This window comes from Balaenoptera borealis, assembly GCF_965194805.1.
Source record: "Balaenoptera borealis genome assembly, chromosome: 7".
NCBI lineage: Eukaryota > Metazoa > Chordata > Mammalia > Artiodactyla > Balaenopteridae > Balaenoptera > Balaenoptera borealis.
In genome coordinates, this window is record NC_138864.1 from 135,102 (window position 1) to 206,023 (window position 70,922).

The window sequence follows — 70,922 nt, forward strand, 5'->3', positions numbered from 1 at the left end:
CAACAGCAGAGAATTTCAGGGAGCTTCACGGCAGCAAGAATGGAGCTCTCCAAATGGAAAGCAAGGCTTGTACCATCATGCCCCCATTTCCATGGGCACAGGCAGCATACATCTCTGTGGTTTTTAACAAGTCAAATGAGACACAGAGTACACACTGTTTTCTTCCCTGAATCAACTTCTCGAGGCAGGGTGTTCTGCATCTAGTGAACGGCCTCACCAAGAAAAGCCCAAGCTAGGCCTCTGGGCCCGTGCCTCTTCAAAAGTCTGCAGTGCTTCAGGAAAAACTGCTTTAGTTGCAATAGGAACGCAATCCGTCTTTTTCCTGGAGGCAGGGTGACTTCAGGTAGGAGGTCCTGGATGGAAGGAGAAGCCTAGTGTTTTTCTCTGTGCAGCTCAGACCAGGGAATGAGTGCGACTTCCACGGCATGTAGGAACTTGCTAGCACGGTGCTCGTGAACCTGTATGAGTGCTGGCTAACTCAAGATGTCCCAATAAGAGTGCACTGTGTTGCCCTACACTCGGCATACACACTGTGAGTCGGAAAGCTACGGGCCTGGATATTGCTTAGAAGGGCCAGGGGAGCCTGAGGGTACTTGCTGTTCTTGCACTGAATAGGGGTTCCAGGCGAGGCACCTAGGAGTCCTGAAAAGCGTACTGGCGTTAAAATGCTGCAGAGCAGCGACTACGGCCTCATGGAAACTGCTACACACCTCCGCTTCTGCATAGCATTTCAGGGCCTTACCTCGAGGCAAGTTCTCCCGTTGCTTGCACTGTGAGCGACACAGCATGTTAGGATGCTGTATTTCTCCTTGAATAGAGTGACTTCAGGAAAGAGGTCGTCGATAAATTCTAAGAAGAGTGTTTTCTCAGGGCAGCTCAGACGAGGGCAATGTCGAAAACTTGCAGGACATGTTGGACTGCCTAGAAATGTGGTTCTGATGCTGTTCGACTGCTCTGGAAATATAGCTCTACTGAAGTAAAGTACAGTGTGTTGCCAGAGACTCGGCAGACACAGAGGGCCTCCGAGGGACGTATGGGAATCAATGCTGCTCAGCAGGCCCACAGGGGTGTGGAGGGCGTCAGTGATCTTGGAACAAAAATGATGCAAACCCGAAGGGCCTAGGAGTCCTGAAAAGGGTGCTTCCTTTAACATAAAGCGGAACCTCCACTAAGAGCTCATGGAAAGAGCTGCATGCCTCCCTTTCTGCAGGGCTACTCAGGGCCTTACCTCGAGGCAAGGACTCACGTTGAGATTCCCTTTAGCTCTAGAGCATGGCAAGGTGAGCCCCAACCGGGCCAATGAAGCTCCGTGTGTAGCCAGAGAAATCTCATTTTCTTCCCACCACCCATGCCTACAGTGGCCAGAGAGCTGTTAACAGCAGAGAATTTCAGGGAGCTTCACGGCAGCAAGAATGGAGCTTTCCAAATGGAAAGCAAGGCTAGTACCATCATGCCCCCATTACCATTGGCACAGGCAGCATACATCTCTGTGGTTTCTAACAAGTCAAAAGAGACACAGGGTACACACTGGTTGCTTCCCTGAATCAACTTCTCGAGGCAGGGTGTTCTGCATCTTGTGAACGGCCTCACCAAGGAACGCCCTAGCTAGGCCCATGGGCCCGTGCCTCTTCAAAAGCCTGCAGTGCTACGGGAAAAACTCTGCTTTAGTTGCAATAAGAATGCAAGCAGTGTTTCTCCTGATGGCAGTGTAACTTCAGGTAAGAGGTCTTAGATGGAAGAAGAAGCCTAGTGTTTTTCCTCTGTGCACCTCAGTCTAAAGAATGAGTTCGACTTCCACGGCATGTTGGAACTTGCTAGAACGGTGCTCTTGAACTTGTGCGAGTGCTGTGAATCAAGATATGACAAGAAAGAGTGCAGTGTGTTGCCCATGACTCAGCAGACACAGAGGAACTCCGAGGGACCAATGGGCTTCGTTGTTGCTCAGCAGGCCTACAGGGGTGTGGAGGTACTCAGGGATCTTGGAACAAAAATGATGCTCACCCGAGAGGCCTAGGAGTCCTGAAAAGGGTACTTCCTTTAAAGTAAAGCAGAACAGCGACTAAGAAATAATGGAAAGAGCTGAATGCCTCCCTTTCTGCAGGGCTACTCAGGGCCTTACCTCGAGGCAAGGACTCACGTTGAGATTCCCTTTAGCTCTAGAGCATGGCAAGGTGAGCCCCACCCCGGCCAAAGAAGCTCCGTGTGTAGCCAGAGAAAACTCTTTTTCTTCCCACACCAATGTAGAGTGACCAGAGGCCTGTCAACAGCAGAGAATTTCAGGGAGCTTCACGGCAGCAAGAATGGAGCTTTCCAAATGGAAAGCAAGGCTAGTACCATCATGCCCCCATTTCCATGGGCACAGGCAGCATACATCTCTGTGGTTTTTAACAAGTCAAATGAGACACAGAGTACACACTGTTTTCTTCCCTGAATCAACTTCTCGAGGCAGGGTGTTCTGCATCTAGTGAACGGCCTCACCAAGGAAAGCCCAAGCTAGGCCTCTGGGCCCGTGCCTCTTCAAAAGTCTGCAGTGCTTCAGGAAAAACTGCTTTAGTTGCAATAGGAACGCAAGCCGTCTTTTTCCTGGAGGCAGGGTGACTTCAGGTAGGAGGTCCTGGATGGAAGGAGAAGCCTAGTGTTTTTCTCTGTGCAGCTCAGACCAGAGAATGAGTGCGACTTCCACGGCATGTAGGAACTTGCTAGCACGGTGCTCGTGAACCTGTATGAGTGCTGGCTAACTCAAGATGTCCCAATAAGAGTGCACTGTGTTGCCCTACACTCGGCATACACACTGTGAGTCGGAAAGCTACGGGCCTGGATATTGCTTAGAAGGGCCAGGGGAGCCTGAGGGTACTTGCTGTTCTTGCACTGAATAGGGGTTCCAGGCGAGGCACCTAGGAGTCCTGAAAAGCGTACTGGCGTTAAAATGCTGCAGAGCAGCGACTACGGCCTCATGGAAACTGCTACACACCTCCGCTTCTGCATAGCATTTCAGGGCCTTACCTCGAGGCAAGTTCTCCCGTTGCTTGCACTGTGAGCGACACAGCATGTTAGGATGCTGTATTTCTCCTTGAATAGAGTGACTTCAGGAAAGAGGTCGTCGATAAATTCTAAGAAGAGTGTTTTCTCAGGGCAGCTCAGACGAGGGCAATGTCGAAAACTTGCAGGACATGTTGGACTGCCTAGAAATGTGGTTCTGATGCTGTTCGACTGCTCTGGAAATATAGCTCTACTGAAGTAAAGTACAGTGTGTTGCCAGAGACTCGGCAGACACAGAGGGCCTCCGAGGGTCGTATGGGAATCAATGCTGCTCAGCAGGCCCACAGGGGTGTGGAGGGCGTCAGTGATCTTGGAACAAAAATGATGCAAACCCGAAGGGCCTAGGAGTCCTGAAAAGGGTGCTTCCTTTAACATAAAGCGGAACCTCCACTAAGAGCTCATGGAAAGAGCTGCATGCCTCCCTTTCTGCAGGGCTACTCAGGGCCTTACCTCGAGGCAAGGACTCACGTTGAGATTCCCTTTAGCTCTAGAGCATGGCAAGGTGAGCCCCAACCGGGCCAATGAAGCTCCGTGTGTAGCCAGAGAAATCTCATTTTCTTCCCACCACCCATGCCTACAGTGGCCAGAGAGCTGTTAACAGCAGAGAATTTCAGGGAGCTTCACGGCAGCAAGAATGGAGCTTTCCAAATGGAAAGCAAGGCTAGTACCATCATGCCCCCATTACCATTGGCACAGGCAGCATACATCTCTGTGGTTTCTAACAAGTCAAAGAACCACAGGGTACACACTGGTTGCTTCCCTGAATCAACTTCTCGAGGCAGGGTGTTCTGCATCTTGTGAACGGCCTCACCAAGGAACGCCCTAGCTAGGCCCATGGGCCCGTGCCTCTTCAAAAGCCTGCAGTGCTACGGGAAAAACTCTGCTTTAGTTGCAATAAGAATGCAAGCAGTGTTTCTCCTGATGGCAGTGTAACTTCAGGTAAGAGGTCTTAGATGGAAGAAGAAGCCTAGTGTTTTTCCTCTGTGCACCTCAGTCTAAAGAATGAGTTCGACTTCCACGGCATGTTGGAACTTGCTAGAACGGTGCTCTTGAACTTGTGCGAGTGCTGTGAATCAAGATATGACAAGAAAGAGTGCAGTGTGTTGCCCATGACTCAGCAGACACAGAGGAACTCCGAGGGACCAATGGGCTTCGTTGTTGCTCAGCAGGCCTACAGGGGTGTGGAGGTACTCAGGGATCTTGGAACAAAAATGATGCTCACCCGAGAGGCCTAGGAGTCCTGAAAAGGGTACTTCCTTTAAAGTAAAGCAGAACAGCGACTAAGAAATAATGGAAAGAGCTGAATGCCTCCCTTTCTGCAGGGCTACTCAGGGCCTTACCTCGAGGCAAGGACTCACGTTGAGATTCCCTTTAGCTCTAGAGCATGGCAAGGTGAGCCCCACCCCGGCCAAAGAAGCTCCGTGTGTAGCCAGAGAAAACTCTTTTTCTTCCCACACCAATGTAGAGTGACCAGAGGCCTGTCAACAGCAGAGAATTTCAGGGAGCTTCACGGCAGCAAGAATGGAGCTTTCCAAATGGAAAGCAAGGCTAGTACCATCATGCCCCCATTTCCATGGGCACAGGCAGCATACATCTCTGTGGTTTTTAACAAGTCAAATGAGACACAGAGTACACACTGTTTTCTTCCCTGAATCAACTTCTCGAGGCAGGGTGTTCTGCATCTAGTGAACGGCCTCACCAAGGAAAGCCCAAGCTAGGCCTCTGGGCCCGTGCCTCTTCAAAAGTCTGCAGTGCTTCAGGAAAAACTGCTTTAGTTGCAATAGGAACGCAAGCCGTCTTTTTCCTGGAGGCAGGGTGACTTCAGGTAGGAGGTCCTGGATGGAAGGAGAAGCCTAGTGTTTTTCTCTGTGCAGCTCAGACCAGAGAATGAGTGCGACTTCCACGGCATGTAGGAACTTGCTAGCACGGTGCTCGTGAACCTGTATGAGTGCTGGCTAACTCAAGATGTCCCAATAAGAGTGCACTGTGTTGCCCTACACTCGGCATACACACTGTGAGTCGGAAAGCTACGGGCCTGGATATTGCTTAGAAGGGCCAGGGGAGCCTGAGGGTACTTGCTGTTCTTGCACTGAATAGGGGTTCCAGGCGAGGCACCTAGGAGTCCTGAAAAGCGTACTGGCGTTAAAATGCTGCAGAGCAGCGACTACGGCCTCATGGAAACTGCTACACACCTCTGCTTCTGCATAACATTTCAGGGCCTTACCTCGAGGCACGTTCTCCCGTTGCTTGCACTGTGAGCGACACAGCATGTTAGGATGCTGTATTTCTCCTTGAATAGAGTGACTTCAGGAAAGAGATCCTCGATAAATTCTAAGAAGAATGTTTTCTCAGGGCAGCTCAGACGAGGGCAACGTCGAAAACTTGCAGGACATGTTGGACTGCCTAGAAATGTGGTTCTGATGCTGTTCGACTGCTCTGGAAATATAGCTCTACTGAAGTAACGTACAGTGTGTTGCCAGAGACTCGGCAGACACAGAGGGTCTCCGAAGGACGTATGGGAATCAATGCTGCTCAGCAGGCCCACAGGGGTGTGGAGGGCGTCAGTGATGTTGGAACAAAAATGATGCAAACCCGAAGGGCCTAGGAGTCCTGAAAAGGGTGCTTCCTTTAACATAAAGCGGAACCTCCACTAAGAGCTCATGGAAAGAGCTGCATGCCTCCCTTTCTGCAGGGCTACTCAGGGCCTTACCTCGAGGCAAGGACTCACGTTGAGATTCCCTTTAGCTCTAGAGCATGGCAAGGTGAGCCCCAACCGGGCCAATGAAGCTCCGTGTGTAGCCAGAGAAATCTCATTTTCTTCCCACACCCATGCCTACAGTGGCCAGAGAGCTGTTAACAGCAGAGAATTTCAGGGAGCTTCACGGCAGCAAGAATGGAGCTTTCCAAATGGAAAGCAAGGCTAGTACCATCATGCCCCCATTACCATTGGCACAGGCAGCATACATCTCTGTGCTTTCTAACAAGTCAAAAGAGACACAGGGTACACACTGGTTGCTTCCCTGAATCAACTTCTCGAGGCAGGGTGTTCTGCATCTTGTGAACGGCCTCACCAAGGAACGCCCTAGCTAGGCCCATGGGCCCGTGCCTCTTCAAAAGCCTGCAGTGCTACAGGAAAAACTCTGCTTTAGTTGCAATAAGAATGCAAGCAGTGTTTCTCCTGATGGCAGTGTAACTTCAGGTAAGAGGTCTTAGATGGAAGAAGAAGCCTAGTGTTTTTCCTCTGTGCAGCTCAGTCTAAAGAATGAGTTCGACTTCCACGGCATGTTGGAACTTGCTAGAACGGTGCTCGTGAACTTGTGCGAGTGCTGTGAATCAAGATATGACAAGAAAGAGTGCAGTGTGTTGCCCATGACTCAGCAGACACAGAGGAACTCCGAGGGACCAATGGGCCTCGTTGTTGCTCAGCAGGCCTACAGGGGTGTGGAGGTACTCAGGGATCTTGGAACAAAAATGATGCTCACCCGAGAGGCCTAGGAGTCCTGAAAAGGGTACTTCCTTTAAAGTAAAGGAGAACAGCGACTAAGAACGAATGGAAAGAGCTGAATGCCTCCCTTTCTGCAGGGCTACTCAGGGCCTTACCTCGAGGCAAGGACTCACGTTGAGATTCCCTTTAGCTCTAGAGCATGTCAAGGTGAGCCCCACCCCGGCCAAAGAAGCTCCGTGTGTAGCCAGAGAAAACTCATTTTCTTCCCACACCCATGCCTACAGTGGCCAGAGGGCTGTCAACAGCAGAGAATTTCAGGGAGCTTCACGGCAGCAAGAATGGGGCTTTCCAAATGGAAAGCAAGGCTAGTACCATCATGAACCCATTACCATTGGCACAGGCAGCATACATCTCTGTGGTTTCTAACAAGTCAAAAGAGACACAGAGTACACACTGGTTGCTTCCCTGAATCAACTTCTCGAGGCAGGTTGTTCTGCATCTTGTGAACGGCCTCACCAAGGACCGCCCTAGCTAGGCCCATGGGCCCGTGCCTCTTCAAAAGCCTGCAGTGCTACAGGAAAAACTCTGCTTTAGTTGCAATATGAATGCAAGCAGTGTTTCTCCTGATGGCAGTGTAACTTCAGGTAAGAGGTCTTAGATGGAAGAAGAAGCCTAGTGTTTTCCTCTGTGCAGCTCAGTCTAAAGAATGAGTTCGACTTCCACGGCATGTTGGAACTTGCTAGAACGGTGCTCGTGAACTTGTGCGAGTGCTGCGAATCAAGATATGACAAGATAGAGTACAGTGTGTTGCCCATGACTCAGCAGACACAGAGGAACTCCGAGGGACCAATGGGCCTCATTGTTGCTCAGCAGGCCTACAGGGGTGTGGAGGTACTCAGGGATCTTGGAACAAAAATGATGCTCACCCGAGAGGCCTAGGAGTCCTGAAAAGGGTACTTCCTTTAAAGTAAAGCAGAACAGCGACTAAGAAATATTGGAAAGAGCTGAATGCCTCCCTTTCTGCAGGGCTACTCAGGGCCTTACCTCGAGGCAAGGACTCACGTTGAGATTCCCTTTAGCTCTAGAGCATGGCAAGGTGAGCCCCACCCCGGCCAAAGAAGCTCCGTGTGTAGCCAGAGAAAACTCATTTTCTTCCCACACCAATGTAGAGTGACCAGAGGCCTGTCAACAGCAGAGAATTTCAGGGAGCTTCACGGCAGCAAGAATGGAGCTTTCCAAATGGAAAGCAAGGCTAGTACCATAATGCCCCCATTACCATTGGCACAGGCAACATACATCTCTGTGGATTCTAACAAGTCAAAAGAGACACAGAGTACACACTGGTTGCTTCCCTGAATCAACTTCTCGAGGCAGGGTGTTCTGCATCTTGTGAACGGCCTCACCAAGGACCGCCCTAGCTAGGCCTCTGGACCCGTGCCTCTTCAAAAGCCTGCAGTGCTACAAAAAAACTCTGCTTTAGTTGCAATAAGTACGCAAGCAGTGTTTCTCCTAATGGCAGTGTGACTTCAGGTAGGAGGTCTTAGATAGAAGGAGAAGCCTAGTGTTTTTCTCTGTGCAGCTCAGTTTACGGAATGAGTGCGACTTCCACGGAATGTTGGAACTTGCTAGAACGGTTCTCGTGAACTTGTGCGAGTGCTGTGAATCAAGATATGACAAGAAAGAGTGCAGTGTGTTGCCCATGACTCAGCAGACACAGAGGAACTCCGAGGGACCAATGGGCCTCGTTGTTGCTCAGCAGGCCTACAGGGGTGTGGAGGTACTCAGGGAGCTTGGAACAAAAATGATGCTCACCCGAGAGGCCTAGGAGTCCGGAAAAGGGTACTTCCTTTAAAGTAAAGGAGAACAGCGACTAAGAACTAATGGAAAGAGCTGAATACCTCCCTTCCTGCAGGGCTACTCAGGGCCTTACCTCGAGGCAAGGACTCACGTTGAGATTCCCTTTAGCTCTAGAGCATGGCAAGGTGAGCCCCAGCCCGTCCAAAGAAGCTCCGCGTGTAACCAGAGAAAACTCATTTTCTTCCCACAGCAATGTAGAGTGACCAGAGGCCTGTCAACAGCAGAGAATTTCAGGGAGCTTCACGGCAGCAAGAATGGAGCTCTCCAAATGGAAAGCAAGGCTTGTACCATCATGCCCCCATTTCCATGGGCACAGGCAGCATACATCTCTGTGGTTTTTAACAAGTCAAATGAGACACAGAGTACACACTGTTTTCTTCCCTGAATCAACTTCTCGAGGCAGGGTGTTCTGCATCTAGTGAACGGCCTCACCAAGAAAAGCCCAAGCTAGGCCTCTGGGCCCGTGCCTCTTCAAAAGTCTGCAGTGCTTCAGGAAAAACTGCTTTAGTTGCAATAGGAACGCAATCCGTCTTTTTCCTGGAGGCAGGGTGACTTCAGGTAGGAGGTCCTGGATGGAAGGAGAAGCCTAGTGTTTTTCTCTGTGCAGCTCAGACCAGGGAATGAGTGCGACTTCCACGGCATGTAGGAACTTGCTAGCACGGTGCTCGTGAACCTGTATGAGTGCTGGCTAACTCAAGATGTCCCAATAAGAGTGCACTGTGTTGCCCTACACTCGGCATACACACTGTGAGTCGGAAAGCTACGGGCCTGGATATTGCTTAGAAGGGCCAGGGGAGCCTGAGGGTACTTGCTGTTCTTGCACTGAATAGGGGTTCCAGGCGAGGCACCTAGGAGTCCTGAAAAGCGTACTGGCGTTAAAATGCTGCAGAGCAGCGACTACGGCCTCATGGAAACTGCTACACACCTCCGCTTCTGCATAGCATTTCAGGGCCTTACCTCGAGGCAAGTTCTCCCGTTGCTTGCACTGTGAGCGACACAGCATGTTAGGATGCTGTATTTCTCCTTGAATAGAGTGACTTCAGGAAAGAGGTCGTCGATAAATTCTAAGAAGAGTGTTTTCTCAGGGCAGCTCAGACGAGGGCAATGTCGAAAACTTGCAGGACATGTTGGACTGCCTAGAAATGTGGTTCTGATGCTGTTCGACTGCTCTGGAAATATAGCTCTACTGAAGTAAAGTACAGTGTGTTGCCAGAGACTCGGCAGACACAGAGGGCCTCCGAGGGACGTATGGGAATCAATGCTGCTCAGCAGGCCCACAGGGGTGTGGAGGGCGTCAGTGATCTTGGAACAAAAATGATGCAAACCCGAAGGGCCTAGGAGTCCTGAAAAGGGTGCTTCCTTTAACATAAAGCGGAACCTCCACTAAGAGCTCATGGAAAGAGCTGCATGCCTCCCTTTCTGCAGGGCTACTCAGGGCCTTACCTCGAGGCAAGGACTCACGTTGAGATTCCCTTTAGCTCTAGAGCATGGCAAGGTGAGCCCCAACCGGGCCAATGAAGCTCCGTGTGTAGCCAGAGAAATCTCATTTTCTTCCCACCACCCATGCCTACAGTGGCCAGAGAGCTGTTAACAGCAGAGAATTTCAGGGAGCTTCACGGCAGCAAGAATGGAGCTTTCCAAATGGAAAGCAAGGCTAGTACCATCATGCCCCCATTACCATTGGCACAGGCAGCATACATCTCTGTGGTTTCTAACAAGTCAAAGAACCACAGGGTACACACTGGTTGCTTCCCTGAATCAACTTCTCGAGGCAGGGTGTTCTGCATCTTGTGAACGGCCTCACCAAGGAACGCCCTAGCTAGGCCCATGGGCCCGTGCCTCTTCAAAAGCCTGCAGTGCTACGGGAAAAACTCTGCTTTAGTTGCAATAAGAATGCAAGCAGTGTTTCTCCTGATGGCAGTGTAACTTCAGGTAAGAGGTCTTAGATGGAAGAAGAAGCCTAGTGTTTTTCCTCTGTGCACCTCAGTCTAAAGAATGAGTTCGACTTCCACGGCATGTTGGAACTTGCTAGAACGGTGCTCTTGAACTTGTGCGAGTGCTGTGAATCAAGATATGACAAGAAAGAGTGCAGTGTGTTGCCCATGACTCAGCAGACACAGAGGAACTCCGAGGGACCAATGGGCTTCGTTGTTGCTCAGCAGGCCTACAGGGGTGTGGAGGTACTCAGGGATCTTGGAACAAAAATGATGCTCACCCGAGAGGCCTAGGAGTCCTGAAAAGGGTACTTCCTTTAAAGTAAAGCAGAACAGCGACTAAGAAATAATGGAAAGAGCTGAATGCCTCCCTTTCTGCAGGGCTACTCAGGGCCTTACCTCGAGGCAAGGACTCACGTTGAGATTCCCTTTAGCTCTAGAGCATGGCAAGGTGAGCCCCACCCCGGCCAAAGAAGCTCCGTGTGTAGCCAGAGAAAACTCTTTTTCTTCCCACACCAATGTAGAGTGACCAGAGGCCTGTCAACAGCAGAGAATTTCAGGGAGCTTCACGGCAGCAAGAATGGAGCTTTCCAAATGGAAAGCAAGGCTAGTACCATCATGCCCCCATTTCCATGGGCACAGGCAGCATACATCTCTGTGGTTTTTAACAAGTCAAATGAGACACAGAGTACACACTGTTTTCTTCCCTGAATCAACTTCTCGAGGCAGGGTGTTCTGCATCTAGTGAACGGCCTCACCAAGGAAAGCCTAAGCTAGGCCTCTGGGCCGGTGCCTCTTCAAAAGTCTGCAGTGCTTCAGGAAAAACTGCTTTAGTTGCAATAGGAACGCAAGCCGTCTTTTTCCTGGAGGCAGGGTGACTTCAGGTAGGAGGTCCTGGATGGAAGGAGAAGCCTAGTGTTTTTCTCTGTGCAGCTCAGACCAGGGAATGAGTGCGACTTCCACGGCATGTAGGAACTTGCTAGCACGGTGCTCGTGAACCTGTATGAGTGCTGGCTAACTCAAGATGTCCCAATAAGAGTGCACTGTGTTGCCCTACACTCGGCATACACACTGTGAGTCGGAAAGCTACGGGCCTGGATATTGCTTAGAAGGGCCAGGGGAGCCTGAGGGTACTTGCTGTTCTTGCACTGAATAGGGGTTCCAGGCGAGGCACCTAGGAGTCCTGAAAAGCGTACTGGCGTTAAAATGCTGCAGAGCAGCGACTACGGCCTCATGGAAACTGCTACACACCTCCGCTTCTGCATAGCATTTCAGGGCCTTACCTCGAGGCAAGTTCTCCCGTTGCTTGCACTGTGAGCGACACAGCATGTTAGGATGCTGTATTTCTCCTTGAATAGAGTGACTTCAGGAAAGAGGTCGTCGATAAATTCTAAGAAGAGTGTTTTCTCAGGGCAGCTCAGACGAGGGCAATGTCGAAAACTTGCAGGACATGTTGGACTGCCTAGAAATGTGGTTCTGATGCTGTTCGACTGCTCTGGAAATATAGCTCTACTGAAGTAAAGTACAGTGTGTTGCCAGAGACTCGGCAGACACAGAGGGCCTCCGAGGGACGTATGGGAATCAATGCTGCTCAGCAGGCCCACAGGGGTGTGGAGGGCGTCAGTGATCTTGGAACAAAAATGATGCAAACCCGAAGGGCCTAGGAGTCCTGAAAAGGGTGCTTCCTTTAACATAAAGCGGAACCTCCACTAAGAGCTCATGGAAAGAGCTGCATGCCTCCCTTTCTGCAGGGCTACTCAGGGCCTTACCTCGAGGCAAGGACTCACGTTGAGATTCCCTTTAGCTCTAGAGCATGGCAAGGTGAGCCCCAACCGGGCCAATGAAGCTCCGTGTGTAGCCAGAGAAATCTCATTTTCTTCCCACCACCCATGCCTACAGTGGCCAGAGAGCTGTTAACAGCAGAGAATTTCAGGGAGCTTCACGGCAGCAAGAATGGAGCTTTCCAAATGGAAAGCAAGGCTAGTACCATCATGCCCCCATTACCATTGGCACAGGCAGCATACATCTCTGTGGTTTCTAACAAGTCAAAGAACCACAGGGTACACACTGGTTGCTTCCCTGAATCAACTTCTCGAGGCAGGGTGTTCTGCATCTTGTGAACGGCCTCACCAAGGAACGCCCTAGCTAGGCCCATGGGCCCGTGCCTCTTCAAAAGCCTGCAGTGCTACGGGAAAAACTCTGCTTTAGTTGCAATAAGAATGCAAGCAGTGTTTCTCCTGATGGCAGTGTAACTTCAGGTAAGAGGTCTTAGATGGAAGAAGAAGCCTAGTGTTTTTCCTCTGTGCACCTCAGTCTAAAGAATGAGTTCGACTTCCACGGCATGTTGGAACTTGCTAGAACGGTGCTCTTGAACTTGTGCGAGTGCTGTGAATCAAGATATGACAAGAAAGAGTGCAGTGTGTTGCCCATGACTCAGCAGACACAGAGGAACTCCGAGGGACCAATGGGCTTCGTTGTTGCTCAGCAGGCCTACAGGGGTGTGGAGGTACTCAGGGATCTTGGAACAAAAATGATGCTCACCCGAGAGGCCTAGGAGTCCTGAAAAGGGTACTTCCTTTAAAGTAAAGCAGAACAGCGACTAAGAAATAATGGAAAGAGCTGAATGCCTCCCTTTCTGCAGGGCTACTCAGGGCCTTACCTCGAGGCAAGGACTCACGTTGAGATTCCCTTTAGCTCTAGAGCATGGCAAGGTGAGCCCCACCCCGTCCAAAGAAGCTCCGCGTGTAACCAGAGAAAACTCATTTTCTTCCCACAGCAATGTAGAGTGACCAGAGGCCTGTCAACAGCAGAGAATTTCAGGGAGCTTCACGGCAGCAAGAATGGAGCTCTCCAAATGGAAAGCAAGGCTTGTACCATCATGCCCCCATTTCCATGGGCACAGGCAGCATACATCTCTGTGGTTTTTAACAAGTCAAATGAGACACAGACTACACACTGTTTTCTTCCCTGAATCAACTTCTCGAGGCAGGGTGTTCTGCATCTAGTGAACGGCCTCACCAAGAAAAGCCCAAGCTAGGCCTCTGGGCCCGTGCCTCTTCAAAAGTCTGCAGTGCTTCAGGAAAAACTGCTTTAGTTGCAATAGGAACGCAATCCGTCTTTTTCCTGGAGGCAGGGTGACTTCAGGTAGGAGGTCCTGGATGGAAGGAGAAGCCTAGTGTTTTTCTCTGTGCAGCTCAGACCAGGGAATGAGTGCGACTTCCACGGCATGTAGGAACTTGCTAGCACGGTGCTCGTGAACCTGTATGAGTGCTGGCTAACTCAAGATGTCCCAATAAGAGTGCACTGTGTTGCCCTACACTCGGCATACACACTGTGAGTCGGAAAGCTACGGGCCTGGATATTGCTTAGAAGGGCCAGGGGAGCCTGAGGGTACTTGCTGTTCTTGCACTGAATAGGGGTTCCAGGCGAGGCACCTAGGAGTCCTGAAAAGCGTACTGGCGTTAAAATGCTGCAGAGCAGCGACTACGGCCTCATGGAAACTGCTACACACCTCCGCTTCTGCATAGCATTTCAGGGCCTTACCTCGAGGCAAGTTCTCCCGTTGCTTGCACTGTGAGCGACACAGCATGTTAGGATGCTGTATTTCTCCTTGAATAGAGTGACTTCAGGAAAGAGGTCGTCGATAAATTCTAAGAAGAGTGTTTTCTCAGGGCAGCTCAGACGAGGGCAATGTCGAAAACTTGCAGGACATGTTGGACTGCCTAGAAATGTGGTTCTGATGCTGTTCGACTGCTCTGGAAATATAGCTCTACTGAAGTAAAGTACAGTGTGTTGCCAGAGACTCGGCAGACACAGAGGGCCTCCGAGGGACGTATGGGAATCAATGCTGCTCAGCAGGCCCACAGGGGTGTGGAGGGCGTCAGTGATCTTGGAACAAAAATGATGCAAACCCGAAGGGCCTAGGAGTCCTGAAAAGGGTGCTTCCTTTAACATAAAGCGGAACCTCCACTAAGAGCTCATGGAAAGAGCTGCATGCCTCCCTTTCTGCAGGGCTACTCAGGGCCTTACCTCGAGGCAAGGACTCACGTTGAGATTCCCTTTAGCTCTAGAGCATGGCAAGGTGAGCCCCAACCGGGCCAATGAAGCTCCGTGTGTAGCCAGAGAAATCTCATTTTCTTCCCACCACCCATGCCTACAGTGGCCAGAGAGCTGTTAACAGCAGAGAATTTCAGGGAGCTTCACGGCAGCAAGAATGGAGCTTTCCAAATGGAAAGCAAGGCTAGTACCATCATGCCCCCATTACCATTGGCACAGGCAGCATACATCTCTGTGGTTTCTAACAAGTCAAAGAACCACAGGGTACACACTGGTTGCTTCCCTGAATCAACTTCTCGAGGCAGGGTGTTCTGCATCTTGTGAACGGCCTCACCAAGGAACGCCCTAGCTAGGCCCATGGGCCCGTGCCTCTTCAAAAGCCTGCAGTGCTACGGGAAAAACTCTGCTTTAGTTGCAATAAGAATGCAAGCAGTGTTTCTCCTGATGGCAGTGTAACTTCAGGTAAGAGGTCTTAGATGGAAGAAGAAGCCTAGTGTTTTTCCTCTGTGCACCTCAGTCTAAAGAATGAGTTCGACTTCCACGGCATGTTGGAACTTGCTAGAACGGTGCTCTTGAACTTGTGCGAGTGCTGTGAATCAAGATATGACAAGAAAGAGTGCAGTGTGTTGCCCATGACTCAGCAGACACAGAGGAACTCCGAGGGACCAATGGGCTTCGTTGTTGCTCAGCAGGCCTACAGGGGTGTGGAGGTACTCAGGGATCTTGGAACAAAAATGATGCTCACCCGAGAGGCCTAGGAGTCCTGAAAAGGGTACTTCCTTTAAAGTAAAGCAGAACAGCGACTAAGAAATAATGGAAAGAGCTGAATGCCTCCCTTTCTGCAGGGCTACTCAGGGCCTTACCTCGAGGCAAGGACTCACGTTGAGATTCCCTTTAGCTCTAGAGCATGGCAAGGTGAGCCCCACCCCGTCCAAAGAAGCTCCGCGTGTAACCAGAGAAAACTCATTTTCTTCCCACAGCAATGTAGAGTGACCAGAGGCCTGTCAACAGCAGAGAATTTCAGGGAGCTTCACGGCAGCAAGAATGGAGCTCTCCAAATGGAAAGCAAGGCTTGTACCATCATGCCCCCATTTCCATGGGCACAGGCAGCATACATCTCTGTGGTTTTTAACAAGTCAAATGAGACACAGAGTACACACTGTTTTCTTCCCTGAATCAACTTCTCGAGGCAGGGTGTTCTGCATCTAGTGAACGGCCTCACCAAGAAAAGCCCAAGCTAGGCCTCTGGGCCCGTGCCTCTTCAAAAGTCTGCAGTGCTTCAGGAAAAACTGCTTTAGTTGCAATAGGAACGCAATCCGTCTTTTTCCTGGAGGCAGGGTGACTTCAGGTAGGAGGTCCTGGATGGAAGGAGAAGCCTAGTGTTTTTCTCTGTGCAGCTCAGACCAGGGAATGAGTGCGACTTCCACGGCATGTAGGAACTTGCTAGCACGGTGCTCGTGAACCTGTATGAGTGCTGGCTAACTCAAGATGTCCCAATAAGAGTGCACTGTGTTGCCCTACACTCGGCATACACACTGTGAGTCGGAAAGCTACGGGCCTGGATATTGCTTAGAAGGGCCAGGGGAGCCTGAGGGTACTTGCTGTTCTTGCACTGAATAGGGGTTCCAGGCGAGGCACCTAGGAGTCCTGAAAAGCGTACTGGCGTTAAAATGCTGCAGAGCAGCGACTACGGCCTCATGGAAACTGCTACACACCTCCGCTTCTGCATAGCATTTCAGGGCCTTACCTCGAGGCAAGTTCTCCCGTTGCTTGCACTGTGAGCGACACAGCATGTTAGGATGCTGTATTTCTCCTTGAATAGAGTGACTTCAGGAAAGAGGTCGTCGATAAATTCTAAGAAGAGTGTTTTCTCAGGGCAGCTCAGACGAGGGCAATGTCGAAAACTTGCAGGACATGTTGGACTGCCTAGAAATGTGGTTCTGATGCTGTTCGACTGCTCTGGAAATATAGCTCTACTGAAGTAAAGTACAGTGTGTTGCCAGAGACTCGGCAGACACAGAGGGCCTCCGAGGGACGTATGGGAATCAATGCTGCTCAGCAGGCCCACAGGGGTGTGGAGGGCGTCAGTGATCTTGGAACAAAAATGATGCAAACCCGAAGGGCCTAGGAGTCCTGAAAAGGGTGCTTCCTTTAACATAAAGCGGAACCTCCACTAAGAGCTCATGGAAAGAGCTGCATGCCTCCCTTTCTGCAGGGCTACTCAGGGCCTTACCTCGAGGCAAGGACTCACGTTGAGATTCCCTTTAGCTCTAGAGCATGGCAAGGTGAGCCCCAACCGGGCCAATGAAGCTCCGTGTGTAGCCAGAGAAATCTCATTTTCTTCCCACCACCCATGCCTACAGTGGCCAGAGAGCTGTTAACAGCAGAGAATTTCAGGGAGCTTCACGGCAGCAAGAATGGAGCTTTCCAAATGGAAAGCAAGGCTAGTACCATCATGCCCCCATTACCATTGGCACAGGCAGCATACATCTCTGTGGTTTCTAACAAGTCAAAGAACCACAGGGTACACACTGGTTGCTTCCCTGAATCAACTTCTCGAGGCAGGGTGTTCTGCATCTTGTGAACGGCCTCACCAAGGAACGCCCTAGCTAGGCCCATGGGCCCGTGCCTCTTCAAAAGCCTGCAGTGCTACGGGAAAAACTCTGCTTTAGTTGCAATAAGAATGCAAGCAGTGTTTCTCCTGATGGCAGTGTAACTTCAGGTAAGAGGTCTTAGATGGAAGAAGAAGCCTAGTGTTTTTCCTCTGTGCACCTCAGTCTAAAGAATGAGTTCGACTTCCACGGCATGTTGGAACTTGCTAGAACGGTGCTCTTGAACTTGTGCGAGTGCTGTGAATCAAGATATGACAAGAAAGAGTGCAGTGTGTTGCCCATGACTCAGCAGACACAGAGGAACTCCGAGGGACCAATGGGCTTCGTTGTTGCTCAGCAGGCCTACAGGGGTGTGGAGGTACTCAGGGATCTTGGAACAAAAATGATGCTCACCCGAGAGGCCTAGGAGTCCTGAAAAGGGTACTTCCTTTAAAGTAAAGCAGAACAGCGACTAAGAAATAATGGAAAGAGCTGAATGCCTCCCTTTCTGCAGGGCTACTCAGGGCCTTACCTCGAGGCAAGGACTCACGTTGAGATTCCCTTTAGCTCTAGAGCATGGCAAGGTGAGCCCCACCCCGGCCAAAGAAGCTCCGTGTGTAGCCAGAGAAAACTCTTTTTCTTCCCACACCAATGTAGAGTGACCAGAGGCCTGTCAACAGCAGAGAATTTCAGGGAGCTTCACGGCAGCAAGAATGGAGCTTTCCAAATGGAAAGCAAGGCTAGTACCATCATGCCCCCATTTCCATGGGCACAGGCAGCATACATCTCTGTGGTTTTTAACAAGTCAAATGAGACACAGAGTACACACTGTTTTCTTCCCTGAATCAACTTCTCGAGGCAGGGTGTTCTGCATCTAGTGAACGGCCTCACCAAGGAAAGCCTAAGCTAGGCCTCTGGGCCGGTGCCTCTTCAAAAGTCTGCAGTGCTTCAGGAAAAACTGCTTTAGTTGCAATAGGAACGCAAGCCGTCTTTTTCCTGGAGGCAGGGTGACTTCAGGTAGGAGGTCCTGGATGGAAGGAGAAGCCTAGTGTTTTTCTCTGTGCAGCTCAGACCAGGGAATGAGTGCGACTTCCACGGCATGTAGGAACTTGCTAGCACGGTGCTCGTGAACCTGTATGAGTGCTGGCTAACTCAAGATGTCCCAATAAGAGTGCACTGTGTTGCCCTACACTCGGCATACACACTGTGAGTCGGAAAGCTACGGGCCTGGATATTGCTTAGAAGGGCCAGGGGAGCCTGAGGGTACTTGCTGTTCTTGCACTGAATAGGGGTTCCAGGCGAGGCACCTAGGAGTCCTGAAAAGCGTACTGGCGTTAAAATGCTGCAGAGCAGCGACTACGGCCTCATGGAAACTGCTACACACCTCCGCTTCTGCATAGCATTTCAGGGCCTTACCTCGAGGCAAGTTCTCCCGTTGCTTGCACTGTGAGCGACACAGCATGTTAGGATGCTGTATTTCTCCTTGAATAGAGTGACTTCAGGAAAGAGGTCGTCGATAAATTCTAAGAAGAGTGTTTTCTCAGGGCAGCTCAGACGAGGGCAATGTCGAAAACTTGCAGGACATGTTGGACTGCCTAGAAATGTGGTTCTGATGCTGTTCGACTGCTCTGGAAATATAGCTCTACTGAAGTAAAGTACAGTGTGTTGCCAGAGACTCGGCAGACACAGAGGGCCTCCGAGGGACGTATGGGAATCAATGCTGCTCAGCAGGCCCACAGGGGTGTGGAGGGCGTCAGTGATCTTGGAACAAAAATGATGCAAACCCGAAGGGCCTAGGAGTCCTGAAAAGGGTGCTTCCTTTAACATAAAGCGGAACCTCCACTAAGAGCTCATGGAAAGACCTGCATGCCTCCCTTTCTGCAGGGCTACTCAGGGCCTTACCTCGAGGCAAGGACTCACGTTGAGATTCCCTTTAGCTCTAGAGCATGGCAAGGTGAGCCCCAACCGGGCCAATGAAGCTCCGTGTGTAGCCAGAGAAATCTCATTTTCTTCCCACCACCCATGCCTACAGTGGCCAGAGAGCTGTTAACAGCAGAGAATTTCAGGGAGCTTCACGGCAGCAAGAATGGAGCTTTCCAAATGGAAAGCAAGGCTAGTACCATCATGCCCCCATTACCATTGGCACAGGCAGCATACATCTCTGTGGTTTCTAACAAGTCAAAGAACCACAGGGTACACACTGGTTGCTTCCCTGAATCAACTTCTCGAGGCAGGGTGTTCTGCATCTTGTGAACGGCCTCACCAAGGAACGCCCTAGCTAGGCCCATGGGCCCGTGCCTCTTCAAAAGCCTGCAGTGCTACGGGAAAAACTCTGCTTTAGTTGCAATAAGAATGCAAGCAGTGTTTCTCCTGATGGCAGTGTAACTTCAGGTAAGAGGTCTTAGATGGAAGAAGAAGCCTAGTGTTTTTCCTCTGTGCACCTCAGTCTAAAGAATGAGTTCGACTTCCACGGCATGTTGGAACTTGCTAGAACGGTGCTCTTGAACTTGTGCGAGTGCTGTGAATCAAGATATGACAAGAAAGAGTGCAGTGTGTTGCCCATGACTCAGCAGACACAGAGGAACTCCGAGGGACCAATGGGCTTCGTTGTTGCTCAGCAGGCCTACAGGGGTGTGGAGGTACTCAGGGATCTTGGAACAAAAATGATGCTCACCCGAGAGGCCTAGGAGTCCTGAAAAGGGTACTTCCTTTAAAGTAAAGCAGAACAGCGACTAAGAAATAATGGAAAGAGCTGAATGCCTCCCTTTCTGCAGGGCTACTCAGGGCCTTACCTCGAGGCAAGGACTCACGTTGAGATTCCCTTTAGCTCTAGAGCATGGCAAGGTGAGCCCCACCCCGTCCAAAGAAGCTCCGCGTGTAACCAGAGAAAACTCATTTTCTTCCCACAGCAATGTAGAGTGACCAGAGGCCTGTCAACAGCAGAGAATTTCAGGGAGCTTCACGGCAGCAAGAATGGAGCTCTCCAAATGGAAAGCAAGGCTTGTACCATCATGCCCCCATTTCCATGGGCACAGGCAGCATACATCTCTGTGGTTTTTAACAAGTCAAATGAGACACAGAGTACACACTGTTTTCTTCCCTGAATCAACTTCTCGAGGCAGGGTGTTCTGCATCTAGTGAACGGCCTCACCAAGAAAAGCCCAAGCTAGGCCTCTGGGCCCGTGCCTCTTCAAAAGTCTGCAGTGCTTCAGGAAAAACTGCTTTAGTTGCAATAGGAACGCAATCCGTCTTTTTCCTGGAGGCAGGGTGACTTCAGGTAGGAGGTCCTGGATGGAAGGAGAAGCCTAGTGTTTTTCTCTGTGCAGCTCAGACCAGGGAATGAGTGCGACTTCCACGGCATGTAGGAACTTGCTAGCACGGTGCTCGTGAACCTGTATGAGTGCTGGCTAACTCAAGATGTCCCAATAAGAGTGCACTGTGTTGCCCTACACTCGGCATACACACTGTGAGTCGGAAAGCTACGGGCCTGGATATTGCTTAGAAGGGCCAGGGGAGCCTGAGGGTACTTGCTGTTCTTGCACTGAATAGGGGTTCCAGGCGAGGCACCTAGGAGTCCTGAAAAGCGTACTGGCGTTAAAATGCTGCAGAGCAGCGACTACGGCCTCATGGAAACTGCTACACACCTCCGCTTCTGCATAGCATTTCAGGGCCTTACCTCGAGGCAAGTTCTCCCGTTGCTTGCACTGTGAGCGACACAGCATGTTAGGATGCTGTATTTCTCCTTGAATAGAGTGACTTCAGGAAAGAGGTCGTCGATAAATTCTAAGAAGAGTGTTTTCTCAGGGCAGCTCAGACGAGGGCAATGTCGAAAACTTGCAGGACATGTTGGACTGCCTAGAAATGTGGTTCTGATGCTGTTCGACTGCTCTGGAAATATAGCTCTACTGAAGTAAAGTACAGTGTGTTGCCAGAGACTCGGCAGACACAGAGGGCCTCCGAGGGACGTATGGGAATCAATGCTGCTCAGCAGGCCCACAGGGGTGTGGAGGGCGTCAGTGATCTTGGAACAAAAATGATGCAAACCCGAAGGGCCTAGGAGTCCTGAAAAGGGTGCTTCCTTTAACATAAAGCGGAACCTCCACTAAGAGCTCATGGAAAGAGCTGCATGCCTCCCTTTCTGCAGGGCTACTCAGGGCCTTACCTCGAGGCAAGGACTCACGTTGAGATTCCCTTTAGCTCTAGAGCATGGCAAGGTGAGCCCCAACCGGGCCAATGAAGCTCCGTGTGTAGCCAGAGAAATCTCATTTTCTTCCCACCACCCATGCCTACAGTGGCCAGAGAGCTGTTAACAGCAGAGAATTTCAGGGAGCTTCACGGCAGCAAGAATGGAGCTTTCCAAATGGAAAGCAAGGCTAGTACCATCATGCCCCCATTACCATTGGCACAGGCAGCATACATCTCTGTGGTTTCTAACAAGTCAAAGAACCACAGGGTACACACTGGTTGCTTCCCTGAATCAACTTCTCGAGGCAGGGTGTTCTGCATCTTGTGAACGGCCTCACCAAGGAACGCCCTAGCTAGGCCCATGGGCCCGTGCCTCTTCAAAAGCCTGCAGTGCTACGGGAAAAACTCTGCTTTAGTTGCAATAAGAATGCAAGCAGTGTTTCTCCTGATGGCAGTGTAACTTCAGGTAAGAGGTCTTAGATGGAAGAAGAAGCCTAGTGTTTTTCCTCTGTGCACCTCAGTCTAAAGAATGAGTTCGACTTCCACGGCATGTTGGAACTTGCTAGAACGGTGCTCTTGAACTTGTGCGAGTGCTGTGAATCAAGATATGACAAGAAAGAGTGCAGTGTGTTGCCCATGACTCAGCAGACACAGAGGAACTCCGAGGGACCAATGGGCTTCGTTGTTGCTCAGCAGGCCTACAGGGCTGTGGAGGTACTCAGGGATCTTGGAACAAAAATGATGCTCACCCGAGAGGCCTAGGAGTCCTGAAAAGGGTACTTCCTTTAAAGTAAAGCAGAACAGCGACTAAGAAATAATGGAAAGAGCTGAATGCCTCCCTTTCTGCAGGGCTACTCAGGGCCTTACCTCGAGGCAAGGACTCACGTTGAGATTCCCTTTAGCTCTAGAGCATGGCAAGGTGAGCCCCACCCCGGCCAAAGAAGCTCCGTGTGTAGCCAGAGAAAACTCTTTTTCTTCCCACACCAATGTAGAGTGACCAGAGGCCTGTCAACAGCAGAGAATTTCAGGGAGCTTCACGGCAGCAAGAATGGAGCTTTCCAAATGGAAAGCAAGGCTAGTACCATCATGCCCCCATTTCCATGGGCACAGGCAGCATACATCTCTGTGGTTTTTAACAAGTCAAATGAGACACAGAGTACACACTGTTTTCTTCCCTGAATCAACTTCTCGAGGCAGGGTGTTCTGCATCTAGTGAACGGCCTCACCAAGGAAAGCCTAAGCTAGGCCTCTGGGCCGGTGCCTCTTCAAAAGTCTGCAGTGCTTCAGGAAAAACTGCTTTAGTTGCAATAGGAACGCAAGCCGTCTTTTTCCTGGAGGCAGGGTGACTTCAGGTAGGAGGTCCTGGATGGAAGGAGAAGCCTAGTGTTTTTCTCTGTGCAGCTCAGACCAGGGAATGAGTGCGACTTCCACGGCATGTAGGAACTTGCTAGCACGGTGCTCGTGAACCTGTATGAGTGCTGGCTAACTCAAGATGTCCCAATAAGAGTGCACTGTGTTGCCCTACACTCGGCATACACACTGTGAGTCGGAAAGCTACGGGCCTGGATATTGCTTAGAAGGGCCAGGGGAGCCTGAGGGTACTTGCTGTTCTTGCACTGAATAGGGGTTCCAGGCGAGGCACCTAGGAGTCCTGAAAAGCGTACTGGCGTTAAAATGCTGCAGAGCAGCGACTACGGCCTCATGGAAACTGCTACACACCTCCGCTTCTGCATAGCATTTCAGGGCCTTACCTCGAGGCAAGTTCTCCCGTTGCTTGCACTGTGAGCGACACAGCATGTTAGGATGCTGTATTTCTCCTTGAATAGAGTGACTTCAGGAAAGAGATCCTCGATAAATTCTAAGAAGAGTGTTTTCTCAGGGCAGCTCAGACGAGGGCAATGTCGAAAACTTGCAGGACATGTTGGACTGCCTAGAAATGTGGTTCTGATGCTGTTCGACTGCTCTGGAAATATAGCTCTACTGAAGTAAAGTACAGTGTGTTGCCAGAGACTCGGCAGACACAGAGGGCCTCCGAGGGACGTATGGGAATCAATGCTGCTCAGCAGGCCCACAGGGGTGTGGAGGGCGTCAGTGATCTTGGAACAAAAATGATGCAAACCCGAAGGGCCTAGGAGTCCTGAAAAGGGTGCTTCCTTTAACATAAAGCGGAACCTCCACTAAGAGCTCATGGAAAGAGCTGCATGCCTCCCTTTCTGCAGGGCTACTCAGGGCCTTACCTCGAGGCAAGGACTCACGTTGAGATTCCCTTTAGCTCTAGAGCATGGCAAGGTGAGCCCCAACCGGGCCAATGAAGCTCCGTGTGTAGCCAGAGAAATCTCATTTTCTTCCCACCACCCATGCCTACAGTGGCCAGAGAGCTGTTAACAGCAGAGAATTTCAGGGAGCTTCACGGCAGCAAGAATGGAGCTTTCCAAATGGAAAGCAAGGCTAGTACCATCATGCCCCCATTACCATTGGCACAGGCAGCATACATCTCTGTGGTTTCTAACAAGTCAAAGAACCACAGGGTACACACTGGTTGCTTCCCTGAATCAACTTCTCGAGGCAGGGTGTTCTGCATCTTGTGAACGGCCTCACCAAGGAACGCCCTAGCTAGGCCCATGGGCCCGTGCCTCTTCAAAAGCCTGCAGTGCTACGGGAAAAACTCTGCTTTAGTTGCAATAAGAATGCAAGCAGTGTTTCTCCTGATGGCAGTGTAACTTCAGGTAAGAGGTCTTAGATGGAAGAAGAAGCCTAGTGTTTTTCCTCTGTGCACCTCAGTCTAAAGAATGAGTTCGACTTCCACGGCATGTTGGAACTTGCTAGAACGGTGCTCTTGAACTTGTGCGAGTGCTGTGAATCAAGATATGACAAGAAAGAGTGCAGTGTGTTGCCCATGACTCAGCAGACACAGAGGAACTCCGAGGGACCAATGGGCTTCGTTGTTGCTCAGCAGGCCTACAGGGGTGTGGAGGTACTCAGGGATCTTGGAACAAAAATGATGCTCACCCGAGAGGCCTAGGAGTCCTGAAAAGGGTACTTCCTTTAAAGTAAAGCAGAACAGCGACTAAGAAATAATGGAAAGAGCTGAATGCCTCCCTTTCTGCAGGGCTACTCAGGGCCTTACCTCGAGGCAAGGACTCACGTTGAGATTCCCTTTAGCTCTAGAGCATGGCAAGGTGAGCCCCACCCCGGCCAAAGAAGCTCCGTGTGTAGCCAGAGAAAACTCTTTTTCTTCCCACACCAATGTAGAGTGACCAGAGGCCTGTCAACAGCAGAGAATTTCAGGGAGCTTCACGGCAGCAAGAATGGAGCTTTCCAAATGGAAAGCAAGGCTAGTACCATCATGCCCCCATTTCCATGGGCACAGGCAGCATACATCTCTGTGGTTTTTAACAAGTCAAATGAGACACAGAGTACACACTGTTTTCTTCCCTGAATCAACTTCTCGAGGCAGGGTGTTCTGCATCTAGTGAACGGCCTCACCAAGGAAAGCCCAAGCTAGGCCTCTGGGCCCGTGCCTCTTCAAAAGTCTGCAGTGCTTCAGGAAAAACTGCTTTAGTTGCAATAGGAACGCAAGCCGTCTTTTTCCTGGAGGCAGGGTGACTTCAGGTAGGAGGTCCTGGATGGAAGGAGAAGCCTAGTGTTTTTCTCTGTGCAGCTCAGACCAGAGAATGAGTGCGACTTCCACGGCATGTAGGAACTTGCTAGCACGGTGCTCGTGAACCTGTATGAGTGCTGGCTAACTCAAGATGTCCCAATAAGAGTGCACTGTGTTGCCCTACACTCGGCATACACACTGTGAGTCGGAAAGCTACGGGCCTGGATATTGCTTAGAAGGGCCAGGGGAGCCTGAGGGTACTTGCTGTTCTTGCACTGAATAGGGGTTCCAGGCGAGGCACCTAGGAGTCCTGAAAAGCGTACTGGCGTTAAAATGCTGCAGAGCAGCGACTACGGCCTCATGGAAACTGCTACACACCTCTGCTTCTGCATAACATTTCAGGGCCTTACCTCGAGGCACGTTCTCCCGTTGCTTGCACTGTGAGCGACACAGCATGTTAGGATGCTGTATTTCTCCTTGAATAGAGTGACTTCAGGAAAGAGATCCTCGATAAATTCTAAGAAGAATGTTTTCTCAGGGCAGCTCAGACGAGGGCAACGTCGAAAACTTGCAGGACATGTTGGACTGCCTAGAAATGTGGTTCTGATGCTGTTCGACTGCTCTGGAAATATAGCTCTACTGAAGTAACGTACAGTGTGTTGCCAGAGACTCGGCAGACACAGAGGGTCTCCGAAGGACGTATGGGAATCAATGCTGCTCAGCAGGCCCACAGGGGTGTGGAGGGCGTCAGTGATGTTGGAACAAAAATGATGCAAACCCGAAGGGCCTAGGAGTCCTGAAAAGGGTGCTTCCTTTAACATAAAGCGGAACCTCCACTAAGAGCTCATGGAAAGAGCTGCATGCCTCCCTTTCTGCAGGGCTACTCAGGGCCTTACCTCGAGGCAAGGACTCACGTTGAGATTCCCTTTAGCTCTAGAGCATGGCAAGGTGAGCCCCAACCGGGCCAATGAAGCTCCGTGTGTAGCCAGAGAAATCTCATTTTCTTCCCACACCCATGCCTACAGTGGCCAGAGAGCTGTTAACAGCAGAGAATTTCAGGGAGCTTCACGGCAGCAAGAATGGAGCTTTCCAAATGGAAAGCAAGGCTAGTACCATCATGCCCCCATTACCATTGGCACAGGCAGCATACATCTCTGTGCTTTCTAACAAGTCAAAAGAGACACAGGGTACACACTGGTTGCTTCCCTGAATCAACTTCTCGAGGCAGGGTGTTCTGCATCTTGTGAACGGCCTCACCAAGGAACGCCCTAGCTAGGCCCATGGGCCCGTGCCTCTTCAAAAGCCTGCAGTGCTACAGGAAAAACTCTGCTTTAGTTGCAATAAGAATGCAAGCAGTGTTTCTCCTGATGGCAGTGTAACTTCAGGTAAGAGGTCTTAGATGGAAGAAGAAGCCTAGTGTTTTTCCTCTGTGCAGCTCAGTCTAAAGAATGAGTTCGACTTCCACGGCATGTTGGAACTTGCTAGAACGGTGCTCGTGAACTTGTGCGAGTGCTGTGAATCAAGATATGACAAGAAAGAGTGCAGTGTGTTGCCCATGACTCAGCAGACACAGAGGAACTCCGAGGGACCAATGGGCCTCGTTGTTGCTCAGCAGGCCTACAGGGGTGTGGAGGTACTCAGGGATCTTGGAACAAAAATGATGCTCACCCGAGAGGCCTAGGAGTCCTGAAAAGGGTGCTTCCTTTAAAGTAAAGGAGAACAGCGACTAAGAACGAATGGAAAGAGCTGAATGCCTCCCTTTCTGCAGGGCTACTCAGGGCCTTACCTCGAGGCAAGGACTCACGTTGAGATTCCCTTTAGCTCTAGAGCATGTCAAGGTGAGCCCCACCCCGGCCAAAGAAGCTCCGTGTGTAGCCAGAGAAAACTCATTTTCTTCCCACACCCATGCCTACAGTGGCCAGAGGGCTGTCAACAGCAGAGAATTTCAGGGAGCTTCACGGCAGCAAGAATGGGGCTTTCCAAATGGAAAGCAAGGCTAGTACCATCATGAACCCATTACCATTGGCACAGGCAGCATACATCTCTGTGGTTTCTAACAAGTCAAAAGAGACACAGAGTACACACTGGTTGCTTCCCTGAATCAACTTCTCGAGGCAGGGTGTTCTGCATCTTGTGAACGGCCTCACCAAGGACCGCCCTAGCTAGGCCTCTGGGACCGTGCCTCTTCAAAAGTCTGCAGTGCTTCAGGAAAAACTGTGCTTTAGTTGCAATAGGAAGGCAAGCCGTGTTTTTCCTGGAGGCAGGGTGACTTCAGGTAGGAGGTCCTGGATGGAAGGAGAAGCCTAGTGTTTTTCTCTGTGCAGCTCAGACCAGGGAATGAGTGCGACTTCCACGGCATGTAGGAATTTGCTAGCACAGTGCTCGTGAACCTGTATGAGTGCTGGCTAACTCAAGATGTCCCAATAAGAGTGCACTGTGTTGCCCTACACTCGGCATACACACTGTGAGTCGGAAAGCTACGGGCCTGGATATTGCTTAGAAGGGCCAGGGGAGCCTGAGGGTACTTGCTGTTCTTGCACTGAATAGGGGTTCCAGGCGAGGCACCTAGGAGTCCTGAAAAGCGTACTGGCGTTAAAATGCTGCAGAGCAGCGACTACGGCCTCATGGAAACTGCTACACACCTCCGCTTCTGCATAGCATTTCAGGGCCTTACCTCGAGGCAAGTTCTCCCGTTGCTTGCACTGTGAGCGACACAGCATGTTAGGATGCTGTATTTCTCCTTGAATAGAGTGACTTCAGGAAAGAGGTCCTCGATAAATTTTAAGAAGAGTGTGTTCTCAGGGCAGCTCAGACGAGGGCAATGTCGAAAACTTGCAGGACATGTTGGACTGCCTAGAAATGTGGTTCTGATGCTGTTCGACTGCTCTGGAAATATAGCTCTACTGAAGTAAAGTACAGTGTGTTGCCAGAGACTCGGCAGACACAGAGGGCCTCCGAGGGACGTATGGGAATCAATGCTGCTCAGCAGGCCCACAGGGGTGTGGAGGGCGTCAGTGATCTTGGAACAAAAATGATGCAAACCCGAAGGGCCTAGGAGTCCCGAAAAGGGTGCTTCCTTTAACATAAAGCGGAACCTCCACTAAGAGCTCATGGAAAGAGCTGCATGCCTCCCTTTCTGCAGGGCTACTCAGGGCCTTACCTCGAGGCAAGGACTCACGTTGAGATTCCCTTTAGCTCTAGAGCATGGCAAGGTGAGCCCCAACCGGGCCAATGAAGCTCCGTGTGTAGCCAGAGAAATCTCATTTTCTTCCCACACCCATGCCTACAGTGGCCAGAGAGCTGTTAACAGCAGAGAATTTCAGGGAGCTTCACGGCAGCAAGAATGGAGCTTTCCAAATGGAAAGCAAGGCTAGTACCATCATGCCCCCATTACCATTGGCACAGGCAGCATACATCTCTGTGGTTTCTAACAAGTCAAAAGAGACACAGGGTACACACTGGTTGCTTCCCTGAATCAACTTCTCGAGGCAGGGTGTTCTGCATCTTGTGAACGGCCTCACCAAGGAACGCCCTAGCTAGGCCCATGGGCCCGTGCCTCTTCAAAAGCCTGCAGTGCTACAGGAAAAACTCTGCTTTAGTTGCAATATGAATGCAAGCAGTGTTTCTCCTGATGGCAGTGTAACTTCAGGTAAGAGGTCTTAGATGAAAGAAGAAGCCTAGTGTTTTCCTCTGTGCAGCTCAGTCTAAAGAATGAGTTCGACTTCCACGGCATGTTGGAACTTGCTAGAACGGTGCTCGTGAACTTGTGCGAGTGCTGCGAATCAAGATATGACAAGATAGAGTACAGTGTGTTGCCCATGACTCAGCAGACACAGAGGAACTCCGAGGGACCAATGGGCCTCATTGTTGCTCAGCAGGCCTACAGGGGTGTGGAGGTACTCAGGGATCTTGGAACAAAAATGATGCTCACCCGAGAGGCCTAGGAGTCCTGAAAAGGGTACTTCCTTTAAAGTAAAGCAGAACAGCGACTAAGAAATATTGGAAAGAGCTGAATGCCTCCCTTTCTGCAGGGCTACTCAGGGCCTTACCTCGAGGCAAGGACTCACGTTGAGATTCCCTTTAGCTCTAGAGCATGGCAAGGTGAACCCCACCCCGGCCAAAGAAGCTCCGTGTGTAGCCAGAGAAAACTCATTTTCTTCCCACACCAATGTAGAGTGACCAGAGGCCTGTCAACAGCAGAGAATTTCAGGGAGCTTCACGGCAGCAAGAATGGAGCTTTCCAAATGGAAAGCAAGGCTAGTACCATAATGCCCCCATTACCATTGGCACAGGCAGCATACATCTCTGTGGATTCTAACAAGTCAAAAGAGACACAGAGTACACACTGGTTGCTTCCCTGAATCAACTTCTCGAGGCAGGGTGTTTTGCATCTTGTGAACGGCCTCACCAAGGACCGCCCTAGCTAGGCCTCTGGACCCGTGCCTCTTCAAAAGCCTGCAGTGCTACAAAAAAACTCTGCTTTAGTTGCAATAAGTACGCAAGCAGTGTTTCTCCTAATGGCAGTGTGACTTCAGGTAGGAGGTCTTAGATAGAAGGAGAAGCCTAGTGTTTTTCTCTGTGCAGCTCAGTTTACGGAATGAGTGCGACTTCCACGGAATGTTGGAACTTGCTAGAACGGTTCTCGTGAACTTGTGCGAGTGCTGTGAATCAAGATATGACAAGAAAGAGTGCAGTGTGTTGCCCATGACTCAGCAGACACAGAGGAACTCCGAGGGACCAATGGGCCTCGTTGTTGCTCAGCAGGCCTACAGGGGTGTGGAGGTACTCAGGGAGCTTGGAACAAAAATGATGCTCACCCGAGAGGCCTAGGAGTCCGGAAAAGGGTACTTCCTTTAAAGTAAAGGAGAACAGCGACTAAGAACTAATGGAAAGAGCTGAATACCTCCCTTCCTGCAGGGCTACTCAGGGCCTTACCTCGAGGCAAGGACTCACGTTGAGATTCCCTTTAGCTCTAGAGCATGGCAAGGTGAGCCCCACCCCGTCCAAAGAAGCTCCGCGTGTAACCAGAGAAAACTCATTTTCTTCCCACAGCAATGTAGAGTGACCAGAGGCCTGTCAACAGCAGAGAATTTCAGGGAGCTTCACGGCAGCAAGAATGGAGCTCTCCAAATGGAAAGCAAGGCTTGTACCATCATGCCCCCATTTCCATGGGCACAGGCAGCATACATCTCTGTGGTTTTTAACAAGTCAAATGAGACACAGAGTACACACTGTTTTCTTCCCTTAATCCACTTCTCGAGGCAGGGTGTTCTGCATCTAGTGAACGGCCTCACCAAGGAAAGCCCAAGCTAGGCCTCTGGGCCCGTGCCTCTTCAAAAGTCTGCAGTGCTTCAGGAAAAACTGTGCTTTAGTTGCAATAGGAAGGCAAGCCGTCTTTTTCCTGGAGGCAGGGTGACTTCAGGTAGGAGGTCCTGGATGGAAGGAGAAGCCTAGTGTTTTTCTCTGTGCAGCTCAGAGCAGGGAATGAGTGCGACTTCCACGGCATGAAGGAACTTGCTAGAACGGTGCTCGTGAACCTGTATGAGTGCTGGCTTACTCAAGATGTCCCAATAAGAGTGCACTGTGTTGCCCTACACTCGGCATACACACTGTGAGTCGGAAAGCTACGGGCCTGGATATTGCTTAGAAGGGGCAGGGGAGCCTGAGGGTACTTGCTGTTCTTGCAGGGAATAGGGTTTCCAGGCGAGGCACCTAGGAGTCCTGAAAAGCGTACTGGCGTTAAAATGCTGCAGAGCAGCGACTACGGCCTCATGGAATCTGCTACACACCTCCGCTTCTGCATAGCATTTCAGGGCCTTACCTCGAGGCAAGTTCTCCTGTTGCTTGCACTGTGAGCGACACAGCATGTTAGGATGCTGTATTTCTCCTTGAATAGAGTGACTTCAGGAAAGAGGTCCTCGATAAATTCTAAGAGGAATGTTTTCTCAGCGCAGCTCAGACGAGGGCAATGTCGAAAACTTGCAGGACATGTTGGACTGCCTAGAAATGTGGTTCTGATGCTGTTCGACTGCTCTGGAAATATAGCTCTACTGAAGTAACGTACAGTGTGTTGCCAGAGACTCGGCAGACACAGAGGGCCTCAGAGGGTCGTATGGGAATCAATGCTGCTCAGCAGGCCCACAGGGGTGTGGAGGGCGTCAGTGATGTTGGAACAAAAATGATGCTCACCCGAAGGGCCTAGGAGTCCTGAAAAGGGTGCTTCCTTTAACATAAAGCGGAACCTCCACTAAGAGCTCATGGAAAGAGCTGCATGCCTCCCTTTCTGCAGGGCTACTCAGGGCCTTACCTCGAGGCAAGGACTCACGTTGAGATTCCCTTTAGCTCTAGAGCATGGCAAGGTGAGCCCCAACCGGGCCAATGAAGCTCCGTGTGTAGCCAGAGAAATCTCATTTTCTTCCCACACCCATGCCTACAGTGGCCAGAGAGCTGTTAACAGCAGAGAATTTCAGGGAGCTTCACGGCAGCAAGAATGGAGCTTTCCAAATGGAAAGCAAGGCTAGTACCATCATGCCCCCATTACCATTGGCACAGGCAGCATACATCTCTGTGGTTTCTAACAAGTCAAAAGAACCACAGGGTACACACTGGTTGCTTCCCTGAATCAACTTCTCGAGGCAGGGTGTTCTGCATCTTGTGAACGGCCTCACCAAGGAACGCCCTAGCTAGGCCCATGGGCCCGTGCCTCTTCAAAAGCCTGCAGTGCTACAGGAAAAACTCTGCTTTAGTTGCAATAAGAATGCAAGCAGTGTTTCTCCTGATGGCAGTGTAACTTCAGGTAAGAGGTCTTAGATGGAAGAAGAAGCCTAGTGTTTTTCCTCTGTGCAGCTCAGTCTAAAGAATGAGTTCGACTTCCACGGCATGTTGGAACTTGCTAGAACGGTGCTCGTGAACTTGTGCGAGTGCTGTGAATCAAGATATGACAAGAAAGAGTGCAGTGTGTTGCCCATGACTCAGCAGACACAGAGGAACTCCGAGGGACCAATGGGCCCCGTTGTTGCTCAGCAGGCCTACAGGGGTGTGGAGATACTCAGGGACCCTGGAACAAAAATGATGCTCACCCGAGAGGCCTAGGAGTCCTGAAAAGGGTACTTCCTTTAAAGTAAAGGAGAACAGCGACTAAGAACTAATGGAAAGAGCTGAATGCCTCCCTTTCTGCAGGGCTACTCAGGGCCTTACCTCGAGGCAAGGACTCACGTTGAGATTCCCTTTAGCTCTAGAGCATGGCAAGGTGAGCCCCACCCCGGCCAAAGAAGCTCCGTGTGTAACCCGAGAAAACTCATTTTCTTCCCACACCCATGCCTACAGGGGCCAGAGGGCTGTCAACAGCAGAGAATTTCAGGGAGCTTCACGGCAGCAAGAATGGGGCTTTCCAAATGGAAAGCAAGGCTAGTACCATCATGCCCCCATTACCATTGGCACAGGCAGCATACATCTCTGTGGTTTCTACCAAGTCAAAAGAACCACAGGGTACACACTGGTTGCTTCTCTGAATCAACTTCTCGAGGCAGGGTGTTCTGCATCTTGTGAACGGCCTCACCAAGGACCGCCCTAGCTAGGCCTCTGGACCCGTGCCTCTTCAAAAGCCTGCAGTGCTACAAAAAAACTCTGCTTTAGTTGCAATAAGTACGCAAGCAGTGTTTCTCCTGATGGCAGTGTGACTTCAGGTAGGAGGTCTTAGATGGAAGGAGAAGCCTAGTGTTTTTCTCTGTGCAGATCAGTGTACGGAATGAGTGCGACTTCCACGGCCTGTTGGAACTTGCTAGAACGGTGCACGTGAACTTGTGCGAGTGCTGCGAATCAAGATATGACAAGAAAGAGTGCAGTGTGTTCCCATGACTAAGCAGACACAGAGGAACTCCGAGGGACCAATGGGCCTCGTTGTTGCTCAGCAGGCCTACAGGGTTCTGGTGGTACTCAGGGATCTTGGAACAAAAATGATGCTCATCCGAGAGGCCTAGGAGTCCTGAAAAGGGTACTTCCTTTACAGTAAAGCAGCACAGCGACTAAGAACTAATGAAAAGAGCTGAATGCCTCCCTTTCTGCAGGGCTACTCAGGGCCTTACCTCGAGGCAAGGACTCACGTTGAGATTCCCTTTAGCTCTAGAGCATGGCAAGGTGAGCCCCACCCCGGCCAAACAAGCTCCGTGTGTAGCCAGAGAAAACTCATTTTCTTCCCACACCAATATAGAGTGACCAGAGTCCTGTCAACAGCAGAGAATTTCAGGGAACTTCACGGCAGCAAGAATGGAGCTTTCCAAATGGAAAGCAAGGCTAGTACCATCATGCCCCCATTTCCATGGGCACAGGCAGCATACATCTCTGTGGTTTTTAACAAGTCAAATGAGACACAGAGTACACACTGTTTTCTTCCCTTAGTCCACTTCTCGAGGCAGGGTGTTCTGCATCTAGTGAACGGCCTCACCAAGGAAAGCCCAAGCTAGGCCTTTGGGCCCGTGCCTCTTCAAAAGTCTGCAGTGCTTCAGGAAAAACTGTGCTTTAGTTGCAATAGGAACGCAAGCCGTCTTTTTCCTGGAGGCAGGGTGACTTCAGGTAGGAGGTCCTGGATGGAAGGAGAAGCCTAGTGTTTTTCTCTGTGCAGCTCAGACCAGGGAATGAGTGCGACTTCCACGGCACGTTGGAACTTGCTAGAACGGTGCTCGTGAACCTGTATGAGTGCTGGCTAACTCAAGATGTCCCAATAAGAGTGCACTGTGTGGCCCTACACTCGGGATACACACTGTGAGTCGGAAAGCTACGGGCCTGGATATTGCTTAGAAGGGCCAGGGGAGCCTGAGGGTACTTGCTGTTCTTGCAGGGAATAGGGTTTCCAGGCAAGGCACCTAGGAGTCCTGAAAAGCGTACTGGCGTTAAAATGCTGCAGAGCAGCGACTACGGCCTCATGGAAACTGCTACACGCCTCCGCTTCTGCATAGCATTTCAGGGCCTTACCTCGAGGCAAGTTCTCACGTTGCTTGCACTGTGAGCGACACAGCATGTTAGGATGCTGTATTTCTCCTTGAATAGAGTGACTTCAGGAAAGAGGTCCTCGATAAATTCTAAGAAGAGTGTTTTCTCAGGGCAGCTCAGACGAGGGCAATGTCGAAAACTTGCAGGACATGTTGGACTGCCTAGAAATGTGGTTCTGATGTTGTTCGACTGCTCTGGAAATATAGCTCTACTGAAGTAAAGTACAGTGTGTTGCCAGAGACTCGGCAGACACAGAGGGCCTCGGAGGGTCGTATGGGAATCAATGCTGCTCAGCAGGCCCACAGGGGTGTGGAGGGCGTCAGTGATCTTGGAACAAAAATGATGCAAACCCGAAGGGCCTAGGAGTCCTGAAAAGGGTGCTTCCTTTAACATAAAGCGGAACCTCCACTAAGAGCTCATGGAAAGAGCTGCATGCCTCCCTTTCTGCAGGGCTACTCAGGGCCTTACCTCGAGGCAAGGACTCACGTTGAGATTCCCTTTAGCTCTAGAGCATGGCAAGGTGAGCCCCAACCGGGCCAATGAAGCTCCTTGTGTAGCCAGAGAAATCTCATTTTCTTCCCACCACCCATGCCTACAGTGGCCAGAGAGCTGTTAACAGCAGAGAATTTCAGGGAGCTTCACGGCAGCAAGAATGGAGCTTTCCAAATGGAAAGCAAGGCTAGTACCATCATGCCCCCATTACCATTGGCACAGGCAGCATACATCTCTGTGGTTTCTAACAAGTCAAAAGAAACACAGGGTACACACTGGTTGCTTCCCTGAATCAACTTCTCGAGGCAGGGTGTTCTGCATCTTGTGAACGGCCTCACCAAGGAAGGCCCTAGCTAGGCCCATGGGCCCGTGCCTCTTCAAAAGCCTGCAGTGCTACAGGAAAATCTCTGCTTTAGTTGCAATAAGAATGCAAGCAGTGTTTCTCCTGATGGCAGTGTAACTTCAGGTAAGAGGTCTTAGATGGAAGAAGAAGCCTAGTGTTTTTCCTCTGTGCAGCTCAGTCTAAAGAATGAGTTCGACTTCCACGGCATGTTGGAACTTGCTAGAACGGTGCTCGTGAACTTGTGCGAGTGCTGTGAATCAAGATATGACAAGAAAGAGTGCAGTGTGTTGCCCATGACTCAGCAGACACAGAGGAACTCCGAGGGACCAATGGGCTTCGTTGTTGCTCAGCAGGCCTACAGGGGTGTGGAGGTACTCAGGGATCTTGGAACAAAAATGATGCTCACCCGAGAGGCCTAGGAGTCCTGAGAAGGGTACTTCCTTTAAAGTAAAGCAGAACAGCGACTAAGAAATAATGGAAAGAGCTGAATGCCTCCCTTTCTGCAGGGCTACTCAGGGCCTTACCTCGAGGCAAGGACTCACGTTGAGATTCCCTTTAGCTCTAGAGCATGGCAAGGTGAGCCCCACCCCGGCCAAAGAAGCTCCGTGTGTAGCCAGAGAAAACTCATTTTCTTCCCACACCCATGCCTACAGTGGCCAGAGGGCTGTCAACAGCAGAGAATTTCAGGGAGCTTCACGGCAGCAAGAATGGGGCTTTCCAAATGGAAAGCAAGGCTAGTACCATGATGACCCCATTACCATTGGCACAGGCAGCATACATCTCTGTGGATTCTAACAAGTCAAAAGAGACACAGAGTACACACTGGTTGCTTCCCTGAATCAACTTCTCGAGGCAGGGTGTTCTGCATCTTGTGAACGGCCTCACCAAGGACCGCCCTAGCTAGGCCTCTGGGCCCGTGCCTCTTCAAAACTCTGCAGTGCTTCAGGAAAAACTGTGCTTTAGTTGCAATAGGAAGGCAAGCCGTCTTTTTCCTGGAGGCAGGGTGACTTCAGGTAGGAGGTCCTGGATGGAAGGAGAAGCCTAGTGTTTTTCTCTGTGCAGCTCAGACCAGGGAATGAGTGCGACTTCCACGGCATGTAGGAACTTGCTAGCACGGTGCTCGTGAACCTGTATGAGTGCTGGCTAACTCAAGATGGCCCAATAAGAGTGCACTGTGTTGCCCTACACTCGGCATACACACTGTGAGTCGGAAAGCTACGGGCCTGGATATTGCTTAGAAGGGCCAGGGGAGCCTGAGGGTACTTGCTGTTCTTGCAGGGAATAGGGTTTCCAGGCGAGGCACCAGGAGTCCTGAAAAGCGTACTGGCGTTAAAATGCTGCAGAGCAGCGACTACGGCCTCATGGAAACTGCTACACACCTCCGCTTCTGCATAGCATTTCAGGGCCTTACCTCGAGGCAAGTTCTCACGTTGCTTGCACTGTGAGCGACACAGCATGTTAGGATGCTGTATTTCTCCTTGAATAGAGTGACTTCAGGAAAGAGGTCCTCGATAAATTCTAAGAAGAGTGTTTTCTCAGGGCAGCTCAGACGAGGGCAATGTCGAAAACTTGCAGGACATGTTGGACTGCCTAGAAATGTGGTTCTGATGTTGTTCAACTGCTCTGGAAATATAGCTCTACTGAAGTAAAGTACAGTGTGTTGCCAGAGACTCGGCAGACACAGAGGGCCTCCGAGGGTCGTATGGGAATCAATGCTGCTCAGCAGGCCCACAGGGGTGTGGAGGGTGTCAGTGATCTTGGAACAAAAATGATGCAAACCCGAAGGGCCTAGGAGTCCTGAAAAGGGTGCTTCCTTTAACATAAAGCGGAACCTCCACTAAGAGCTCATGGAAAGAGCTGCATGCCTCCCTTTCTGCAGGGCTACTCAGGGCCTTACCTCGAGGCAAGGACTCACGTTGAGATTCCCTTTAGCTCTAGAGCATGGCAAGGTGAGCCCCACCCCGGCCAAAGAAGCTCCGTGTTTAGCCAGAGAAAACTCATTTTCTTCCCATACCCATGCCTACAGTGGCCAGAGGGCTGTCAACAGCAGAGAATTTCAGGGAGCTTCACGGCAGCAAGAATGGAGCTTTCCAAATGGAAAGCAAGGCTAGTACCAACATGCCCCCATTTCCATGGGCACAGGCAGCATACATCTCTGTGGTTTTTAACAAGTCAAATGAGACACAGAGTACACACTGTTTTCTTCCCTTAATCCACTTCTCGAGGCAGGGTGTTCTGCATCTAGTGAACGGCCTCACCAAGGAAAGCCCAAGCTAGGCCTCTGGGCCCGTGCCTCTTCAAAAGTCTGCAGTGCTTCAGGAAAAACTGTGCTTTAGTTGCAATAGGAAGGCAAGCCGTCTTTTTCCTGGAGGCAGGGTGACTTCAGGTAGGAGGTCCTGGATGGAAGGAGAAGCCTAGTGTTTTTCTCTGTGCAGCTCAGACCAGGGAATGAGTGCGACTTCCACGGCACGTTGGAACTTGCTAGAACGGTGCTCGTGAGCCTGTATGAGTGCTGTCTTACTCAAGATGTCCCAATAAGAGTGCACTGTGTTGCCCTACACTCGGCATACACACTGTGAGTCGGAAAGCTACGGGCCTGGATATTGCTTAGAAGGGCCAGGGGAGCCTGAGGGTTCTTGCTGTTCTTGCAGGGAATAGGGTTTCCAGGCCAGGCACCTAGGAGTCCTGAAAAGCGTACTGGCGTTAAAATGCTGCAGAGCAGCGACTATGGCCTCATGGAAACTGCTACACGCCTCCGCTTCTGCATAGCATTTCAGGGCCTTACCTCGAGGCAAGTTCTCACGTTGCTTGCACTGTGAGCGACACAGCATGTTAGGATGCTGTATTTCTCCTTGAATAGAGTGACTTCAGGAAAGATGTCCTCGATAAATTCTAAGAAGAGTGTTTTCTCAGGGCAGCTCAGACGAGGGCAACGTCGAAAACTTGCAGGACATGTTGGACTGCCTAGAAATGTGGTTCTGATGCTGTTCGACTGCTCTGGAAATATAGCTCTACTGAAGTAACGTACAGTGTGTTGCCAGAGACTCGGCAGACACAGAGGGTCTCCGAAGGACGTATGGGAATCAATGCTGCTCAGCAGGCCCACAGGGGTGTGGAGGGCGTCAGTGATCTTGGAACAAAAATGATGCTCACCCGAAGGGCCTAGGAGTCCTGAAAAGGGTGCTTCCTTTAACATAAAGCGGAACCTCCACTAAGAGCTCATAGAAAGAGCTACATGCCTCCCTTTCTGCAGGGCTACTCAGGGCCTTACCTCGAGGCAAGGACTCACGTTGAGATTCCCTTTAGCTCTAGAGCATGGCAAGGTGAGCCCCACCCCGGCCAAAGAAGCTCCGTGTGTAGCCAGAGAAAACTCATTTTCTTCCCATACCCATGCCTACAGTGGCCAGAGGGCTATCAACAGCAGAGAATTTCAGGGAGCTTCACGGCAGCAAGAATGGAGCTTTCCAAATGGAAAGCAAGGCTAGTACCAACATGCCCCCATTTCCATGGGCACAGGCAGCATACATCTCTGTGGTTTTTAACAAGTCAAATGAGACACAGAGTACACACTGTTTTCTTCCCTTAATCCACTTCTCGAGGCAGGGTGTTCTGCATCTAGTGAACGGCCTCACCAAGGAAAGCCCAAGCTAGGCCTCTGGGCCCGTGCCTCTTCAAAAGTCTGAAGTGCTTCAGGAAAAACTGTTCTTTAGTTGCAATAGGAAGGCAAGCCGTCTTTTTCCTGGAGGCAGGGTGACTTCAGGTAGGAGGTCCTGGATGGAAGGAGAAGCCTAGTGTTTTTCTCTGTGCAGCTCAGAGCAGGGAATGAGTGCGACTTCCACGGCATGAAGGAACTTGCTAGAACGGTGCTCGTGAACCTGTATGAGTGCTGGCTTACTCAAGATGTCCCAATAAGAGTGCACTGTGTTGCCCTACACTCGGCATACACACTGTGAGTCGGAAAGCTACGGGCCTGGATATTGCTTAGAAGGGCCAGGGGAGCCTGAGGGTACTTGCTGTTCTTGCAGGGAATAGGGTTTCCAGGCGAGGCACCTAGGAGTCCTGAAAAGCGTACTGGCGTTAAAATGCTGCAGAGCAGCGACTACGGCCTCATGGAATCTGCTACACACCTCCGCTTCTGCATAGCATTTCAGGGCCTTACCTCGAGGCAAGTTCTCACGTTGCTTGCACTGTGAGCGACACAGCATGTTAGGATGCTGTATTTCTCCTTGAATAGAGTGACTTCAGGAAAGAGGTCCTCGATAAATTCTAAGAGGAATGTTTTCTCAGCGCAGCTCAGACGAGGGCAATGTCGAAAACTTGCAGGACATGTTGGACTGCCTAGAAATGTGGTTCTGATGCTGTTCGACTGCTCTGGAAATATAGCTCTACTGAAGTAACGTACAGTGTGTTGCCAGAGACTCGGCAGACACAGAGGGCCTCAGAGGGTCGTATGGGAATCAATGCTGCTCAGCAGGCCCACAGGGGTGTGGAGGGCGTCAGTGATGTTGGAACAAAAATGATGCTCACCCGAAGGGCCTAGGAGTCCTGAAAAGGGTGCTTCCTTTAACATAAAGCGGAACCTCCACTAAGAGCTCATGGAAAGAGCTGCATGCCTCCCTTTCTGCAGGGCTACTCAGGGCCTTACCTCGAGGCAAGGACTCACGTTGAGATTCCCTTTAGCTCTAGAGCATGGCAAGGTGAGCCCCAACCGGGCCAATGAAGCTCCGTGTGTAGCCAGAGAAATCTCATTTTCTTCCCACCACCCATGCCTACAGTGGCCAGAGAGCTGTTAACAGCAGAGAATTTCAGGGAGCTTCACGGCAGCAAGAATGGAGCTTTCCAAATGGAAAGCAAGGCTAGTACCATCATGCCCCCATTACCATTGGCACAGGCAGCATACATCTCTGTGGTTTCTAACAAGTCAAAAGAAACACAGGGTACACACTGGTTGCTTCCCTGAATCAACTTCTCGAGGCAGGGTGTTCTGCATCTTGTGAACGGCCTCACCAAGGAAGGCCCTAGCTAGGCCCATGGGCCCGTGCCTCTTCAAAAGCCTGCAGTGCTACAGGAAAATCTCTGCTTTAGTTGCAATAAGAATGCAAGCAGTGTTTCTCCTGATGGCAGTGTAACTTCAGGTAAGAGGTCTTAGATGGAAGAAGAAGCCTAGTGTTTTTCCTCTGTGCAGCTCAGTCTAAAGAATGAGTTCGACTTCCACGGCATGTTGGAACTTGCTAGAACGGTGCTCGTGAACTTGTGCGAGTGCTGTGAATCAAGATATGACAAGAAAGAGTGCAGTGTGTTGCCCATGACTCAGCAGACACAGAGGAACTCCGAGGGACCAATGGGCCTCGTTGTTGCTCAGCAGGCCTACAGGGGTGTGGAGGTACTCAGGGATCTTGGAACAAAAATGATGCTCACCCGAGAGGCCTAGGAGTCCTGAGAAGGGTACTTCCTTTAAAGTAAATCAGAACAGCGACTAAGAAATAATGGAAAGAGCTGAATGCCTCCCTTTCTGCAGGGCTACTCAGGGCCTTACCTCGAGGCAAGGACTCACGTTGAGATTCCCTTTAGCTCTAGAGCATGGCAAGGTGAGCCCCACCCCGGCCAAAGAAGCTCCGTGTGTAGCCAGAGAAAACTCATTTTCTTCCCACACCAATGTAGAGGGACCAGAGGCCTGTCAACAGCAGAGAATTTCAGGGTGCTTCACGGCAGCAAGAATGGAGCTCTCCAAATGGAAAGCAAGGCTAGTACCATCATGCCCCCATTTCCATGGGCACAGGCAGCATACATCTCTGTGGTTTTTAACAAGTCAAATGAGACACAGAGTACACACTGTTTTCTTCCCTTAGTCCACTTCTCGAGGCAGGGTGTTCTGCATCTAGTGAACGGCCTCACCAAGGAAAGCCCAAGCTAGGCCTCTGGGCCCGTGCCTCTTCAAAAGTCTGCAGTGCTTCAGGAAAAACTGTGCTTTAGTTGCAATAGGAAGGCAAGCCGTCTTTTTCCTGGAGGCAGGGTGACTTCAGGTAGGAGGTCCTGGATGGAAGGAGAAGCCTAGTGTTTTTCTCTGTGCAGCTCAGACCAGGGAATGAGTGCGACTTCCACGGCACGTTGGAACTTGCTAGAACGGTGCTCGTGAGCCTGTATGAGTGCTGTCTTACTCAAGATGTCCCAATAAGAGTGCACTGTGTTGCCCTACACTCGGCATACACACTGTGAGTCGGAAAGCTACGGGCCTGGATATTGCTTAGAAGGGCCAGGGGAGCCTGAGGGTTCTTGCTGTTCTTGCAGGGAATAGGGTTTCCAGGCCAGGCACCTAGGAGTCCTGAAAAGCGTACTGGCGTTAAAATGCTGCAGAGCAGCGACTACGGCCTCATGGAAACTGCTACACGCCTCCGCTTCTGCATAGCATTTCAGGGCCTTACCTCGAGGCAAGTTCTCACGTTGCTTGCACTGTGAGCGACACAGCATGTTAGGATGCTGTATTTCTCCTTGAATAGAGTGACTTCAGGAAAGATGTCCTCGATAAATTCTAAGAAGAGTGTTTTCTCAGGGAAGCTCAGACGAGGGCAACGTCGAAAACTTGCAGGACATGTTGGACTGCCTAGAAATATGGTTCTGATGCTGTTCGACTGCTCTGGAAATATAGCTCTACTGAAGTAACGTACAGTGTGTTGCCAGAGACTCGGCAGACACAGAGGGTCTCCGAAGGACGTATGGGAATCAATGCTGCTCAGCAGGCCCACAGGGGTGTGGAGGGCGTCAGTGATCTTGGAACAAAAATGATGCTCACCCGAAGGGCCTAGGAGTCCTGAAAAGGGTGCTTCCTTTAACATAAAGCGGAACCTCCACTAAGAGCTCATAGAAAGAGCTACATGCCTCCCTTTCTGCAGGGCTACTCAGGGCCTTACCTCAAGGCAAGGACTCACGTTGAGATTCCCTTTAGCTCTAGAGCATGGCAAGGTGAGCCCCACCCCGGCCAAAGAAGCTCCGTGTGTAGCCAGAGAAAACTCATTTTCTTCCCATACCCATGCCTACAGTGGCCAGAGGGCTGTCAACAGCAGAGAATTTCAGGGAGCTTCACGGCAGCAAGAATGGAGCTTTCCAAATGGAAAGCAAGGCTAGTACCAACATGCCCCCATTTCCATGGGCACAGGCAGCATACATCTCTGTGGTTTTTAACAAGTCAAATGAGACACAGAGTACACACTGTTTTCTTCCCTGAATCAACTTCTCGAGGCAGGGTGTTCTGCATCTAGTGAACGGCCTCACCAAGGAAAGCCCAAGCTAGGCCTCTGGGCCCGTGCCTCTTCAAAAGTCTGAAGTGCTTCAGGAAAAACTGTTCTTTAGTTGCAATAGGAAGGCAAGCCGTCTTTTTCCTGGAGGCAGGGTGACTTCAGGTAGGAGGTCCTGGATGGAAGGAGAAGCCTAGTGTTTTTCTCTGTGCAGCTCAGACCAGGGAATGAGTGCGACTTCCACGGCATGAAGGAACTTGCTAGAACGGTGCTCGTGAACCTGTATGAGTGCTGGCTTACTCAAGATGTCCCAATAAGAGTGCACTGTGTTGCCCTACACTCGGCATACACACTGTGAGTCGGAAAGCTACGGGCCTGGATATTGCTTAGAAGGGGCAGGGGAGCCTGAGGGTACTTGCTGTTCTTGCAGGGAATAGGGTTTCCAGGCCAGGCACCTAGGAGTCCTGAAAAGCGTACTGGCGTTAAAATGCTGCAGAGCAGCGACTACGGCCTCATGGAATCTGCTACACACCTCCGCTTCTGCATAGCATTTCAGGGCCTTACCTCGAGGCAAGTTCTCACGTTGCTTGCACTGTGAGCGACACAGCATGTTAGGATGCTGTATTTCTCCTTGAATAGAGTGACTTCAGGAAAGAGGTCCTCGATAAATTCTAAGAGGAATGTTTTCTCAGCGCAGCTCAGACGAGGGCAATGTCGAAAACTTGCAGGACATGTTGGACTGCCTAGAAATGTGGTTCTGATGCTGTTCGACTGCTCTGGAAATATAGCTCTACTGAAGTAACGTACAGTGTGTTGCCAGAGACTCGGCAGACACAGAGGGCCTCAGAGGGTCGTATGGGAATCAATGCTGCTCAGCAGGCCCACAGGGGTGTGGAGGGCGTCAGTGATGTTGGAACAAAAATGATGCTCACCCGAAGGGCCTAGGAGTCCTGAAAAGGGTGCTTCCTTTAACATAAAGCGGAACCTCCACTAAGAGCTCATGGAAAGAGCTGCATGCCTCCCTTTCTGCAGGGCTACTCAGGGCCTTACCTCGAGGCAAGGACTCACGTTGAGATTCCCTTTAGCTCTAGAGCATGGCAAGGTGAGCCCCAACCGGGCCAATGAAGCTCCGTGTGTAGCCAGAGAAATCTCATTTTCTTCCCACCACCCATGCCTACAGTGGCCAGAGAGCTGTTAACAGCAGAGAATTTCAGGGAGCTTCACGGCAGCAAGAATGGAGCTTTCCAAATGGAAAGCAAGGCTAGTACCATCATGCCCCCATTACCATTGGCACAGGCAGCATACATCTCTGTGGTTTCTAACAAGTCAAAAGAAACACAGGGTACACACTGGTTGCTTCCCTGAATCAACTTCTCGAGGCAGGGTGTTCTGTATCTTGTGAACGGCCTCACCAAGGAAGGCCCTAGCTAGGCCCATGGGCCCGTGCCTCTTCAAAAGCCTGCAGTGCTACAGGAAAATCTCTGCTTTAGTTGCAATAAGAATGCAAGCAGTGTTTCTCCTGATGGCAGTGTAACTTCAGGTAAGAGGTCTTAGATGGAAGAAGAAGCCTAGTGTTTTTCCTCTGTGCAGCTCAGTCTAAAGAATGAGTTCGACTTCCACGGCATGTTGGAACTTGCTAGAACGGTGCTCGTGAACTTGTGCGAGTGCTGTGAATCAAGATATGACAAGAAAGAGTGCAGTGTGTTGCCCATGACTCAGCAGACACAGAGGAACTCCGAGGGACCAATGGGCCTCGTTGTTGCTCAGCAGGCCTACAGGGGTGTGGAGGTACTCAGGGATCTTGGAACAAAAATGATGCTCACCCGAGAGGCCTAGGAGTCCTGAGAAGGGTACTTCCTTTAAAGTAAAGCAGAACAGCGACTAAGAAATAATGGAAAGAGCTGAATGCCTCCCTTTCTGCAGGGCTACTCAGGGCCTTACCTCGAGGCAAGGACTCACGTTGAGATTCCCTTTAGCTCTAGAGCATGGCAAGGTGAGCCCCACCCCGGCCAAAGAAGCTCCGTGTGTAGCCAGAGAAAACTCATTTTCTTCCCACACCAATGTAGAGGGACCAGAGGCCTGTCAACAGCAGAGAATTTCAGGGAGCTTCACGGCAGCAAGAATGGAGCTCTCCAAATGGAAAGCAAGGCTAGTACCATCATGCCCCCATTTCCATGGGCACAGGCAGCATACATCTCTGTGGTTTTTAACAAGTCAAATGAGACACAGAGTACACACTGTTTTCTTCCCTTAATCCACTTCTCGAGGCAGGGTGTTCTGCATCTAGTGAACGGCCTCACCAAGGAAAGCCCAAGCTAGGCCTCTGGGCCCGTGCCTCTTCAAAAGTCTGCAGTGCTTCAGGAAAAACTGTGCTTTAGTTGCAATAGGAACGCAAGCCGTCTTTTTCCTGGAGGCAGGGTGACTTCAGGTAGGAGGTCCTGGATGGAAGGAGAAGCCTAGTGTTTTTCTCTGTGCAGCTCAGACCAGGGAATGAGTGCGACTTCCACGGCACGTTGGAACTTGCTAGAACGGTGCTCGTGAGCCTGTATGAGTGCTGGCTTACTCAAGATGTCCCAATAAGAGTGCACTGTGTTGCCCTACACTCGGCATACACACTGTGAGTCGGAAAGCTACGGGCCTGGATATTGCTTAGAAGGGCCAGGGGAGCCTGAGGGTTCTTGCTGTTCTTGCAGGGAATAGGGTTTCCAGGCCAGGCACCTAGGAGTCCTGAAAAGCGTACTGGCGTTAAAATGCTGCAGAGCAGCGACTACGGCCTCATGGAAACTGCTACACGCCTCCGCTTCTGCATAGCATTTCAGGGCCTTACCTCGAGGCAAGTTCTCACGTTGCTTGCACTGTGAGCGACACAGCATGTTAGGATGCTGTATATCTCCTTGAATAGAGTGACTTCAGGAAAGATGTCCTCGATAAATTCTAAGAAGAGTGTTTTCTCAGGGAAGCTCAGACGAGGGCAACGTCGAAAACTTGCAGGACATGTTGGACTGCCTAGAAATGTGGTTCTGATGCTGTTCGACTGCTCTGGAAATATAGCTCTACTGAAGTAACGTACAGTGTGTTGCCAGAGACTCGGCAGACACAGAGGGTCTCCGAAGGACGTATGGGAATCAATGCTGCTCAGCAGGCCCACAGGGGTGTGGAGGGCGTCAGTGATCTTGGAACAAAAATGATGCTCACCCGAAGGGCCTAGGAGTCCTGAAAAGGGTGCTTCCTTTAACATAAAGCGGAACCTCCACTAAGAGCTCATAGAAAGAGCTACATGCCTCCCTTTCTGCAGGGCTACTCAGGGCCTTACCTCGAGGCAAGGACTCACGTTGAGATTCCCTTTAGCTCTAGAGCATGGCAAGGTGAGCCCCACCCCGGCCAAAGAAGCTCCGTGTGTAGCCAGAGAAAACTCATTTTCTTCCCATACCCATGCCTACAGTGGCCAGAGGGCTGTCAACAGCAGAGAATTTCAGGGAGCTTCACGGCAGCAAGAATGGAGCTTTCCAAATGGAAAGCAAGGCTAGTACCAACATGCCCCCATTTCCATGGGCACAGGCAGCATACATCTCTGTGGTTTTTAACAAGTCAAATGAGACACAGAGTACACACTGTTTTCTTCCCTGAATCAACTTCTCGAGGCAGGGTGTTCTGCATCTAGTGAACGGCCTCACCAAGGAAAGCCCAAGCTAGGCCTCTGGGCCCGTGCCTCTTCAAAAGTCTGAAGTGCTTCAGGAAAAACTGTTCTTTAGTTGCAATAGGAAGGCAAGCCGTCTTTTTCCTGGAGGCAGGGTGACTTCAGGTAGGAGGTCCTGGATGGAAGGAGAAGCCTAGTGTTTTTCTCTGTGCAGCTCAGAGCAGGGAATGAGTGCGACTTCCACGGCATGAAGGAACTTGCTAGAACGGTGCTCGTGAACCTGTATGAGTGCTGGCTTACTCAAGATGTCCCAATAAGAGTGCACTGTGTTGCCCTACACTCGGCATACACACTGTGAGTCGGAAAGCTACGGGCCTGGATATTGCTTAGAAGGGGCAGGGGAGCCTGAGGGTACTTGCTGTTCTTGCAGGGAATAGGGTTTCCAGGCGAGGCACCTAGGAGTCCTGAAAAGCGTACTGGCGTTAAAATGCTGCAGAGCAGCGACTACGGCCTCATGGAATCTGCTACACACCTCCGCTTCTGCATAGCATTTCAGGGCCTTACCTCGAGGCAAGTTCTCACGTTGCTTGCACTGTGAGCGACACAGCATGTTAGGATGCTGTATTTCTCCTTGAATAGAGTGACTTCAGGAAAGAGGTCCTCGATAAATTCTAAGAGGAATGTTTTCTCAGCGCAGCTCAGACGAGGGCAATGTCGAAAACTTGCAGGACATGTTGGACTGCCTAGAAATGTGGTTCTGATGCTGTTCGACTGCTCTGGAAATATAGCTCTACTGAAGTAACGTACAGTGTGTTGCCAGAGACTCGGCAGACACAGAGGGCCTCAGAGGGTCGTATGGGAATCAATGCTGCTCAGCAGGCCCACAGGGGTGTGGAGGGCGTCAGTGATGTTGGAACAAAAATGATGCTCACCCGAAGGGCCTAGGAGTCCCGAAAAGGGTGCTTCCTTTACATAAAGCGGAACCTCCACTAAGAGCTCATGGAAAGAGCTGCATGCCTCCCTTTCTGCAGGGCTACTCAGGGCCTTACCTCGAGGCAAGGACTCACGTTGAGATTCCCTTTAGCTCTAGAGCATGGCAAGGTGAGCCCCAACCGGGCCAATGAAGCTCCGTGTGTAGCCAGAGAAATCTCATTTTCTTCCCACACCCATGCCTACAGTGGCCAGAGAGCTGTTAACAGCAGAGAATTTCAGGGAGCTTCACGGCAGCAAGAATGGAGCTTTCCAAATGGAAAGCAAGGCTAGTACCATCATGCCCCATTACCATTGGCACAGGCAGCATACATCTCTGTGGTTTCTAACAAGTCAAAAGAGACACAGGGTACACACTGGTTGCTTCCCTGAATCAACTTCTCGAGGCAGGGTGTTCTGCATCTTGTGAACGGCCTCACCAAGGAACGCCCTAGCTAGGCCCATGGGCCCGTGCCTCTTCAAAAGCCTGCAGTGCTACAGGAAAAACTCTGCTTTAGTTGCAATATGAATGCAAGCAGTGTTTCTCCTGATGGCAGTGTAACTTCAGGTAAGAGGTCTTAGATGGAAGAAGAAGCCTAGTGTTTTCCTCTGTGCAGCTCAGTCTAAAGAATGAGTTCGACTTCCACGGCATGTTGGAACTTGCTAGAACGGTGCTCGTGAACTTGTGCGAGTGCTGCGAATCAAGATATGACAAGATAGAGTACAGTGTGTTGCCCATGACTCAGCAGACACAGAGGAACTCCGAGGGACCAATGGGCCTCATTGTTGCTCAGCAGGCCTACAGGGGTGTGGAGGTACTCAGGGATCTTGGAACAAAAATGATGCTCACCCGAGAGGCCTAGGAGTCCTGAAAAGGGTACTTCCTTTAAAGTAAAGCAGAACAGCGACTAAGAAATATTGGAAAGAGCTGAATGCCTCCCTTTCTGCAGGGCTACTCAGGGCCTTACCTCGAGGCAAGGACTCACGTTGAGATTCCCTTTAGCTCTAGAGCATGGCAAGGTGAGCCCCACCCCGGCCAAAGAAGCTCTGTGTGTAGCCAGAGAAAACTCATTTTCTTCCCACACCAATGTAGAGTGACCAGAGGCCTGTCAACAGCAGAGAATTTCAGGGAGCTTCACGGCAGCAAGAATGGAGCTTTCCAAATGGAAAGCAAGGCTAGTACCATAATGCCCCCATTACCATTGGCACAGGCAGCATACATCTCTGTGGATTCTAACAAGTCAAAAGAGACACAGAGTACACACTGGTTGCTTCCCTGAATCAACTTCTCGAGGCAGGGTGTTCTGCATCTTGTGAACGGCCTCACCAAGGACCGCCCTAGCTAGGCCTCTGGACCCGTGCCTCTTCAAAAGCCTGCAGTGCTACAAAAAAACTCTGCTTTAGTTGCAATAAGTACGCAAGCAGTGTTTCTCCTAATGGCAGTGTGACTTCAGGTAGGAGGTCTTAGATAGAAGGAGAAGCCTAGTGTTTTTCTCTGTGCAGCTCAGTTTACGGAATGAGTGCGACTTCCACGGAATGTTGGAACTTGCTAGAACGGTTCTCGTGAACTTGTGCGAGTGCTGTGAATCAAGATATGACAAGAAAGAGTGCAGTGTGTTGCCCATGACTCAGCAGACACAGAGGAACTCCGAGGGACCAATGGGCCTCGTTGTTGCTCAGCAGGCCTACAGGGGTGTGGAGGTACTCAGGGAGCTTGGAACAAAAATGATGCTCACCCGAGAGGCCTAGGAGTCCGGAAAAGGGTACTTCCTTTAAAGTAAAGGAGAACAGCGACTAAGAACTAATGGAAAGAGCTGAATACCTCCCTTTCTGCAGGGCTACTCAGGGCCTTACCTCGAGGCAAGGACTCACGTTGAGATTCCCTTTAGCTCTAGAGCATGGCAAGGTGAGCCCCACCCCGTCCAAAGAAGCTCCGCGTGTAACCAGAGAAAACTCATTTTCTTCCCACAGCAATGTAGAGTGACCAGAGGCCTGTCAACAGCAGAGAATTTCAGGGAGCTTCACGGCAGCAAGAATGGAGCTCTCCAAATGGAAAGCAAGGCTTGTACCATCATGCCCCCATTTCCATGGGCACAGGCAGCATACATCTCTGTGGTTTTTAACAAGTCAAATGAGACACAGAGTACACACTGTTTTCTTCCCTTAATCCACTTCTCGAGGCAGGGTGTTCTGCATCTAGTGAACGGCCTCACCAAGGAAAGCCCAAGCTAGGCCTCTGGGCCCGTGCCTCTTCAAAAGTCTGCAGTGCTTCAGGAAAAACTGTGCTTTAGTTGCAATAGGAAGGCAAGCCGTCTTTTTCCTGGAGGCAGGGTGACTTCAGGTAGGAGGTCCTGGATGGAAGGAGAGGCCTAGTGTTTTTCTCTGTGCAGCTCAGACCAGGGAATGAGTGCGACTTCCACGGCATGAAGGAACTTGCTAGAACGGTGCTCGTGAACCTGTATGAGTGCTGGCTTACTCAAGATGTCCCAATAAGAGTGCACTGTGTTGCCCTACACTCGGCATACACACTGTGAGTCGGAAAGCTACGGGCCTGGATATTGCTTAGAAGGGGCAGGGGAGCCTGAGGGTACTTGCTGTTCTTGCAGGGAATAGGGTTTCCAGGCGAGGCACCTAGGAGTCCTGAAAAGCGTACTGGCGTTAAAATGCTGCAGAGCAGCGACTACGGCCTCATGGAATCTGCTACACACCTCCGCTTCTGCATAGCATTTCAGGGCCTTACCTCGAGGCAAGTTCTCCTGTTGCTTGCACTGTGAGCGACACAGCATGTTAGGATGCTGTATTTCTCCTTGAATAGAGTGACTTCAGGAAAGAGGTCCTCGATAAATTCTAAGAGGAATGTTTTCTCAGCGCAGCTCAGACGAGGGCAATGTCGAAAACTTGCAGGACATGTTGGACTGCCTAGAAATGTGGTTCTGATGCTGTTCGACTGCTCTGGAAATATAGCTCTACTGAAGTAACGTACAGTGTGTTGCCAGAGACTCGGCAGACACAGAGGGCCTCAGAGGGTCGTATGGGAATCAATGCTGCTCAGCAGGCCCACAGGGGTGTGGAGGGCGTCAGTGATGTTGGAACAAAAATGATGCTCACCCGAAGGGCCTAGGAGTCCTGAAAAGGGTGCTTCCTTTAACATAAAGCGGAACCTCCACTAAGAGCTCATGGAAAGAGCTGCATGCCTCCCTTTCTGCAGGGCTACTCAGGGCCTTACCTCGAGGCAAGGACTCACGTTGAGATTCCCTTTAGCTCTAGAGCATGGCAAGGTGAGCCCCAACCGGGCCAATGAAGCTCCGTGTGTAGCCAGAGAAATCTCATTTTCTTCCCACACCCATGCCTACAGTGGCCAGAGAGCTGTTAACAGCAGAGAATTTCAGGGAGCTTCACGGCAGCAAGAATGGAGCTTTCCAAATGGAAAGCAAGGCTAGTACCATCATGCCCCCATTACCATTGGCACAGGCAGCATACATCTCTGTGGTTTCTAACAAGTCAAAAGAACCACAGGGTACACACTGGTTGCTTCCCTGAATCAACTTCTCGAGGCAGGGTGTTCTGCATCTTGTGAACGGCCTCACCAAGGAACGCCCTAGCTAGGCCCATGGGCCCGTGCCTCTTCAAAAGCCTGCAGTGCTACAGGAAAAACTCTGCTTTAGTTGCAATAAGAATGCAAGCAGTGTTTCTCCTGATGGCAGTGTAACTTCAGGTAAGAGGTCTTAGATGGAAGAAGAAGCCTAGTGTTTTTCCTCTGTGCAGCTCAGTCTAAAGAATGAGTTCGACTTCCACGGCATGTTGGAACTTGCTAGAACGGTGCTCGTGAACTTGTGCGAGTGCTGTGAATCAAGATATGACAAGAAAGAGTGCAGTGTGTTGCCCATGACTCAGCAGACACAGAGGAACTCCGAGGGACCAATGGGCCCCGTTGTTGCTCAGCAGGCCTACAGGGGTGTGGAGATACTCAGGGACCCTGGAACAAAAATGATGCTCACCCGAGAGGCCTAGGAGTCCTGAAAAGGGTACTTCCTTTAAAGTAAAGGAGAACAGCGACTAAGAACTAATGGAAAGAGCTGAATGCCTCCCTTTCTGCAGGGCTACTCAGGGCCTTACCTCGAGGCAAGGACTCACGTTGAGATTCCCTTTAGCTCTAGAGCATGGCAAGGTGAGCCCCACCCCGGCCAAAGAAGCTCCGTGTGTAACCCGAGAAAACTCATTTTCTTCCCACACCCATGCCTACAGGGGCCAGAGGGCTGTCAACAGCAGAGAATTTCAGGGAGCTTCACGGCAGCAAGAATGGGGCTTTCCAAATGGAAAGCAAGGCTAGTACCATCATGCCCCCATTACCATTGGCACAGGCAGCATACATCTCTGTGGTTTCTACCAAGTCAAAAGAACCACAGGGTACACACTGGTTGCTTCTCTGAATCAACTTCTCGAGGCAGGGTGTTCTGCATCTTGTGAACGGCCTCACCAAGGACAGCCCTAGCTAGGCCTCTGGACCCGTGCCTCTTCAAAAGCCTGCAGTGCTACAAAAAAACTCTGCTTTAGTTGCAATAAGTACGCAAGCAGTGTTTCTCCTGATGGCAGTGTGACTTCAGGTAGTAGGTCTTAGATGGAAGGAGAAGCCTAGTGTTTTTCTCTGTGCAGATCAGTGTACGGAATGAGTGCGACTTCCACGGCCTGTTGGAACTTGCTAGAACGGTGCACGTGAACTTGTGCGAGTGCTGCGAATCAAGATATGACAAGAAAGAGTGCAGTGTGTTCCCATGACTCAGCAGACACAGAGGAACTCCGAGGGACCAATGGGCCTCGTTGTTGCTCAGCAGGCCTACAGGGTTCTGGTGGTACTCAGGGATCTTGGAACAAAACTGATGCTCATCCGAGAGGCCTAGGAGTCCTGAGAAGGGTACTTCCTTTAAAGTAAAGCAGAACAGCGACTAAGAAATAATGGAAAGAGCTGAATGCCTCCCTTTCTGCAGGGCTACTCAGGGCCTTACCTCGAGGCAAGGACTCACGTTGAGATTCCCTTTAGCTCTAGAGCATGGCAAGGTGAGCCCCACCCCGGCCAAACAAGCTCCGTGTGTAGCCAGAGAAAACTCATTTTCTTCCCACACCAATATAGAGTGACCAGAGTCCTGTCAACAGCAGAGAATTTCAGGGAACTTCACGGCAGCAAGAATGGAGCTTTCCAAATGGAAAGCAAGGCTAGTACCATCATGCCCCCATTTCCATGGGCACAGGCAGCATACATCTCTGTGGTTTTTAACAAGTCAAATGAGACACAGAGTACACACTGTTTTCTTCCCTTAGTCCACTTCTCGAGGCAGGGTGTTCTGCATCTAGTGAACGGCCTCACCAAGGAAAGCCCAAGCTAGGCCTTTGGGCCCGTGCCTCTTCAAAAGTCTGCAGTGCTTCAGGAAAAACTGTGCTTTAGTTGCAATAGGAACGCAAGCCGTCTTTTTCCTGGAGGCAGGGTGACTTCAGGTAGGAGGTCCTGGATGGAAGGAGAAGCCTAGTGTTTTTCTCTGTGCAGCTCAGACCAGGGAATGAGTGCGACTTCCACGGCACGTTGGAACTTGCTAGAACGGTGCTCGTGAACCTGTATGAGTGCTGGCTATCTCAAGATGTCCCAATAAGAGTGCACTGTGTGGCCCTACACTCGGGATACACACTGTGAGTCGGAAAGCTACGGGCCTGGATATTGCTTAGAAGGGCCAGGGGAGCCTGAGGGTACTTGCTGTTCTTGCAGGGAATAGGGTTTCCAGGCAAGGCACCTAGGAGTCCTGAAAAGCGTACTGGCGTTAAAATGCTGCAGAGCAGCGACTACGGCCTCATGGAAACTGCTACACGCCTCCGCTTCTGCATAGCATTTCAGGGCCTTACCTCGAGGCAAGTTCTCACGTTGCTTGCACTGTGAGAGACACGGCATGTTAGGATGCTGTATTTCTCCTTGAATAGAGTGACTTCAGGAAAGAGGTCCTCGATAAATTGTAAGAAGAGTGTTTTCTCAGGGCAGCTCAGACGAGGGCAATGTCGAAAACTTGCAGGACATGTTGGACTGCCTAGAAATGTGGTTCTGATGTTGTTCGACTGCTCTGGAAATATAGCTCTACTGAAGTAAAGTACAGTGTGTTGCCAGAGACTCGGCAGACACAGAGGGCCTCGGAGGGTCGTATGGGAATCAATGCTGCTCAGCAGGCCCACAGGGGTGTGGAGGGCGTCAGTGATCTTGGAACAAAAATGATGCAAACCCGAAGGGCCTAGGAGTCCTGAAAAGGGTGCTTCCTTTAACATAAAGCGGAACCTCCACTAAGAGCTCATGGAAAGAGCTGCATGCCTCCCTTTCTGCAGGGCTACTCAGGGCCTTACCTCGAGGCAAGGACTCACGTTGAGATTCCCTTTAGCTGTAGAGCATGGCAAGGTGAGCCTCAACCGGGCCAATGAAGCTCCGTGTGTAGCCAGAGAAATCTCATTTTCTTCCCACCACCCATGCCTACAGTGGCCAGAGAGCTGTTAACAGCAGAGAATTTCAGGGAGCTTCACGGCAGCAAGAATGGAGCTTTCCAAATGGAAAGCAAGGCTAGTACCATCATGCCCCCATTACCATTGGCACAGGCAGCATACATCTCTGTGGTTTCTAACAAGTCAAAAGAAACATAGGGTACACACTGGTTGCTTCCCTGAATCAACTTCTCGAGGCAGGGTGTTCTGCATCTTGTGAACGGCCTCACCAAGGAAGGCCCTAGCTAGGCCCATGGGCCCGTGCCTCTTCAAAAGCCTGCAGTGCTACAGGAAAAACTCTGCTTTAGTTGCAATAAGAATGCAAGCAGTGTTTCTCCTGATGGCAGTGTAACTTCAGGTAAGAGGTCTTAGATGGAAGAAGAAGCCTAGTGTTTTTCCTCTGTGCAGCTCAGTCTAAAGAATGAGTTCGACTTCCACGGCATGTTGGAACTTGCTAGAACGGTGCTCGTGAACTTGTGCGAGTGCTGTGAATCAAGATATGACAAGAAAGAGTGCAGTGTGTTGCCCATGACTCAGCAGACACAGAGGAACTCCGAGGGACCAATGGGCTTCGTTGTTGCTCAGCAGGCCTACAGGGGTGTGGAGGTACTCAGGGATCTTGGAACAAAAATGATGCTCACCCGAGAGGCCTAGGAGTCCTGAGAAGGGTACTTCCTTTAAAGTAAAGCAGAACAGCGACTAAGAAATAATGGAAAGAGCTGAATGCCTCCCTTTCTGCAGGGCTACTCAGGGCCTTACCTCGAGGCAAGGACTCACGTTGAGATTCCCTTTAGCTCTAGAGCATGGCAAGGTGAGCCCCACCCCGGCCAAAGAAGCTCCGTGTGTAGCCAGAGAAAACTCATTTTCTTCCCACACCCATGCCTACAGTGGCCAGAGGGCTGTCAAGAGCAGAGAATTTCAGGGAGCTTCACGGCAGCAAGAATGGGGCTTTCCAAATGGAAAGCAAGGCTAGTACCATCATGACCCCATTACCATTGGCACAGGCAGCATACATCTCTGTGGATTCTAACAAGTCAAAAGAGACACAGAGTACACACTGGTTGCTTCCCTGAATCAACTTCTCGAGGCAGGGTGTTCTGCATCTTGTGAACGGCCTCACCAAGGACCGCCCTAGCTAGGCCTCTGGGCCCGTGCCTCTTCAAAACTCTGCAGTGCTTCAGGAAAAACTGTGCTTTAGTTGCAATAGGAAGGCAAGCCGTCTTTTTCCTGGAGGCAGGGTGACTTCAGGTAGGAGGTCCTGGATGGAAGGAGAAGCCTAGTGTTTTTCTCTGTGCAGCTCAGACCAGGGAATGAGTGCGACTTCCACGGCATGTAGGAACTTGCTAGCACGGTGCTCGTGAACCTGTATGAGTGCTGGCTAACTCAAGATGGCCCAATAAGAGTGCACTGTGTTGCCCTACACTCGGCATACACACTGTGAGTCGGAAAGCTACGGGCCTGGATATTGCTTAGAAGGGCCAGGGGAGCCTGAGGGTACTTGCTGTTCTTGCAGGGAATAGGGTTTCCAGGCGAGGCACCAGGAGTCCTGAAAAGCGTACTGGCGTTAAAATGCTGCAGAGCAGCGACTACGGCCTCATGGAAACTGCTACACACCTCCGCTTCTGCATAGCATTTCAGGGCCTTACCTCGAGGCAAGTTCTCACGTTGCTTGCACTGTGAGCGACACAGCATGTTAGGATGCTGTATTTCTCCTTGAATAGAGTGACTTCAGGAAAGAGGTCCTCGATAAATTCTAAGAAGAGTGTTTTCTCAGGGCAGCTCAGACGAGGGCAATGTCGAAAACTTGCAGGACATGTTGGACTGCCTAGAAATGTGGTTCTGATGTTGTTCGACTGCTCTGGAAATATAGCTCTACTGAAGTAAAGTACAGTGTGTTGCAAGAGACTCGGCAGACACAGAGGGCCTCCGAGGGTCGTATGGGAATCAATGCTGCTCAGCAGGCCCACAGGGGTGTGGAGGGTGTCAGTGATCTTGGAACAAAAATGATGCAAACCCGAAGGGCCTAGGAGTCCTGAAAAGGGTGCTTCCTTTAACATAAAGCGGAACCTCCACTAAGAGCTCATGGAAAGAGCTGCATGCCTCCCTTTCTGCAGGGCTACTCACGGCCTTACCTCGAGGCAAGGACTCACGTTGAGATTCCCTTTAGCTCTAGAGCATGGCAAGGTGAGCCCCAACCGGGCCAATGAAGCTCCGTGTGTAGCCAGAGAAATCTCATTTTCTTCCCACCACCCATGCCTACAGTGGCCAGAGAGCTGTTAACAGCAGAGAATTTCAGGGAGCTTCACGGCAGCAAGAATGGAGCTTTCCAAATGGAAAGCAAGGCTAGTACCATCATGCCCCCATTACCATTGGCACAGGCAGCATACATCTCTGTGGTTTCTAACAAGTCAAAAGAAACACAGGGTACACACTGGTTGCTTCCCTGAATCAACTTCTCGAGGCAGGGTGTTCTGCATCTTGTGAACGGCCTCACCAAGGAAGGCCCTAGCTAGGCCCATGGGCCCGTGCCTCTTCAAAAGCCTGCAGTGCTACAGGAAAATCTCTGCTTTAGTTGCAATAAGAATGCAAGCAGTGTTTCTCCTGATGGCAGTGTAACTTCAGGTAAGAGGTCTTAGATGGAAGAAGAAGCCTAGTGTTTTTCCTCTGTGCAGCTCAGTCTAAAGAATGAGTTCGACTTCCACGGCATGTTGGAACTTGCTAGAACGGTGCTCGTGAACTTGTGCGAGTGCTGTGAATCAAGATATGACAAGAAAGAGTGCAGTGTGTTGCCCATGACTCAGCAGACACAGAGGAACTCCGAGGGACCAATGGGCCTCGTTGTTGCTCAGCAGGCCTACAGGGGTGTGGAGGTACTCAGGGATCTTGGAACAAAAATGATGCTCACCCGAGAGGCCTAGGAGTCCTGAGAAGGGTACTTCCTTTAAAGTAAAGCAGAACAGCGACTAAGAAATAATGGAAAGAGCTGAATGCCTCCCTTTCTGCAGGGCTACTCAGGGCCTTACCTCGAGGCAAGGACTCACGTTGAGATTCCCTTTAGCTCTAGAGCATGGCAAGGTGAGCCCCACCCCGGCCAAAGAAGCTCCGTGTGTAGCCAGAGAAAACTCATTTTCTTCCCACACCAATGTAGAGGGACCAGAGGCCTGTCAACAGCAGAGAATTTCAGGGAGCTTCACGGCAGCAAGAATGGAGCTCTCCAAATGGAAAGCAAGGCTAGTACCATCATGCCCCCATTTCCATGGGCACAGGCAGCATACATCTCTGTGGTTTTTAACAAGTCAAATGAGACACAGAGTACACACTGTTTTCTTCCCTTAATCCACTTCTCGAGGCAGGGTGTTCTGCATCTAGTGAACGGCCTCACCAAGGAAAGCCCAAGCTAGGCCTCTGGGCCCGTGCCTCTTCAAAAGTCTGCAGTGCTTCAGGAAAAACTGTGCTTTAGTTGCAATAGGAAGGCAAGCCGTCTTTTTCCTGGAGGCAGGGTGACTTCAGGTAGGAGGTCCTGGATGGAAGGAGAAGCCTAGTGTTTTTCTCTGTGCAGCTCAGACCAGGGAATGAGTGCGACTTCCACGGCACGTTGGAACTTACTAGAACGGTGCTCGTGAGCCTGTATGAGTGCTGGCTTACTCAAGATGTCCCAATAAGAGTGCACTGTGTTGCCCTACACTCGTCATACACACTGTGAGTCGGAAAGCTACGGGCCTGGATATTGCTTAGAAGGGCCAGGGGAGCCTGAGGGTTCTTGCTGTTCTTGCAGGGAATAGGGTTTCCAGGCGAGGCACCTAGGAGTCCTGAAAAGCGTACTGGCGTTAAAATGCTGCAGAGCAGCGACTACGGCCTCATGGAAACTGCTACACGCCTCCGCTTCTGCATAGCATTTCAGGGCCTTACCTCGAGGCAAGTTCTCACGTTGCTTGCACTGTGAGCGACACAGCATGTTAGGATGCTGTATTTCTCCTTGAATAGAGTGACTTCAGGAAAGATGTCCTCGATAAATTCTAAGAAGAGTGTTTTCTCAGGGAAGCTCAGACGAGGGCAACGTCGAAAACTTGCAGGACATGTTGGACTGCCTAGAAATGTGGTTCTGATGCTGTTCGACTGCTCTGGAAATATAGCTCTACTGAAGTAACGTACAGTGTGTTGCCAGAGACTCGGCAGACACAGAGGGTCTCCGAAGGACGTATGGGAATCAATGCTGCTCAGCAGGCCCACAGGGGTGTGGAGGGCGTCAGTGATCTTGGAACAAAAATGATGCTCACCCGAAGGGCCTAGGAGTCCTGAAAAGGGTGCTTCCTTTAACATAAAGCGGAACCTCCACTAAGAGCTCATGGAAAGAGCTGCATGCCTCCCTTTCTGCAGGGCTACTCAGGGCCTTACCTCGAGGCAAGGACTCACGTTGAGATTCCCTTTAGCTCTAGAGCATGGCAAGGTGAGCCCCACCCCGGCCAAAGAAGCTCCGTGTGTAGCCAGAGAAAACTCATTTTCTTCCCATACCCATGCCTACAGTGGCCAGAGGGCTGTCAACAGCAGAGAATTTCAGGGAGCTTCACGGCAGCAAGAATGGAGCTTTCCAAATGGAAAGCAAGGCTAGTACCAACATGCCCCCATTTCCATGGGCACAGGCAGCATACATCTCTGTGGTTTTTAACAAGTCAAATGAGACACAGAGTACACACTGTTTTCTTCCCTTAATCCACTTCTCGAGGCAGGGTGTTCTGCATCTAGTGAACGGCCTCACCAAGGAAAGCCCAAGCTAGGCCTCTGGGCCCGTGCCTCTTCAAAAGTCTGAAGTGCTTCAGGAAAAACTGTTCTTTAGTTGCAATAGGAAGGCAAGCCGTCTTTTTCCTGGAGGCAGGGTGACTTCAGGTAGGAGGTCCTGGATGGAAGGAGAAGCCTAGTGTTTTTCTCTGTGCAGCTCAGACCAGGGAATGAGTGCGACTTCCACGGCACGTTGGAACTTGCTAGAACGGTGCTCGTGAGCCTGTATGAGTGCTGGCTTACTCAAGATGTCCCAATAAGAGTGCACTGTGTTGCCCTACACTCGGCATACACACTGTGAGTCGGAAAGCTACGGGCCTGGATATTGCTTAGAAGGGCCAGGGGAGCCTGAGGGTTCTTGCTGTTCTTGCAGGGAATAGGGTTTCCAGGCAAGGCACCTAGGAGTCCTGAAAAGCGTACTGGCGTTAAAATGCTGCAGAGCAGCGACTACGGCCTCATGGAAACTGCTACACGCCTCCGCTTCTGCATAGCATTTCAGGGCCTTACCTCGAGGCAAGTTCTCACGTTGCTTGCACTGTGAGCGACACAGCATGTTAGGATGCTGTATTTCTCCTTGAATAGAGTGACTTCAGGAAAGATGTCCTCGATAAATTCTAAGAAGAGTGTTTTCTCAGGGAAGCTCAGACGAGGGCAACGTCGAAAACTTGCAGGACATGTTGGACTGCCTAGAAATGTGGTTCTGATGCTGTTCGACTGCTCTGGAAATATAGCTCTACTGAAGTAACGTACAGTGTGTTGCCAGAGACTCGGCAGACACAGAGGGTCTCCGAAGGACGTATGGGAATCAATGCTGCTCAGCAGGCCCACAGGGGTGTGGAGGGCGTCAGTGATCTTGGAACAAAAATGATGCTCACCCGAAGGGCCTAGGAGTCCTGAAAAGGGTGCTTCCTTTAACATAAAGCGGAACCTCCACTAAGAGCTCATAGAAAGAGCTACATGCCTCCCTTTCTGCAGGGCTACTCAGGGCCTTACCTCGAGGCAAGGACTCACGTTGAGATTCCCTTTAGCTCTAGAGCATGGCAAGGTGAGCCCCACCCCGGCCAAACAAGCTCCGTGTGTAGCCAGAGAAAACTCATTTTCTTCCCATACCCATGCCTACAGTGGCCAGAGGGCTGTCAACAGCAGAGAATTTCAGGGAGCTTCACGGCAGCAAGAATGGAGCTTTCCAAATGGAAAGCAAGGCTAGTACCAACATGCCCCCATTTCCATGGGCACAGGCAGCATACATCTCTGTGGTTTTTAACAAGTCAAATGAGACACAGAGTACACACTGTTTTCTTCCCTTAATCCACTTCTCGAGGCAGGGTGTTCTGCATCTAGTGAACGGCCTCACCAAGGAAAGCCCAAGCTAGGCCTCTGGGCCCGTGCCTCTTCAAAAGTCTGCAGTGCTTCAGGAAAAACTGTGCTTTAGTTGCAATAGGAAGGCAAGCCGTCTTTTTCCTGGAGGCAGGGTGACTTCAGGTAGGAGGTCCTGGATGGAAGGAGAAGCCTAGTGTTTTTCTCTGTGCAGCTCAGACCAGGGAATGAGTGCGACTTCCACGGCACGTTGGAACTTACTAGAACGGTGCTCGTGAGCCTGTATGAGTGCTGGCTTACTCAAGATGTCCCAATAAGAGTGCACTGTGTTGCCCTACACTCGTCATACACACTGTGAGTCGGAAAGCTACGGGCCTGGATATTGCTTAGAAGGGCCAGGGGAGCCTGAGGGTTCTTGCTGTTCTTGCAGGGAATAGGGTTTCCAGGCGAGGCACCTAGGAGTCCTGAAAAGCGTACTGGCGTTAAAATGCTGCAGAGCAGCGACTACGGCCTCATGGAAACTGCTACACGCCTCCGCTTCTGCATAGCATTTCAGGGCCTTACCTCGAGGCAAGTTCTCACGTTGCTTGCACTGTGAGCGACACAGCATGTTAGGATGCTGTATTTCTCCTTGAATAGAGTGACTTCAGGAAAGATGTCCTCGATAAATTCTAAGAAGAGTGTTTTCTCAGGGAAGCTCAGACGAGGGCAACGTCGAAAACTTGCAGGACATGTTGGACTGCCTAGAAATGTGGTTCTGATGCTGTTCGACTGCTCTGGAAATATAGCTCTACTGAAGTAACGTACAGTGTGTTGCCAGAGACTCGGCAGACACAGAGGGTCTCCGAAGGACGTATGGGAATCAATGCTGCTCAGCAGGCCCACAGGGGTGTGGAGGGCGTCAGTGATCTTGGAACAAAAATGATGCTCACCCGAAGGGCCTAGGAGTCCTGAAAAGGGTGCTTCCTTTAACATAAAGCGGAACCTCCACTAAGAGCTCATGGAAAGAGCTGCATGCCTCCCTTTCTGCAGGGCTACTCAGGGCCTTACCTCGAGGCAAGGACTCACGTTGAGATTCCCTTTAGCTCTAGAGCATGGCAAGGTGAGCCCCACCCCGGCCAAAGAAGCTCCGTGTGTAGCCAGAGAAAACTCATTTTCTTCCCATACCCATGCCTACAGTGGCCAGAGGGCTGTCAACAGCAGAGAATTTCAGGGAGCTTCACGGCAGCAAGAATGGAGCTTTCCAAATGGAAAGCAAGGCTAGTACCAACATGCCCACATTTCCATGGGCACAGGCAGCATACATCTCTGTGGTTTTTAACAAGTCAAATGAGACACAGAGTACACACTGTTTTCTTCCCTTAATCCACTTCTCGAGGCAGGGTGTTCTGCATCTAGTGAACGGCCTCACCAAGGAAAGCCCAAGCTAGGCCTCTGGGCCCGTGCCTCTTCAAAAGTCTGAAGTGCTTCAGGAAAAACTGTTCTTTAGTTGCAATAGGAAGGCAAGCCGTCTTTTTCCTGGAGGCAGGGTGACTTCAGGTAGGAGGTCCTGGATGGAAGGAGAAGCCTAGTGTTTTTCTCTGTGCAGCTCAGACCAGGGAATGAGTGCGACTTCCACGGCACGTTGGAACTTGCTAGAACGGTGCTCGTGAGCCTGTATGAGTGCTGGCTTACTCAAGATGTCCCAATAAGAGTGCACTGTGTTGCCCTACACTCGGCATACACACTGTGAGTCGGAAAGCTACGGGCCTGGATATTGCTTAGAAGGGCCAGGGGAGCCTGAGGGTTCTTGCTGTTCTTGCAGGGAATAGGGTTTCCAGGCAAGGCACCTAGGAGTCCTGAAAAGCGTACTGGCGTTAAAATGCTGCAGAGCAGCGACTACGGCCTCATGGAAACTGCTACACGCCTCCGCTTCTGCATAGCATTTCAGGGCCTTACCTCGAGGCAAGTTCTCACGTTGCTTGCACTGTGAGCGACACAGCATGTTAGGATGCTGTATTTCTCCTTGAATAGAGTGACTTCAGGAAAGATGTCCTCGATAAATTCTAAGAAGAGTGTTTTCTCAGGGAAGCTCAGACGAGGGCAACGTCGAAAACTTGCAGGACATGTTGGACTGCCTAGAAATGTGGTTCTGATGCTGTTCGACTGCTCTGGAAATATAGCTCTACTGAAGTAACGTACAGTGTGTTGCCAGAGACTCGGCAGACACAGAGGGTCTCCGAAGGACGTATGGGAATCAATGCTGCTCAGCAGGCCCACAGGGGTGTGGAGGGCGTCAGTGATCTTGGAACAAAAATGATGCTCACCCGAAGGGCCTAGGAGTCCTGAAAAGGGTGCTTCCTTTAACATAAAGCGGAACCTCCACTAAGAGCTCATAGAAAGAGCTACATGCCTCCCTTTCTGCAGGGCTACTCAGGGCCTTACCTCGAGGCAAGGACTCACGTTGAGATTCCCTTTAGCTCTAGAGCATGGCAAGGTGAGCCCCACCCCGGCCAAACAAGCTCCGTGTGTAGCCAGAGAAAACTCATTTTCTTCCCATACCCATGCCTACAGTGGCCAGAGGGCTGTCAACAGCAGAGAATTTCAGGGAGCTTCACGGCAGCAAGAATGGAGCTTTCCAAATGGAAAGCAAGGCTAGTACCAACATGCCCCCATTTCCATGGGCACAGGCAGCATACATCTCTGTGGTTTTTAACAAGTCAAATGAGACACAGAGTACACACTGTTTTCTTCCCTTAATCCACTTCTCGAGGCAGGGTGTTCTGCATCTAGTGAACGGCCTCACCAAGGAAAGCCCAAGCTAGGCCTCTGGGCCCGTGCCTCTTCAAAAGTCTGAAGTGCTTCAGGAAAAACTGTTCTTTAGTTGCAATAGGAAGGCAAGCCGTCTTTTTCCTGGAGGCAGGGTGACTTCAGGTAGGAGGTCCTGGATGGAAGGAGAAGCCTAGTGTTTTTCTCTGTGCAGCTCAGAGCAGGGAATGAGTGCGACTTCCACGGCATGAAGGAACTTGCTAGAACGGTGCTCGTGAACCTGTATGAGTGCTGGCTTACTCAAGATGTCCCAATAAGAGTGCACTGTGTTGCCCTACACTCGGCATACACACTGTGAGTCGGAAAGCTACGGGCCTGGATATTGCTTAGAAGGGCCAGGGGAGCCTGAGGGTACTTGCTGTTCTTGCAGGGAATAGGGTTTCCAGGCGAGGCACCTAGGAGTCCTGAAAAGCGTACTGGCGTTAAAATGCTGCAGAGCAGCGACTACGGCCTCATGGAATCTGCTACACACCTCCGCTTCTGCATAGCATTTCAGGGCCTTACCTCGAGGCAAGTTCTCACGTTGCTTGCACTGTGAGCGACACAGCATGTTAGGATGCTGTATTTCTCCTTGAATAGAGTGACTTCAGGAAAGAGGTCCTCGATAAATTCTAAGAGGAATGTTTTCTCAGCGCAGCTCAGACGAGGGCAATGTCGAAAACTTGCAGGACATGTTGGACTGCCTAGAAATGTGGTTCTGATGCTGTTCGACTGCTCTGGAAATATAGCTCTACTGAAGTAACGTACAGTGTGTTGCCAGAGACTCGGCAGACACAGAGGGCCTCAGAGGGTCGTATGGGAATCAATGCTGCTCAGCAGGCCCACAGGGGTGTGGAGGGCGTCAGTGATGTTGGAACAAAAATGATGCTCACCCGAAGGGCCTAGGAGTCCTGAAAAGGGTGCTTCCTTTAACATAAAGCGGAACCTCCACTAAGAGCTCATGGAAAGAGCTGCATGCCTCCCTTTCTGCAGGGCTACTCAGGGCCTTACCTCGAGGCAAGGACTCACGTTGAGATTCCCTTTAGCTCTAGAGCATGGCAAGGTGAGCCCCAACCGGGCCAATGAAGCTCCGTGTGTAGCCAGAGAAATCTCATTTTCTTCCCACCACCCATGCCTACAGTGGCCAGAGAGCTGTTAACAGCAGAGAATTTCAGGGAGCTTCACGGCAGCAAGAATGGAGCTTTCCAAATGGAAAGCAAGGCTAGTACCATCATGCCCCCATTACCATTGGCACAGGCAGCATACATCTCTGTGGTTTCTAACAAGTCAAAAGAAACACAGGGTACACACTGGTTGCTTCCCTGAATCAACTTCTCGAGGCAGGGTGTTCTGCATCTTGTGAACGGCCTCACCAAGGAAGGCCCTAGCTAGGCCCATGGGCCCGTGCCTCTTCAAAAGCCTGCAGTGCTACAGGAAAATCTCTGCTTTAGTTGCAATAAGAATGCAAGCAGTGTTTCTCCTGATGGCAGTGTAACTTCAGGTAAGAGGTCTTAGATGGAAGAAGAAGCCTAGTGTTTTTCCTCTGTGCAGCTCAGTCTAAAGAATGAGTTCGACTTCCACGGCATGTTGGAACTTGCTAGAACGGTGCTCGTGAACTTGTGCGAGTGCTGTGAATCAAGATATGACAAGAAAGAGTGCAGTGTGTTGCCCATGACTCAGCAGACACAGAGGAACTCCGAGGGACCAATGGGCCTCGTTGTTGCTCAGCAGGCCTACAGGGGTGTGGAGGTACTCAGGGATCTTGGAACAAAAATGATGCTCACCCGAGAGGCCTAGGAGTCCTGAGAAGGGTACTTCCTTTAAAGTAAAGCAGAACAGCGACTAAGAAATAATGGAAAGAGCTGAATGCCTCCCTTTCTGCAGGGCTACTCAGGGCCTTACCTCGAGGCAAGGACTCACGTTGAGATTCCCTTTAGCTCTAGAGCATGGCAAGGTGAGCCCCACCCCGGCCAAAGAAGCTCCGTGTGTAGCCAGAGAAAACTCATTTTCTTCCCACACCAATGTAGAGGGACCAGAGGCCTGTCAACAGCAGAGAATTTCAGGGAGCTTCACGGCAGCAAGAATGGAGCTCTCCAAATGGAAAGCAAGGCTAGTACCATCATGCCCCCATTTCCATGGGCACAGGCAGCATACATCTCTGTGGTTTTTAACAAGTCAAATGAGACACAGAGTACACACTGTTTTCTTCCCTTAATCCACTTCTCGAGGCAGGGTGTTCTGCATCTAGTGAACGGCCTCACCAAGGAAAGCCCAAGCTAGGCCTCTGGGCCCGTGCCTCTTCAAAAGTCTGCAGTGCTTCAGGAAAAACTGTGCTTTAGTTGCAATAGGAAGGCAAGCCGTCTTTTTCCTGGAGGCAGGGTGACTTCAGGTAGGAGGTCCTGGATGGAAGGAGAAGCCTAGTGTTTTTCTCTGTGCAGCTCAGACCAGGGAATGAGTGCGACTTCCACGGCACGTTGGAACTTGCTAGAACGGTGCTCGTGAGCCTGTATGAGTGCTGGCTTACTCAAGATGTCCCAATAAGAGTGCACTGTGTTGCCCTACACTCGGCATACACACTGTGAGTCGGAAAGCTACGGGCCTGGATATTGCTTAGAAGTGCCAGGGGAGCCTGAGGGTTCTTGCTGTTCTTGCAGGGAATAGGGTTTCCAGGCCAGGCACCTAGGAGTCCTGAAAAGCGTACTGGCGTTAAAATGCTGCAGAGCAGCGACTACGGCCTCATGGAAACTGCTACACGCCTCCGCTTCTGCATAGCATTTCAGGGCCTTACCTCGAGGCAAGTTCTCACGTTGCTTGCACTGTGAGCGACACAGCATGTTAGGATGCTGTATTTCTCCTTGAATAGAGTGACTTCAGGAAAGATGTCCTCGATAAATTCTAAGAAGAGTGTTTTCTCAGGGAAGCTCAGACGAGGGCAACGTCGAAAACTTGCAGGACATGTTGGACTGCCTAGAAATGTGGTTCTGATGCTGTTCGACTGCTCTGGAAATATAGCTCTACTGAAGTAACGTACAGTGTGTTGCCAGAGACTCGGCAGACACAGAGGGTCTCCGAAGGACGTATGGGAATCAATGCTGCTCAGCAGGCCCACAGGGGTGTGGAGGGCGTCAGTGATCTTGGAACAAAAATGATGCTCACCCGAAGGGCCTAGGAGTCCTGAAAAGGGTGCTTCCTTTAACATAAAGCGGAACCTCCACTAAGAGCTCATAGAAAGAGCTACATGCCTCCCTTTCTGCAGGGCTACTCAGGGCCTTACCTCGAGGCAAGGACTCACGTTGAGATTCCCTTTAGCTCTAGAGCATGGCAAGGTGAGCCCCACCCCGGCCAAAGAAGCTCCGTGTGTAGCCAGAGAAAACTCATTTTCTTCCCATACCCATGCCTACAGTGGCCAGAGGGCTGTCAACAGCAGAGAATTTCAGGGAGCTTCACGGCAGCAAGAATGGAGCTTTCCAAATGGAAAGCAAGGCTAGTACCAACATGCCCCCATTTCCATGGGCACAGGCAGCATACATCTCTGTGGTTTTTAACAAGTCAAATGAGACACAGAGTACACACTGTTTTCTTCCCTTAATCCACTTCTCGAGGCAGGGTGTTCTGCATCTAGTGAACGGCCTCACCAAGGAAAGCCCAAGCTAGGCCTCTGGGCCCGTGCCTCTTCAAAAGTCTGAAGTGCTTCAGGAAAAACTGTTCTTTAGTTGCAATAGGAAGGCAAGCCGTCTTTTTCCTGGAGGCAGGGTGACTTCAGGTAGGAGGTCCTGGATGGAAGGAGAAGCCTAGTGTTTTTCTCTGTGCAGCTCAGACCAGGGAATGAGTGCGACTTCCACGGCACGTTGGAACTTGCTAGAACGGTGCTCGTGAGCCTGTATGAGTGCTGGCTTACTCAAGATGTCCCAATAAGAGTGCACTGTGTTGCCCTACACTCGGCATACACACTGTGAGTCGGAAAGCTACGGGCCTGGATATTGCTTAGAAGGGCCAGGGGAGCCTGAGGGTTCTTGCTGTTCTTGCAGGGAATAGGGTTTCCAGGCCAGGCACCTAGGAGTCCTGAAAAGCGTACTGGCGTTAAAATGCTGCAGAGCAGCGACTACGGCCTCATGGAAACTGCTACACGCCTCCGCTTCTGCATAGCATTTCAGGGCCTTACCTCGAGGCAAGTTCTCACGTTGCTTGCACTGTGAGCGACACAGCATGTTAGGATGCTGTATTTCTCCTTGAATAGAGTGACTTCAGGAAAGATGTCCTCGATAAATTCTAAGAAGAGTGTTTTCTCAGGGAAGCTCAGACGAGGGCAACGTCGAAAACTTGCAGGACATGTTGGACTGCCTAGAAATGTGGTTCTGATGCTGTTCGACTGCTCTGGAAATATAGCTCTACTGAAGTAACGTACAGTGTGTTGCCAGAGACTCGGCAGACACAGAGGGTCTCCGAAGGACGTATGGGAATCAATGCTGCTCAGCAGGCCCACAGGGGTGTGGAGGGCGTCAGTGATCTTGGAACAAAAATGATGCTCACCCGAAGGGCCTAGGAGTCCTGAAAAGGGTGCTTCCTTTAACATAAAGCGGAACCTCCACTAAGAGCTCATAGAAAGAGCTACATGCCTCCCTTTCTGCAGGGCTACTCAGGGCCTTACCTCGAGGCAAGGACTCACGTTGAGATTCCCTTTAGCTCTAGAGCATGGCAAGGTGAGCCCCACCCCGGCCAAAGAAGCTCCGTGTGTAGCCAGAGAAAACTCATTTTCTTCCCATACCCATGCCTACAGTGGCCAGAGGGCTGTCAACAGCAGAGAATTTCAGGGAGCTTCACGGCAGCAAGAATGGAGCTTTCCAAATGGAAAGCAAGGCTAGTACCAACATGCCCCCATTTCCATGGGCACAGGCAGCATACATCTCTGTGGTTTTTAACAAGTCAAATGAGACACAGAGTACACACTGTTTTCTTCCCTTAATCCACTTCTCGAGGCAGGGTGTTCTGCATCTAGTGAACGGCCTCACCAAGGAAAGCCCAAGCTAGGCCTCTGGGCCCGTGCCTCTTCAAAAGTCTGAAGTGCTTCAGGAAAAACTGTTCTTTAGTTGCAATAGGAAGGCAAGCCGTCTTTTTCCTGGAGGCAGGGTGACTTCAGGTAGGAGGTCCTGGATGGAAGGAGAAGCCTAGTGTTTTTCTCTGTGCAGCTCAGACCAGGGAATGAGTGCGACTTCCACGGCACGTTGGAACTTGCTAGAACGGTGCTCGTGAACCTGTATGAGTGCTGGCTTACTCAAGATGTCCCAATAAGAGTGCACTGTGTTGCCCTACACTCGGCATACACACTGTGAGTCGGAAAGCTACGGGCCTGGATATTGCTTAGAAGGGGCAGGGGAGCCTGAGGGTACTTGCTGTTCTTGCAGGGAATAGGGTTTCCAGGCGAGGCACCTAGGAGTCCTGAAAAGCATACTGGCGTTAAAATGCTGCAGAGCAGCGACTACGGCCTCATGGAATCTGCTACACACCTCCGCTTCTGCATAGCATTTCAGGGCCTTACCTCGAGGCAAGTTCTCACGTTGCTTGCACTGTGAGCGACACAGCATGTTAGGATGCTGTATTTCTCCTTGAATAGAGTGACTTCAGGAAAGAGGTCCTCGATAAATTCTAAGAGGAATGTTTTCTCAGCGCAGCTCAGACGAGGGCAATGTCGAAAACTTGCAGGACATGTTGGACTGCCTAGAAATGTGGTTCTGATGCTGTTCGACTGCTCTGGAAATATAGCTCTACTGAAGTAACGTACAGTGTGTTGCCAGAGACTCGGCAGACACAGAGGGCCTCAGAGGGTCGTATGGGAATCAATGCTGCTCAGCAGGCCCACAGGGGTGTGGAGGGCGTCAGTGATGTTGGAACAAAAATGATGCTCACCCGAAGGGCCTAGGAGTCCTGAAAAGGGTGCTTCCTTTAACATAAAGCGGAACCTCCACTAAGAGCTCATGGAAAGAGCTGCATGCCTCCCTTTCTGCAGGGCTACTCAGGGCCTTACCTCGAGGCAAGGACTCACGTTGAGATTCCCTTTAGCTCTAGAGCATGGCAAGGTGAGCCCCAACCGGGCCAATGAAGCTCCGTGTGTAGCCAGAGAAATCTCATTTTCTTCCCACCACCCATGCCTACAGTGGCCAGAGAGCTGTTAACAGCAGAGAATTTCAGGGAGCTTCACGGCAGCAAGAATGGAGCTTTCCAAATGGAAAGCAAGGCTAGTACCATCATGCCCCCATTACCATTGGCACAGGCAGCATACATCTCTGTGGTTTCTAACAAGTCAAAAGAAACACAGGGTACACACTGGTTGCTTCCCTGAATCAACTTCTCGAGGCAGGGTGTTCTGCATCTTGTGAACGGCCTCACCAAGGAACGCCCTAGCTAGGCCCATGGGCCCGTGCCTCTTCAAAAGCCTGCAGTGCTACAGGAAAATCTCTGCTTTAGTTGCAATAAGAATGCAAGCAGTGTTTCTCCTGATGGCAGTGTAACTTCAGGTAAGAGGTCTTAGATGGAAGAAGAAGCCTAGTGTTTTTCCTCTGTGCAGCTCAGTCTAAAGAATGAGTTCGACTTCCACGGCATGTTGGAACTTGCTAGAACGGTGCTCGTGAACTTGTGCGAGTGCTGTGAATCAAGATATGACAAGAAAGAGTGCAGTGTGTTGCCCATGACTCAGCAGACACAGAGGAACTCCGAGGGACCAATGGGCCTCGTTGTTGCTCAGCAGGCCTACAGGGGTGTGGAGGTACTCAGGGATCTTGGAACAAAAATGATGCTCACCCGAGAGGCCTAGGAGTCCTGAGAAGGGTACTTCCTTTAAAGTAAAGCAGAACAGCGACTAAGAAATAATGGAAAGAGCTGAATGCCTCCCTTTCTGCAGGGCTACTCAGGGCCTTACCTCGAGGCAAGGACTCACGTTGAGATTCCCTTTAGCTCTAGAGCATGGCAAGGTGAGCCCCACCCCGGCCAAAGAAGCTCCGTGTGTAGCCAGAGAAAACTCATTTTCTTCCCACACCAATGTAGAGGGACCAGAGGCCTGTCAACAGCAGAGAATTTCAGGGAGCTTCACGGCAGCAAGAATGGAGCTCTCCAAATGGAAAGCAAGGCTAGTACCATCATGCCCCCATTTCCATGGGCACAGGCAGCATACATCTCTGTGGTTTTTAACAAGTCAAATGAGACACAGAGTACACACTGTTTTCTTCCCTTAATCCACTTCTCGAGGCAGGGTGTTCTGCATCTAGTGAACGGCCTCACCAAGGAAAGCCCAAGCTAGGCCTCTGGGCCCGTGCCTCTTCAAAAGTCTGCAGTGCTTCAGGAAAAACTGTGCTTTAGTTGCAATAGGAAGGCAAGCTGTCTTTTTCCTGGAGGCAGGGTGACTTCAGGTAGGAGGTCCTGGATGGAAGGAGAAGCCTAGTGTTTTTCTCTGTGCAGCTCAGACCAGGGAATGAGTGCGACTTCCACGGCACGTTGGAACTTGCTAGAACGGTGCTCGTGAGCCTGTATGAGTGCTGGCTTACTCAAGATGTCCCAATAAGAGTGCACTGTGTTGCCCTACACTCGGCATACACACTGTGAGTCGGAAAGCTACGGGCCTGGATATTGCTTAGAAGGGCCAGGGGAGCCTGAGGGTTCTTGCTGTTCTTGCAGGGAATAGGGTTTCCAGGCCAGGCACCTAGGAGTCCTGAAAAGCGTACTGGCGTTAAAATGCTGCAGAGCAGCGACTACGGCCTCATGGAAACTGCTACACGCCTCCGCTTCTGCATAGCATTTCAGGGCCTTACCTCGAGGCAAGTTCTCACGTTGCTTGCACTGTGAGCGACACAGCATGTTAGGATGCTGTATTTCTCCTTGAATAGAGTGACTTCAGGAAAGATGTCCTCGATAAATTCTAAGAAGAGTGTTTTCTCAGGGAAGCTCAGACGAGGGCAACGTCGAAAACTTGCAGGACATGTTGGACTGCCTAGAAATGTGGTTCTGATGCTGTTCGACTGCTCTGGAAATATAGCTCTACTGAAGTAACGTACAGTGTGTTGCCAGAGACTCGGCAGACACAGAGGGTCTCCGAAGGACGTATGGGAATCAATGCTGCTCAGCAGGCCCACAGGGGTGTGGAGGGCGTCAGTGATCTTGGAACAAAAATGATGCTCACCCGAAGGGCCTAGGAGTCCTGAAAAGGGTGCTTCCTTTAACATAAAGCGGAACCTCCACTAAGAGCTCATAGAAAGAGCTACATGCCTCCCTTTCTGCAGGGCTACTCAGGGCCTTACCTCGAGGCAAGGACTCACGTTGAGATTCCCTTTAGCTCTAGAGCATGGCAAGGTGAGCCCCACCCCGGCCAAAGAAGCTCCGTGTGTAGCCAGAGAAAACTCATTTTCTTCCCATACCCATGCCTACAGTGGCCAGAGGGCTGTCAACAGCAGAGAATTTCAGGGAGCTTCACGGCAGCAAGAATGGAGCTTTCCAAATGGAAAGCAAGGTTAGTACCAACATGCCCCCATTTCCATGGGCACAGGCAGCATACATCTCTGTGGTTTTTAACAAGTCAAATGAGACACAGAGTACACACTGTTTTCTTCCCTTAATCCACTTCTCGAGGCAGGGTGTTCTGCATCTAGTGAACGGCCTCACCAAGGAAAGCCCAAGCTAGGCCTCTGGGCCCGTGCCTCTTCAAAAGTCTGAAGTGCTTCAGGAAAAACTGTTCTTTAGTTGCAATAGGAAGGCAAGCCGTCTTTTTCCTGGAGGCAGGGTGACTTCAGGTAGGAGGTCCTGGATGGAAGGAGAAGCCTAGTGTTTTTCTCTGTGCAGCTCAGACCAGGGAATGAGTGCGACTTCCACGGCATGAAGGAACTTGCTAGAACGGTGCTCGTGAACCTGTATGAGTGCTGGCTTACTCAAGATGTCCCAATAAGAGTGCACTGTGTTGCCCTACACTCGGCATACACACTGTGAGTCGGAAAGCTACGGGCCTGGATATTGCTTAGAAGGGGCAGGGGAGCCTGAGGGTACTTGCTGTTCTTGCAGGGAATAGGGTTTCCAGGCGAGGCACCTAGGAGTCCTGAAAAGCGTACTGGCGTTAAAATGCTGCAGAGCAGCGACTACGGCCTCATGGAATCTGCTACACACCTCCGCTTCTGCATAGCATTTCAGG